Source organism: Sinohyriopsis cumingii, unplaced genomic scaffold (genome assembly GCF_028554795.1).
Source record: "Sinohyriopsis cumingii isolate HCF-2022 unplaced genomic scaffold, ASM2855479v2 utg000813l, whole genome shotgun sequence".
Taxonomy (NCBI): Eukaryota; Metazoa; Mollusca; class Bivalvia; order Unionida; family Unionidae; genus Sinohyriopsis; species Sinohyriopsis cumingii.
This window is the reverse complement of record NW_028315934.1, coordinates 1,489,437-1,561,525: the sequence shown is the minus strand read 5'-3', so window position 1 is coordinate 1,561,525 and position 72,089 is coordinate 1,489,437. Positions and strand designations below refer to the sequence as shown.

General features: G+C 38.0%; 1 protein-coding gene across 3 annotated transcripts; it reads left to right on the top strand.

Moving 5' to 3' along the window:
* The first annotated feature begins 21,133 nt into the window (after window positions 1–21,133).
* Window positions 21,134–71,328, top strand: LOC149773218 (carbohydrate sulfotransferase 15-like). 3 transcript variants are annotated; one of them, XM_089946638.1, is made up of 9 exons: window positions 21,136–21,522; window positions 24,420–24,978; window positions 30,278–30,473; window positions 32,747–32,851; window positions 33,501–33,663; window positions 57,022–57,175; window positions 57,597–57,617; window positions 62,484–62,634; window positions 70,983–71,328. In XM_089946638.1, the coding sequence occupies exons 1-9, from the start codon at window positions 21,464–21,466 to the stop codon at window positions 71,174–71,176; spliced, it is 1,602 nt and encodes a 533-aa protein (XP_089802764.1). In that variant the 5' UTR covers window positions 21,136–21,463; the 3' UTR covers window positions 71,177–71,328. The 3 variants fall into 3 exon arrangements, with proteins under 3 accessions (XP_089802766.1, XP_089802765.1, XP_089802764.1); XM_089946640.1 differs by lacking the exon at window positions 32,747–32,851 and having other exon boundaries at window positions 21,134–21,522; XM_089946639.1 differs by lacking the exon at window positions 57,597–57,617 and having other exon boundaries at window positions 21,135–21,522.
* Window positions 71,329–72,089: the final 761 nt, after the last annotated feature.

Below are 72,089 nucleotides of genomic sequence, written 5' to 3'. Positions count from 1 at the left end.
TGCAAGCCTATTAGTAGAATATTGTTGTTTTTCTTGTGGGGTTTAACGCCAGTTTTCAGCACACGATAGGCTGTACATAGCGGCCAGTATTAATGGTGGAGGAAGAACCCGGGAAAACCCCTGAAAGAACCACTGACCCACGAGAAGCTACAGGCAAGCTTTCTCACATACCCACATTGGCCGAATCAGAGACTCGAACCCACGTCCACGTATACAGAGGTGAGATGGCAGTGATCCGTAACGGAGAGCACTTTAGACCAATATGACGCTCGGGGCACCATTAGTGGAATTCATAACATCACAAAAAGTGCTTTTATAGTGTCACATTACCAGTGTAGGTGTTTGGTACTATTTTGTAAATAAAACCAAATTTACATCAAACTGACCAGTAGTAATACAGATCAAAGATTAGTATATTCGCCATACTGCACATGCCATATTTGTTAAAAATGACACCCTATTGTGAAACATCCGGCATGAGTAGATGCCATACGAGAAACTGAGGTGAGTATGTACCTTACAGAAGATTGTGAACCTAGTGCCAGACAAACAAAGATATATAAATGTAAACCTGCAATATTGTTATTAAAAAACAAAACAACAACACACAATTAGTAGCAGATACATAAATCTACTCTCGACAATTGACAAGTAAAAGAACGATATTTGCGACATTTCAATAATGTGTGTATGTATGTATGTATATATGTATTTTTATGTATGTATGTGTGGGGCATGTATGTATTTCTTAAGGAGAACACATGATCTTTATACACAGCACTGGATGAAAAGTCAACGCAAATTTACATTACTGCTTGATCTAATTTTTTATAGAAAGAAACATCTTAACGTATAGACAAATATAGATGTTTCTTTATAAATTTCGAACTAAATGTTATTGTTTCTGTCTTACTTGTGTATTCTTGGACATTGACTGTGTACCAGTTATACACGCGGCTAATGTACCCTTTCATAAAATACTGTATTAAAGATCGTGAAAATGTTAAATATCCTTTGAAATCAAAGACTCCTCATTCTCAGAAATTGGTTTTAGAAAACAAGGATGCTAAGACCTAATTTGACAAAACATTCTCTAAATCCCAGTATGTCCCCTTTCAAGAACACGTCCACATTTTTGTACATTTGGTGTCCTGTTTTCGACATAATATGCGTGTTTGTGTGTGCGAGTGGAAAGCCTCTGCAATGATTCCAAGTTAAGTCTTTAACATGATATGTAATGTAGGTGAAAAGTTTGAATATATATATATATATATATATATATATATATATATATATATATATATATATATATATATATATATATATATTCGGTTTGTATTCTTGGAACTTTCATTGATTAAATGACAATATCAACTTGTCCCCTATAAGAATCTCAATCTCCGACATCGACTGCAATTTCCCATTCTCATTTTAGTCGATTTTTCCAGCCGTGCGAGGATTTGCATTGCATGTTTTGTTTTGTTGAGGAAGTCATGGATAAAGTGATAACATAGACACGGACTTGAGAAAAGAGTTCCCACAGGAGGCCCCTGGTGGCTTTGTAGAACGCCAGTGTTTACGGGTCACTGCCATGTCAGCTCAATTCGCTTGTGTTCAGCTCGAGTGCTCTGCTAATTTAGTCTGGTTCCCTGCTTATTATACTCCTGCGTTGCACTCTGCAATACTTAGTATATCGGAGTGCAACGCAAGGAGCATACTAAGCAGGGAACCAGACTACTGCCAATGTGGCTATGTGAGAAAGCTCGCCAGTAGCTTCCTGATGGTAAGATGCTCTTGTGGAAGTTTAAACGGATTCACCCATTATCAGTTAAACTGGCCATTAACTAATAGCCTATCCTGCCTTACTGCGTCTTGCTTAACATATTTGGAGAAAGAAAACAAAATGCCTTTATATATATATATATATATATATATATATATATATATATATATATATATATATATATATATATAAACTTTCAGTGAAGGAGCATATGGCGAATCAGTTTTAAGTTGGCACTCGAGATATGTTATATTATACCAATACCATTAGAATTCAACGCTTTTTAACAGTCCCATTCAGTTTGGTTTATTGACCCTCATTATTTATGGGATTAAATGCATACAGAGGGATCATTTGTAGGAATCTGTCAATGATTTTGTGAATTAACCCCATAGACAATGAACAAAACCACAGTTATGGCAAAGATGCATTCTGAAGGAGTTCTGAGCTGTGATTATAATATAAATGGTCATACGGAACATTCTCGAGAATCGAATAACTATGAGTCTCTGAAAAGGAATCAGTGTTAATCGTAATTGTGCTTCTCTGATTGGTAAGTTTATGAGGGACGAATGTCGGGCCTAAAAAGGGTATAAAATGCCGAGTTTAATACTAAAAACTGTGTGTGTGTGCGATTTGGAATTTTGACGCAGCTTTAACAATTTTTCAATCATATCCCAACGATGTCTGCAGTTTGACAGTTTATAGTGATGTCTGGCGCAGGGGCATCATACTGCAGACACTTAGCATGATGTCCCACCCAATCACATTATCGTGACACCAGGCCGACCAGTCCTAACACTAACCTCTTCATGCTGAGCGCCAAGCGAGGCAGCTGTTAGTACAATTTTTGCAAGTCTTTGATATTTGCTAACAATTGTGTAAATATAGAGTTCGATGCTAAAAATTATAGACAATACTCAGTTTCAAGTTGAACAGTTAAAAATACTGCGCAGCAAGGATAAGAATAGAGAAAATACTGAATTTCATGAATAAAAAGTGATAACACTATTGAGTTCATACTAAAGATGGAGAATAATATTGAGGTCCATGTTAAAAAGTTTAAAAAGTACCTAGTTACAATGATAAAAATGGAGATTAATACTGAGTTCCATGCTAAAATGGGTGAAAAAGGCTAGTGTTTTACTTTTCACGGACGTACGATCGAGTTGCTACAAAATCATGTTATTGATTAGAATGAATTCATCCAATAAATGATTGGAAAAGATACATTGTTAAATGATCCGTCACATGACGGAATTCATAACTAGGCACAATAACGTTGGAACTATTTCATAAGTGGCACTGATATACGTCGTTTGCGTCGGTACTGAACTTAATCCTCAAGTCACATCACTGACACCTTGGCGTTTCATCCATTTTGGGTAAAGTGTTCCCTAAAAGGAAGTGGTAAACAAAGCCACCTGTATATATATCGTTTGATCAGTCTCCTTTTTGAGTTGTCATTTAAGCCATATTGGAATTAAATTTGGGCTCAAAAACAAAGTTTGCAAATTAAAAACTGCAGTGCCTGAATTGCTGGTTTTGCGTTTGATGTTATTCCTTCTGAAATTGATCGGTATATAATGTAACAATACAAGTTGCGGTGGTTATGCAGGATCCATGCATCTAAGATCTTTTATTTGCAGCGACATTTAGACTGAAGCAAGAGCGCCACTTGAGGAACAGCTTGACGTTTTGATTTGAGGTGCATCAATGTTGTAGCCATTTGTGGGGGGGGGGGTAGGGGATTTTCAAGTAGTTTTAATAGTTAGAGTCATATCGCTACGAAGTCTGCTGTGTGCCAGTTCATAGTGATGTTGAGCAATGGGGCATCATGCCAAAGACACGTGGCATAATGTCCCACCTAGTCACATTATGCTGATACCAGGCCGACCAGTCTTAACACTAACCCTTAATGATGAGCACTAAGCGAGGTTGTTGTTGTTGTTCTAGGGTTTGACGCCATTTTTCAGCACAAGATAGGCTATATATGGCGGCCAGTATAACTGGTGGAGGAAGAACCCTGGAAAACCCAGGGAAGAACCACCGACCCACGAGAAGCTACTGGCAGGCTCTCCCACGTACTCACGCTAGCAGAGCCTTGGCTTCGAACCCAAACAGACAGAGGTGAGATGGCAGTGATCCGGAACGACTAAGCGAGGTAGCTGTATGTACCATTTTTATAAATCGTTGGTGTTCTAACCCGCGAGCTACCGCATCCGAGGAGAATGTTCTAACCATTTTGGACTCAGGAACGGTCGTAACCATTTGTACAATATACTCATCCTACAGAAAAGATTTTAATACAGTATTTTCTTTTCTCAAAAAAAAAAAAAAATAAATAAAAAAATAAAAAAAAAATGCTCGTCATTACCTACATAATGAAAAGAATGATACAAAATATAATGAATGTTCATTATGTCGCTCAAAGCAAGAATCAAGAAATTTAGGCACCGTCAAAATCAATGTTAAAATACGTAGACATTTTGGGACGAAATAAATCTAAAGGTATCATCCAGTATAATCAGGACTGAATGTCGCGCGCTGTGATGTCAAAATGAACGCTACGCATATTGATTAACAAATTCGTATAACGCTATATTGTGACAATTCCACTCGAAGCGCTCTTTTCTATAACTAATTTTACTGCATGGCCAGCATTGTAAATAATCGTAGAGATCGATAATTTTAGTCTTGAAGTTTTTTGATGACAGTTAAGGTACAGATCATTCAAAATGTAGTGCAATGTAATTTGTCAGAAATTCTAATATACAAAATAGCGAAATATAGTTAAGACAAATCAAAGTGTATATATTTAACTTAAAATGAAATATGAAATGATGATCTGAAAGACATTACTTTCAAACAAAAGTTTAAAATTATATACACTACTACAGAAAACATCACTCAAGAAAAAAGGAAGCGTTTTTATGCAAACGCACACGGAAAAAGACAATACAAGTATACTGTATTATTTATGATAATGAAACAACTGTGGCAAAAACAGTTTCTTAACCAATAGAACATAAGCTCGATGAACGCAAAGAACAATTAACTACCGAATCAGAGCTGAACGAACGTACTTCCTCGTCGGACCATAACTTTGACTACATGATTGAAGACAAAAACTATTTCATCCTACATATTCATTCAGGATGTTCGGATTTATGATTTCTCAGATGCGGTAAGTCTGTCTGTCTGTCTTTCTCTCTCTCTCTCTCTCTCTCTCTCTCTCTCTCTCGTTCATGTGGAAAGTAAGTAACTTACCAAAAATGGAAAAGGCAAGTAAACTACAAATATAACAACAACAGTAGGAGCAACAACTTAATACGTATTGCATGTACCTGCATACCACACGCGTGTTTTTAAAAATAGTTTGCCTATCTACCCCTTATCCTGCCTGACACACAATCGTTCCTTCTGGATACAGAATGAAGGGTCAGAATCATTCATGTATTGGTAACAATAATGTATATGATACTATGCAGTTTTTATTATTGATATTATTATTATTATTATTATTATTAGGGGCCCCGAGTGGCCGATTGGTCTAAAGCGCTCTCCTTTACGGATCACTGCCATCTCACCTCTGTCTGCGTGGGTTCGAGTCTAGGATTCGGCTAAAGTGGGTATGTGAGAAAGCTTGCCAGTAGCTTCTCGTGGGTCGGTGGTTCTTTCCGGGGTTTACCCGGGTTCTTCCTCCACCAATGATACTGGCCGCCATGTATAGCTTATCGTGTGCTGAAAAATGGCGTTAAACCCTACAACAACAACAACAACAACTATTATTATTATTATTATTATTATTTATGTTGCAATAGTGACCTAGATGCTGCTTTTCCTATTGCTACAGTTATTTGTTTCTTAAAGTAAACTATTAAGGACACTGATGTGTTGAGCTTTACAATCATATCATACCATTTTTGTCGAGCTAGTAATCGAAATTGCTGTAAAATAACCTTGATAATTTTAAATGCATATTTTTGAATTTAGTGTAGCCTAAATTTTAGTCCAGAACTTTTTAAATTACGTCATTTAGTAAACGTTGCATATGAAATTGGATTAAAATACTTAAACACTTTGGGAAAAAATATGAACGTTAGATGTAAACAGATAATAATGGCATTGTACCTCTTTAAACAGTACGGGCGTTCTATCGTTGGCTTTCGTTCATAAAAAACAAAATAATAAAAATTCACTAATGAATTAAAAAACTGACACAACACAACTTGTCAATCATGCCGATCAATTAATCAATCAGTGAGCGTAAATTAGATACACCCTCAGGCATTGCTTACGTCCACCATTTTCCTCTTACATGCTGCCTGTGTCAATAATGAATTGATTCTGATAAGTATTTGCAAATTTAGCAATGACTTTTTTATTTCATGATCGATAAGGGTAAAAGGAAGTCAACGGGAGTCTTGTAATTCTGAAAAGTCGGTATCCAGATGGCCTACATGGAGGAATTAGATTTATTCCTTTCCCGAAAGACAGATGAAATTCTGATAGATAAAGACTTGTGGTCAAATGTCCGACGAGTTGAATATAGACTCAATTGATAACAATTACAACGTGTCGGTTTGCATAAAAGTATGTAGAAAATCATGGCCCGTTAATAGCGTGAAAAAAAAATGGATATTAAAAAATGCATGAAGAAAAACTTTTTTTCTCCAGACTATGGGTGGAGAACCCCCTAACTTTCGGGCTTTTAAGTAAATTATTTTTCTTGTATAGGAAGCACTAACACCCAAAACACATTATTCTAATGTTTGAAAATTTAATTGTAATGTTGGCTTATCCCAAAATAATGATTTATCGTCTCGATCGACTCTTTACTTTTCTTGGGTCGAAGTAAGGGTGGGGATACAAAACATGTAATTAATAATAAAGAAATACAAACACGAGTGTTTCAGATATAATTATTTTCCGATATATTTAACTTGATTTTACATGTAGACATCAGCAGACACCATTGATCAAAATTCTGTGTTACTAACATAGTAGAACTTTAAGATTATTGTGTGCAGTATTATAATTCTTACCAGTAATTATTTAAGATTTTTTTATATATTAAATTTTCGTTCATTTACTTCTAAGGCAGCATAACCATATGCCAGATAAAGTTAATAATTATAAGATTATATCCTGAATACATTAGCATGTTTTGGATCGAATTTCGTTTTTCATGAATAAGTTCTCAGAAATCTTTTTAAAAAAAGTTTTAAATTTAATTTACTGAAATAAAACACATGAATTATTACTATATGAACTATAACTACAATGTTTTAATGTTACATTTTTTAGAATAGTGATAGCCAATCAAATTAATCAGATTTATACTGACATCCGCATATACAGCAGTTTTGCAACACGTGCAACATTTTAAGATGATACCATTAATCCATCAGCAGACGGACACTGACTAGCAGCCAAGTCTTTCCATATACTTGCAATTAGAGTGCTTGTAATAACTTATTAGGTATATCGGCATGAGTTCTTAGCCAAATTTATCTTAGTTTCTTTATATATAAAAATGTTTACATACTAAACTGAGCACAACCGTAAAAAAAAAAAAAGATGATCAGAGAGAACACTATGCAATGTGTTTAATTTCAAAACAATAATTAGAAATGTTGTTGCGTAAATGCTTTGAAATAGCCTATCAAGTACAAACCATTGAAGGATCGTAAAATAAATTATCAATAGGCTGAATAATTCACGATGTGTTCTAAGGAATCAATGTAGTCAACCAGAAAGGTCCCATGTGTGTCTTGCATACAGCGCAGCGCAAAATAGCAACACATGAGGTCCGTATTGAGTACAACTTACTATCAAGTAGGAAAACATGTACTGTGTGCTTTTCCAGTAGTGGTAGTTTTCCTTTTCAGATGTATTATCCACATGGAAGAGGTTTCATGTAATAAGGCTGGCTGTTTGATTTAAGCTATGAAGAAGTTTTAAAATGTGTTCCTCCATCGTGTTATGTATATTTGATTTAATTTATATTTGATTTCATTTAATTGTTTATAAGTTTTAAAATCTTTTTATTTTTAATTTCATTACATGTAAAAGAAAAAATGTATATTTGTCTACCAAGAAGTTGATATTTTTTCAGAAAATAGTTTGACCTTGACTCTTCAGTTTTAAACACCTAAAGCTGAACAAGTTCGAAACCTTGATTTCAGAATGCACGGAAACAAGTAAACAACTTATAACTTTTATCTTATTCTTAGAGTAAAATGATTGGATTTTATAAAGGTCGTACTGGAACTATGTTCTTTTAGACGTTCTGGAAAGTTGACCCTCACCCGGGAATCTGTCTTGCGTTTCAAGTTACTATACTTTCTTTGTTTATAGAGATATTAGGTCAGTTGGTGCTTTTTCTTTACACTGGAAAGTGTGTGTAAGTGACCGTTTTGGGAATTATATTTTAATTTTTATTTGAATTATTTAGATTCTAAAGGATAATTCCTTTTCTGGAAATATTTGAGTGCTCATACAGACGTCTTGGACAAAGATATTTATTTAAATTTTATTCGGAATTCAAACACCGGAATATTGATTTCTATAATTCACAAAGGACTGTAACACATCAGCTCTATACTTACTATAGTATCTGCCATCGCCTTCCATTTTGGATTCATCGTCGGGACTCGAACTTGAATTTATTATAACATTTCATTATTAGGACCACCAAAATTTGATTCCTGGATTATTCCTAGATTAATTTTGGATTTTATTCTTAAAATCGTAGATTCTTTTTATTTCATTTTCTACAGTGTTATTTCCAGGGAAATAAATTATTTGTTAAATGTTTCTAAACTTGTTGTTTTCGCGCTTTCTTTTGTTACTGTTTATTCGAGCCTAAATACGTAACATAAGAAATGCATTTAAAGAACTAGGCAAATATATTTTAAGAAATATATAAAGGTGTTTGAGCTAGCTGAATACGAATAAATTAGGCCAATCAGAATGAAAGAAAAAGACAATGATACGAATGTTGATATGTTACTTGTACTTGAAGGAAAACATTAAACCGCATTTTGGCTGGAATGAAAGATTTATCAAACTTGACATCATCACCAATAACCAAACATAATTTTTAAATAAATTGTCTGTGAAAACATACATGCTTTAATGTTTTCAGTGTACTATAAAAGTTCTCAAATTACAAAAGACCGTGTAACAATGTAGACAGCTTGATAGATATTATGATTTTAGAAGGATCAGTTACGAAATTTAGAAAATGTTATCATCAATTGAAAAGTTCCCTATGTCGTGTGACGGTAATAGTGAAAGAGTACTGTTCAAAACGTGAAATACATGCATAAACATCAGGACCATTCTGAAAGTAATCATTGACAATTCTGGATAAAGAACTGTCTTGCTCAATCCTTGTTGTGACAGATAAGTACATGCCTTCAGGATTTGTTTGTATTAAATCATCTAGAACACATTAGATGCCTAACGTTGACAAATTTGTTGCTTGTGTATTTGTTTTTTGTTGATTTTTATGACTCCTTGTTTGAATACAAAATCTAGTTTTCATAACACTAAACAAATACAACACGTATGTTATTCAAAAGTTAGATAATACTTTAACTCGTAAAAAGATCGTGTTATTATATATGTTAGCAAAAATACTTAGCTCCGCATACACAATACTCATATATGATCACGAAATCAATGAAACGACTGGATAAGACAAGTCACTTCGGTTGGTGTACCGATTATACTCTGCTAGCTCGCTGACCTGACTGTAGTCACATGGGTTGGTGTACCGATTATACTCTGCTAGCTCGCTGACCTGACTGTAGTCACATACGTTGGTGTACCGATTATACGCTGCTAGCTCGCTGACCTGACTGTAGTCACATACGTTGATGTACCGATTATACTCTGTTAACTCGCAGACCTGACTTTTGTCTCATCGGTTGGTGTACCGATTATACTCTGCTAGCTCGCTGACCTGACTGTATACCAATTATTTTGTGCTCGGTCGGAGTACCGCATTGCGACAGGAAGCTTCTGACCAATTTGTTTCTCCATAAAATAGCCTTATGATTTTTCGCAAAAATAGTCCTGCTACTGCTGAGGTCATTGTAGGTGTTCTGCGTTTATATAATGGCATCGTCGGTTATCGGTGTTAAATATTGTTTTCATCCTGTTTAGCTATTTTGCCTTGCACTGCATTGGACATATCCATTGTAATAAATGTAGATTACTAATTATGTGCTTTAGGTCTGTCTTGTTGATAACATAATTGCGTCATCGGCATTTGTTGAAGAACATACAGCCTAAGTAAGCTTTCCTATTCCAAGCCAATTTCCTAAAAGGTCTAACATTTCAACATAAATATGAAAAAGGTGGAAAATATTGATAATGGCTTGAAGGATTAAACATATATAAATGTTCACCCTAAACTAATAACTGTTGATTGTACTGCTGTTGGCTTAACATTCATGCAGTATCTTCATTTTGCCAGAGTAGGAAGGATTATACATTATAACATACCCATTTCAATCCTACATGGCTGATCTGGTGTTCGATACAAATGTTCAGTTTGTGATTCTGTATCGCACACCTAAAATTTCCATATCGCACAGAGCCAGTAACTATTTTTACAACTTTAAATATTTCATAATAGTCAAATTAGTCCAATTATAAAATATCGTTCTAGTTTATTGTTGTGCATTTAAGTAATTCATAAATGCCAAGCCAAATCTGTAGTTAAAGAAATAGAGTTATACTGAGAGAAAACGGCTGCTTTTGCCATAGTAGATAACAGGTGAGTACCGTAAGTATCCAGTTGATATACCAGGTGATATAAATGTGAGTACCGTAAGTATCCAGTTGAGATACCAGGTGATATAAATGTGAGTACCGTAAGTATCCAGTTGAGATACCAGGTGAGATAACAGGTGAATACCGTAAGTATCCAGTTGATATACCAGGTGAGATAACATGTGAGTACCGTAAGTATCCACGAGGGAGTACTTTAAGGAGGGTTGAGAAGTTTACAGGCTTTTAGTGGAATCTACCGCAAAAAATTCAGATGTAACTTCGGTTAACAACACTTTTTGGAAAGAATGTTCGAAAACGAGTTCTCGGGTTAAGCTAGTGTACAAAGTTACCCATATCATAAAATAAGGAGGAAGGAAGGGAAAGTATTTTGCCGCCGAAATATTGTACTGAAAGTTTCAAAAATCCAAACGTAGTAAGAAAGACACAAGGAGTCATGTCAACGTAAACAGACACTTAAGGCACAATTACTTCGGCTACAACATTTGAACTTCAAATGAGTTTGCTTATTGCCAGAAAGTGCTGAAAACCTATGTTCCATTTGAGAAGTAGGGAAAATCCGCTTGCCTCCGACTGCAGCTTATTTCCATTCATATTTGCCATACAACATTTTTAAAGATTCAACGCTAAAAAGAAAATAACTGTATCTGCAATGTAGGCAGGCCAATTGCGTAACTGCACAGTATATATCAAGACCTAACTCATATCACGTATATAATGATATCCCAGAGGCTTGTTAAATATCTTCCAAAAAACGCGTAATGCCCGATTCATTTTTCTAAATATATGCATTACAAATGAAAAACACGTGTGATTAAAAAAGGATTTGTATAAAATACAAAATAAATGCTTTGCTCTGCGTCGGGGAAAATAAGTCGTTTAAAACAGCGAGAAAACATAAGCATCTTGCTGCATCACGTGACTGCTGTCTTTCATTAGAAAACTTGCAGTGCTAGGATAGTTCCCACACTATTGTAAATACTTCCGATCGTCAGTATCAACTGAACATTATTCCACAACAGTGACGATAACACGTTCATTGCAACAGCTTATGTACTAAAACGAGCATTATATAGAAATTTGTGTGTCGCAAACAGGACAATGTTTTAATTTATTTTAAAAGCAAATATTTTCTCACTATTATTTATGAAGGGTAAGTCAACTTTAGATCAGATGTAACTGAAATATATGTTAAGGATAATTGTACTGGTACATTTCCTTTTTAAGTATGTCGGAGATTTCAAATCATCGAAGGTGATGTGATTTCGCAAGCGACACCAATCGTTAACTTGACACTCTCGTTTCGGTTCTAAAACAAACTTAAAATGTAACTTCAGTGATAAACGCGAACTATTTCTCTGCTGTAAATTCGGACTTTATTTTCTTGGTTCTAACAGTGTTCGGGACACATTACAGAATGTTCCGATGGTGAGTTATATTTCATATATACTTACATATAAAGATTATAGTATTCATTTGCATTGAATGTGAGAATATCATCATCCAAATAATTCGTCTTTACTCTTTCTTTGTCTTTTTAATTTTGTTCAATTAAATGATAAAACAACTTCCCTTGTTAACCTTTAGTTAAACGTATTTCGACATAATGGTGACTTTGCGGGTATTTCATTTCCTGCACCATGCTTACAAGGTAGTAAATAAATTAGCAAATATACTACTTTTAATATGTTTGCAAACTGTTGAGAAAAACTCCCTTTAAGCAATTCTTCGCAGTTTAATGGGAGGTTTAGTGTTAAACACCTCAGTGTTTCACCATTGCCAGAACATATCGTTTTGTGATTTTTCAGGAATACATAATAAAAGAAATGTCTATCTCGGTTATCTTTAATTTCACAACACGGGTACATCATTCTGCTGTAGATCATGCATAAATCAATTGCTTTATTGACTACTGAACATTCTATATTCTACATTTTAAAAATATTTTAAAGCAATAAATGCAAACTTGTAAATGATAATGATATTCACACTTCATTTGTCCGTCATATTCTGTTACACGCCTAGTTCTTGGATCAGATATGAACTGTTTCTTTGTTTTTCCATACCATTTGGAGACTTTGTTTAGAAAGTTCGTGACTTCAGAAATTGTTTCATTTTCCTTTCAACACAATGTACAATCAATCAATGAATCAACCAATCTATAAATCTGTCTGTATGTCTAGCTATCTACCTACCTATCTATCTCATTATGTACGTCATAAGTGACGTGTTCTCATTGACCGAGGCCATCCCATATCCTATGCCCCTTTCAAAACAAAATGAGGTGCTACGGGTCGCAACGTACCATAACTAGTTTAGACCCTGTTTATGTCTAGATAAAGGGCAATTTTTCAGTAATGTTTGCATGCAGTGTCGACTAGACAATGCTGCTGATGTTACATATGTAGTAAGTTGGGAATATTCTGAGTCCGTTTAAAGACTTGCTGCTAAAGAAAAGAGGACTGATGAAAAGGGTTTTAATGAACTTCAAACCGCCGTATAGGATGCTTATGAATTTGATGAACCAATAAAATGGCAACAAGACCAGCTGCAGCCGGAAAAGTAGCAATACGAGCAACAAAAGAAACTATGGCCGATGTAACATGTAGGCTGAATCGATGGGAAATTATATCTCCTTTTTGTCGAACCAGATTTGAGAGATGGCAACAACAAAACAAAAAAGAAAGAAAGAAAAAAAAAGAACTGTTCATAGTTAAAAACCAACGATGCTTTTAGCGGCCATCTAGAATTCTAGAAATAAAATACCGTATTAACTATTATTGCGAACTTTTGCGCTTTGTGTCTTAAGTTTGTCAACGAGTCTGTTTTTTGTATTAAATTCCAAACCTTTATAAAATCTACGTTCTCTTTGACTCTGTGTGTGTGTGTGTGTGTGTGTGTGTGTGAAATGTACAGAGAGAGTGTGTGTATCTCTTCGTGATCTATCATGTGCCCTTCCCATTCGATTAATATTTAATCAAACATTAGTTTAACTTTTTTAACTAAGGTAGTTTCTTTGATGATTATAAATTAATCTAACGTCCTGCTTAATATAAACGTACACGACGAATTGCGCCAAACTTACAACTTGTGAGTCTGTTTTGGCAATATATAGCAAGACGTAACCCAGTTTTAATTAGTTGATTTGTTTGCATCGGGTCGGCCTGCACGTTAACCACCGACAAAGAAATAACAAGGTGCACTGTCTGTTTGAATGGTTGGACACTGCGGTCAGCCTCGTGCAGAAACGTACTTTCTTTTATTTTAGCGACGAATTTATGATGAAAAATCTAGAATTTTCAATGACATGTCGACTTCGGCTAATGTTTCAACAAGCTAGGTTAATTTGGGGTAATTATTTGTTTTCTTTCAGCGTTACAATTTGCAGCAATCTGATTGGTCAAACTCTATAGACTGTGTTTGTTTATACCTGTATGAACGAGAGAGAGAGAGAGTATTCTAAAGGGCCTGCCAAGTCAGACAGCTTTAACATGTTTCAATCATATCGCTATGATGTCTGCCATTTTCAGTGATGCCTAGCACTGGGGCATTATGACCCACCCAGTCACATTATTCTGACACCTGGCCAACCAGTTCTAGCACTAACCTCTTAATGCTGAGCGCCAAGCGAGAGAGCTGCTAGTACTATTTTATAAGTTGTTTGGTATGATTTGGCCGGAGTTCGAACCTGTGACCTCCCGCATCAGAGACAGACGTTCTAACCGCTTAGGCCACTGAAGCAGTTACCTGTATGTAATATAATAAATGAGCCATATAATTGCAAGCTATATCAATTTAATTTCACTTTACTAAAACAAAGGAAATAGTTGTAATCATATCATGTTTACGGTGACTAAAAATAATTCTGTGAAATGGGATTCGAATGATCAACAAAGAGCAAAATTTCGACTTTGTAAGATTCTGAATATAAAGCTGAAACTTCGAACGGTCTGAAATGTAGATAATCCGCTCTGTGTGTGTGTGTGTGTGTGTGTGTGTGTGCGTGTGCGCGCGCGTGAGAGAGAGAGAGAGAGAGTGGACGTGTGTGTGTGTGTGTCGCGGATCAAGTCATTCCAAATTTTCTTCCAAGTTTCATTATGTTATGTACATTATAACATTGTTACATTCGTATGGCATGATATCTATCTATATCTATCTATCTATCTCTCTAAAACAATAATAATAATAATAATAATAATAATAATAATAATAATGATAATAATAACAATGAGAACTTTGTATAGCGCCTAATGTTTAGAAGCTCTAAGCGCTTTACAATATTAGACAATACCTATAAGATACAAAAACATATAATGATATGATTCCAAAAACAAACACCATGAAATTAGAAAACATTAAAACAACATGCTGAGAATATTTAAGGTAGGAAACTTTATTAGTTTGTATAGATGGATCTATTAATCTGGCGTTGCGATCAGACAAATTCGCATCTAACTTGTTGTCGTAGTTCTCGTTCTGAATGAAATCGGGACTTGAGAGACAAACTAAAAGAGTTAAAATTCGTTTCAGCTGCATGTCCAGTGTAAATAAATAACTTGTTATAGGCTTGAATAATTAGTACTTGAGCATGCTCATTCACGAAAACAGTGGAGCTGTCTTCGACTGTGGCGATGGTCGGGGTGGGTGGATGGGTGGGGTTGGTAGATCAGCTTAAACTAAGTGCTGGGATTTATAGAGATGATAAACGTGTTTTCTCTCTCTCTCTCTCACTCTCTCTCTCTCTCTCTCACACACACACACACACACACACACATTAGGTTGCACAATGTATATTTTCGGTTAATACTTCAATTAACCTAGCAAAAAATAATAATGGCCAATCCTTAAATGAAAGTATTTCTGCGAGTTTCTAACCGATGGCAACCTGTGGTGGCAGAGGTGTTATCAGAGATGAAAGGGGAGGTAAAGCACACAGTCATGGTGTCCACGCGCTAGGAACTACTTAAAAAAGACGAAATCCATGTTATCTTATACTGTGCTTGACGGAGTTATTTTAAAATCAAACAACAAAAACCACCAAAACAACAACCACAACAACAACAGATATATATGTATAACCGAAAAAAATTCACTCATAAAACAATTTAGGGTCTCTCTAACATTGATAGCAAACAATACAAAACATTTTGAGAGAGACACACACGCACTCACATGAAGTTGATTTATTTGGTTATTATGCTTAAAATTATACTCAGTGTACGAATTTTCCTATCTGTAACTTAGTAAGTGTTTAGATCAGCGTCATTGAATGAAGCTAAAAATATCTCGTTACTTTCACTCTGGCAAAAAAAAAAAAAAAAAAAAAAAAAAAAAACACTGTTCTTGACTAGCATCCAATATACATCACTGGTTAAACAAAACTCCAAACTCTCTCAAAGTCTGCAGACACCAGAACTGTCTTATATCTCACCAGCCTTCTTCAAACGTTGTCTAATAACCCCAATCAGCCCCAAATTGAAATAAACATTGTAACAAATGAAATATCCTGCACTAACCAATCAGAGTGGTTCATTCATCAGTCCACACGCTATTCCACAAGAAAATTCCCAAGTAGCTTATCAGTTTACCAGTAACACTTGCCATATTTACAGGGTAGGAAATACACATATTCAAGAGTATCATGAATTGAAACTCTCATCACAGTCATTACACACTTCGTTATAGCTGTGTACTTTATGGCACCATTGCCTGTCATAGAACCTTTTTCATATTAGAACTGATGAGAGAATAAAGTTATCCGTATAAACGATTTTAATTACTTATTGTTATTTTTCCCATTATATTCACAGATTAAATATGATGACCGTAATACTGAGTGAGAGGCAGCAATAATACTTAATAAACACTGTATTTAAATATGTTAACTAAATTGCACAAGTGCAGTGTTATTTTAATTTAAATGAAACAAAAATGGGTGAGAAAAATAATATATGGCTGTGTTTGTACCAAAACAAGGACATCCCAGTCGCGGGTTTACATTATTTGTCTCCCCCTCCACTCGGCAGAGCATAGTAGGGAGACAACATAACTCACTCGGATATCCTTGTCTTGGTCCAAATCCAAACATAGCTTCTCTTATTATCACCTATGCGAGATAGAAATCTAGGTGTTTTCCTAACCTTACGTTTCTTATCTCTCTCTGGTTGTCTCAGTCCGGTCCTCTCTGTCATGGTTTCGACGCGCTAGAAACTACATTTAAAAAGAAAAAGCCTCTGTTGTCTCCTGCCGTGCTTGACAGAAATGTTAACACATAAACAACGGAAACAGATATATAACAGAAACAAATTCACTCATAAAGCTACTTAAGAACTCTCCAACTTTAAGACACCATACAAAACATTTTGAGAGAGACATGCACTAGGTTGGTATTATGCTAGGAAAAAAAAGAAGAAGAAAAAAGAAAAAGAGTTCGTTGCACAGAGCATGGCGAATTTTATCCTATCTATAGCTCCATACATTTTGAGGTCAGCGTCATCAAAAGCAGCAACAAATACATGATTCGTCTTAGACATTTCGTGTGAAACGAATTAGATACTTTTAGCTACATTTTATGATGCTGACCTGAATATTTACTGAGCTACAGAGAGGATAAAATTCGCCATGCTATAGCAAAAAACACTGTTCCAGATACACATCACTAGCTATAATAATCCAAACTTGTTTCAAGCGCTACCGCTAAAGCGGCAACAACCAGAAATGTGTTATATCAGACCAGCGTTTTTCAATCTTTGTCCAACACGCCCAGCCAGCCCCAGTTGAATCAAACATGGTAGATGAAAACTCAAAGAAATCTAGTTGATTTGCAAACCTTACTTTACTTATCTCAGTCTAGTTATCTTAACCCGGTTGCCTGTCATGGTGTTTACGCGCGAGCAACTATTTTACAAGGGAAGAAATCCTTATTGTCTTGTTTGTGCCTGACGGAGTTTTTATAAAATCAAACAAGAACAGATATAAAACAAAACGAACTTCACTCATAAAGCAATTTAAGGTCTCTCCAACTTTGATAAGACACACAGAAACCATTTTGACACATAAGCACACGCGCGCGAGCACTAAATCAACCTATTGGTAGAGCTCATAAATGAATTATGACAGCGCATTATACAAACCCAAACTGCTAAGGTTATTAGTGTTGGTCGCATGAATCAAATATTTGAATCCTTGCTGCTTGGTCCTAGCACACAATCTACTTTATTTGACAGTTTCTGGTTCAAAATATGTTGCACTTTGAAGATTGGGGAGGGGCTGAAGAAATACAAAACCATCAAGTGGGAAAATATCTCTTTAAAGCATGATTTGGAACCAAATTTAGAATATTTAAAGTTTAACTCATTAACACCTGGAGGGTTTTGTCGTTTTCGCTTGAAATGCGAGTAGGAAATACATTTTGGGGGCTATTTCTGAAAACATCCTAATACATCGACTTCCTAGAGGTTTCTTATTAGGCTAATGCCTAGTTGTGTTAGAAACATCGTTGTATTTTATTTTATTTTTTTGCTTAACTGAGCGATCATTTTCGTATCGAGATAACTCTTTATTCCAAATGCCCACCTTGTCCTACATTTTGCAAAGGTACACCTGTCAGTGTGCAGTTCAGACCGGTCTGCATTAGATCCGAGGCCAACAATTCTAAAATCCGGACACAAAATCGGATTCCGACCGCGGGTAATTTATTTGTAAAGATCGGTCCCAAGTTTAGTAGATGGCATCCAGCGTTCAGAAATTTTCGTCTTGAAGTTTCTTGACAGTTAAGGTGCAGCGAATTCAATAATCAGGATTGAATAGACTTTAGTTAAGGGCTATTAGTAATACGAATTGACTTAACGCGTGGGTGGGTGTGGTATAGTCAGATATCAAGTAGAGTAAGTAACGAGTTTAAAGTTAAATGTTATTAGTTCAAAAAATGCCATCTAAATGTCCGGGAGCAAACTGTTGTACAGAAAATGTATTTATATGAGATAAAAAAAAGCAATGTAATAGTGTATTTATATGAGATAAACAAAAGCAATTTAATAGTGTATTTATATGAGATAAACAAAAGCAATTTAATATTGTATTTATAGGAGATAAACAAAAACAATTTAATAGTGTATTTATATGAGATAAACAAAAGCAATTTAATAACGTATTTTATGTGTAATAGTTTACGGAATTGGGATGGTATTTAGCTATTGCATTATAATTATCTTGTTGCATGCGGACTATGCATGATGCAACGAGCGTTACATTTTTCGTTTATATGGGGCACTGCGTACAATGCACGTGGCAAACATGACGATGCCAGGTTATGGGGACTGTCGTATTGGTCTTCTTCCAGTCAACACAGTCCCTTGATTTACAATCATTTTGTACTGACTATAGCAAAGAGAATTACAAAACATTCCATACACATTTACACATGACTTGTACTCTGGTTTAAATTGTATTGCCCTTCATAGCAACACACATCGAATGTACTTCTTCAAGTATTCATCCGCCAAACTTTATATATCAGGGTATCATCTGTATTTCGATCTTAATACATGTCTACAGGTAATGAAAAGTGCTTGCCATTCTTGTTCTAAATACACATTATATATATATATATATATATATATATATATATATATATATATATATATATATATATATATATATATATATATATATAAGATGTACAATAAATTCAATTGAAATAGGAGAACTATTATAGCTGTGGTATGAATTTCCGATAGTGTGTGAGAAGGCACTTCCGGCAAAACAATATTTTGTATCAAATTAAGAAAGATACAAATTAGAGAAAAATTACTAATTGATCAATTAAGATGTGTGAGCAGCTGCATAATTTACAAGATGGTGCATAGTAAAGTCCTGGCGGATATCATGATCGTCACTGATCGTGAATGTCAACAAAGCATAGCAAAACAAGAGACGTATTCAATTATATATCCATGTGCTTTTCTACAGTTATATTCTACGGTGTGTCGAAGAGACCACATGTAGGGAAGGAGTTGATACTTATTTATATAGGTAGTTATGCATATGTTAGTGGTGATTTAGCTACATTTTCTGTATTTCTGATAACTAGTTATATTGTTTTATGTTGACATTTGAACATTAGATAATTTAATTGTTATCGTTGTACATTGTTATCATTTGTAAAGCTGGGGGTGGGTGGCAATGCAAACCAGGATACAAGGAAGCAGGTAAATGTGTCTAGTGGCCCACTTAAAGGGAAAATACTAGATCAAAGTCTTACATATGGTACATTTTGCATTTAACCCATTATTATGATAACAATGAAGTGGATAGAGATTTAGACCCAAAATTCCAACGTTATAAAGTTTAGAAAACTTCATTACCAGTTCAGCATATACAAAAAAACACATGGGGCAAATATTATGAATATTTTATCTCTTCATTGTGTGAAACATCATATTGTTTGGGACAACTATTATTATTGTTATTATTATTATTATTTTTATCATTACTATTATTATTATTATTATTATTATTACCAAAGTACATTTAGAATTGTGTTATTGTCTTTATCATTCAATGCTGCTATGGCCCATACAGGCCTCCATACTTTTATTAGTTACTTAGTATCTTTAGGATTAACTGGAGAATCCATTTTTGTACAAACAGCATTTGCAGAAAAACAGCTTGCCACTACATGGATTATTCCTAAGTGTTAGTGGCATTGTATATTCAATACACGCATACTTCATATTGCTGTACACTGTTCGAAGTCTGTGGGCAAAAAGGTATAAAATTGTTTCCACACGGTCACAGCTACGTGGTGCACGATACTTACCTGAAAGAAATAGGACATCATTTTATTTATTTCTTAAGAATCGGAGTACCAACCCCCACCCACCTGTGTTTAATTGGGCATTACCAATTAAGCTTAAACTATTTTAGTATTAAATTGTATAACAACAATTAATGATAAATTCAAGAGGAGTAAATGCGCCTAAATGACAAGTTGACGTACACTTTAATGTGTTGCCTAATCACTACTTGTATATAGTATTCGCACACCTTCCTGTTTGTTTGCATCGCCCCACACCCAACGACTTATAAAACGAAAGACATAATCGATATGAAATATGTAATAATCTTAGCTTTTTCATTCATCGATTTGTAGACTTTAACTTGATTGTTGCTAAAGGGTCCCATACACTGTCAACTTGGCAGTTCGAATCAACGAATCGTTGAGTTATTAAACTAAATAAAACCTGGTAGTCTTTGTAAGGTATCTAGAGTTAGTTTTGTTGAAGAATACTTTCAAATAAAAGATGATATATTTATACAGATATATAAAAAAATGTTATTGTACTTCTTGCGTCTCTCTCTCTCTCTCTCTCTCTCTCTCTCTCTCCTAAATAACTAATTAATTGTAGCATTAACGTTGCTAACTCAAAAGAAAGGTTCAAAATGTTACACCTGTTCTTTTATTAGGTCTCCATATTTAACACAAACCAGTCATAGTCTGGTGTATTCGTGTCGAGTGTGCTTCCATTTTCTCCACGTGCAATTGCATGTCCACGTTTCAGTCAAGAGTTGGATCAGCACATGTTATATTCGGAGGATTCCTTCACAACAAACTGAAAATGCGCAAGTGCACAGATATTTCGCTATAAATCTTGGGCAAGCGGTCCCACTTTTATGGTCTGCTTCAAATTTCTCATGTTACAAAGTAAACCTTTTTCACCCACCGCTCCCGCAGCTTTATTACGGAACCTAGTTGTGCACTGCCATGAACCGGATTTTTTCTGGGAATAATGCTGTTTGGATGCTGTTAAGTGTAACAAGTGTTGTTAAGTGTTCCAAATTTGAGGTTAGTTCTCTACGTTGTGAATAAATATGTGGAGCAAGCTGAACTTAAGATGGCTGGTGAAGCTGAGTCAGCAAGGCATGGACAGGTACCAATCTTTCTACTTCACCTACATTAAGGATATGTGATGCTACTAACCTGATGCTACTAACCCTCTCCCTGTGTGTGCATGTACATCGTACGTGTAATGCTACCTACCCTCTTCCTGTGTGTGCATGTACATCGTACGTGTAATGCTACCTACCCTCTCCCTGTGTGTGCATGTACATACGTACGTGTGATGCTACCTACCCTCTCCCTGTGTGTGCATGTACATACGTACGTGTGATGCTACCTACCCTCTCCCTGTGTGTGCATGTACATCGTACGTGTGATGCTACCTACCCTCTCCCTGTGTGTGCATGTACATACGTACGTGTGATGCTACCTACCCTCTCCCTGTGTGTGCATGTACATGCGTACGTGTGATGCTACCTACCCTCTCCCTGTGTGTGCATGTACATACATACGTATGCATTGAAGGATTCTTCGTTAGGCGAAGAAATGCATTAATTAATGAATGGACAATGTTTTGAAACTATTTAACCAGCTAAATTTAGCAAAGTTCTATTATCGTTTAATTTTAGCAATTTTTAGGTAATCAGTAACGTTGGATTGTACCCTCCAATTCTCCCCCCCCCCCCCCTGCACGTAGGCGTGTATGCTTGTACTGACTGACGTGTATGTATGTATGTATGCATGTATGTATGCATGCATGCATGCATTGCGCATCTTCCAAAAAAGACTAAGAATGTTGCTGCAAAATTAATACATGTATTTACTTTACACAGTACTTGCAGATAATCCATCTTAATCCATACATATTAACTTCAAGTAAAATAGTTTATTTCATCGATGCAAAGATATGTGGTTCTTGTATCATTGCAGGGAAAGTTCACCGATTTGTATTGGTAGTAAGAATAAAACTGTTTCCCTGTACCCACAGTTATGCTTCAGACACCCCAACCTTTGTATGTGACCCCCCAGTGTTGATGACAAAGTTCACTTTTTACTCAGTCTAACCCCAAGCTTTGATAACGAGGTGAATTTAGACTCTCAATATTGCATATCTAGGGGATACGTTGATAAAGGGACTTGGGCTCCACGTCAGGTTTGATTGTAAGACAAACAGAGATTTGGGATCTGCATCAGGTTTGATAAAAAGAGAAATAGGGACTTGGGCTCCACGTCAGGGTTGATAGTAAGACAAATGGGGACTTGGGCTTAACATCAATTTTGATAATAAGAGAAATAGGGACTTGGGGTCTACGTCAAGTTTGATAATGAGAGACATGCAGACTTGGACACAACGTCAGGTAAATAGGGACTTGAGCTCTACGTCAGGCTTGATAATAAGAAAAATAGGGACTTGGGCTCTACGTTAGGCTCGAATTGCAGCAATTAAATCTCCTGAATTTACAAGTCGTTTCGAATAAAGGCGCATATTGCTACTATGATTAGTTCATGCTATTTAATCCTAGCGGTTTCGAAAGCTATCGAGTTTTTGTTGAGCGTGAATGTACGCCGAATTGGTCGTTTAGCAACAAGCATTAAAATACCACAAAAAAATAAAACGATCCCGAAGTACCTATAGGGCAAGAATAGATCCAGGAATTATTGTCTGTTTTATATTTGTATTTGTCCTTTCATGTACAGTAAGAGTATAACAATGTAAAGGGGTGTGGGACCTTCATAGTTTACAGAATACGATATAGGGGATATGGGAGTAATGATATATACAGGGAACAATATTGGTTGCACATTCAGATTCCTCTTTGATGTCAGAATAGTCAAATGTTGTTAAAAGCTATCCAAAGCTGTTGCATCGGGGCCCCGAGTGGCCGAGTGGTCTAAAGCGCTGTCCGTTACGGATCACTGCCATCTCACCTCTGTCTGCGTGGGTTGGAGTCTAGGATTCGGCTATGTGAGAAAGCTTGCCAGTAGCTTCTCGTGGGTCGGTGGTTCTTCCTGGGGTTTTCCCGGGTTCTTCCTCCACCATTAATACTGGCCGCCATGCATAGCCTATCGTGTGCTGAAAAATGGCGTTAAACCCAACAACAACAACTGTTGCATCAATCATACTCTAGGTGTATATGACCTTTGCCCTTTCCCTTTTCTACAGTAGAGCTTCGAGTAGACAAAACTGCGTGTCGCATATGTTTGAAATTCAGTCTTAAACTGTCGAATGAAAAGTGTAACGAATAGAGGGAGGCGATAACATTCATCATCAACGAAAGGATAACTTCCAAAGCAATGAGTGCAACAGAGGGATATGTGTTATATACCTCACTAATGATCGATTACTTACTTGATCGATGCAATCGATTATATCTAGTGATAAGAAAACCGATTTCATGAAATTATTTTATACTGAAGGATCAAACTGGACTTATCCGAATATGCACACGGACGTACGAACGATGTGTGTGTACGTTAGTGGGGGATGAGTCTAAAATGCCGGTCTATCTTAGATTCATCGCCGTGAACTCGACAGTCTGGTTCTAACTTACTGAGGGGAAATTTCGGTTCAAGCCGTATTTAAAATATTATTCTAAGATTAACAAGGCTAAACACAACAATGATCTGGTTGTCATCATAAGCTTGCATGACCGCAGGTAATAACACATCGAGCCTGATCATCATAATTGTCTTAACTTTTCTGCTTTGATGAAAACAAGTTTTTTGTAGACTTTGACATGATTTATTGTCCGGTCTTTTTCAGGATTTTTAGGCAGGTCTTTACAGTATCATCATCGTCGTCGTCGTCGTCGTCGTCGCCATCGTCATCGCCATCGTAGTCATCATCATCAGCGTCGTCATCATCACCAGCGTCATCATCGTCGTTATCATCATCATCGTCGTTATCATCATCATCGTCGTTATCATCATCATCGTTATTATTATTGTTATTATTATTATTAATAATATTGTTGTTATTATTTGCAGACGAGTGAACGGGCAATGCCTCTTGCTGATTCTGATGATATGCTGTCTTTGCTTGCTCGTCTTTATTCAGACGCTTACAAGATCGCTGTACATCCCTCAAATCATGGATATACAATTATTTCAAACTCAAATGTATTACACGATGAACTCGAGTGCCAAAACACAAGTAATGTTTGATTCTTCCTGCAGAGGACTAAAATCATTTGCAAATGTCTTCATTCCTTCGACACTCTCAGAAGCAAATTCAGTTGACAAGGTCTTACATTCCGCGGGACAGTTATCAAATTACAACAAATATCCAAATGCATATGAAATTATTGGTGGAAAAAATTACTATACAGGTAATGTCCACGATAATGATAGAACAGGATCAAGCGCGATTCCTAACACTAGTGAAAATTTAGAGAGAACAGTGTTAAATTTGCGACTCGATAGATCCAATGGAGGTCTCCCAACAGCAAAGAATTTTTGGCAACGTTCCAAGCAGTCACAGCATTATGAAAATCCCTTGTTACCTTTATACTTGAGATCAGAGACGCCTATTGACTTGATGAAACTGGTAATATTTTTACTTCATTTTAATCTATATTTGTGTTTCTAATTATGTATCTCATCTGGTTTACGTTGAGAAATACTCTTGTGATAGTCTAGCATATATCATGCGTCACGCGCTCACACTTTAAATAAAGATTTTGTCGTCCCCGTATTGCCGGAAGTTCGTCATAAGGTTGAAGTTGTTGTTGACCCTGCCTTGTCGGAAGTTCGTTTAGCGATCACTTTCGCGTCCATGCGTCCTTTCTTCCGTCCACGCACTAGATTAAAGTAGATATCAAAGTTCATGTTCTAGATTAAAAGTAGTATTAAAATATTTTGATTCTTTTTAAGGATATTGCTTTGATGGACAGTTGTTCTGCAACCTTTTTATCTGACTAAGAGGCGAGGAACCTGTTTCTTGCTACAAATTAATAATTATAAACGTAAAACATCATCATACGTCATGAAATTAACCAAATTTTGTACGAGCCATTATTTCAAATATAATTTGGAACTCAGTATGTTTAAATTCTGATCTGTATCGAAAATCATGATAACGATGTAACATGTGATCGTTTATTTGTTTTACGAAATACTGGCAATTCTTGTTCATTATTTTGAACTCAAATGAGAAAGCAAATATGGAAAGAGACATACGAGTATTTCAGACATTCATATCTAATGTAACTGCAAATGTACGCACACACACACACACATGTGCACACACACGCACACACACACATAGGTGAACAGAATAGGAATATCTATTTTCCTACAACAATACAAATAGTATGTGTTATACTTTCTATTTTTCTCAAACTAGATAAGAAAATAAATCAACACTGTGCCTTGTTATTAGCCAGTATATAAATTCATCTTTCTATCCATTACAGTCCTGGCTTTGACCTGAGTACTTAATTTGTTATTACAAAACTAATGATATAGGTACAGTTCATGCACACAATTAATCCCATCTGCATACTAAAGCAGAATGACTAGAATTACGTCAAAATATGAATGAATTCAAACTGCACGCAGCTTTGGAAAATATATTTTGTTCTCGATTATCGAATATCAAAACTGTACTAGAACATATGTAGATAGGGAACATAAGCGTCGAGAATAAGTAGACCATTGGAGAGGGGGGTCTCGTCCACTAGGGGCCATGGGTAATGCCACAAGACAATGTCATATTTCATTCTCAAGCATCTCGCAGTAACTTCATTTTATTTCTTAGATAAACTACTGAATATAAAAAAGACAATGCTCAGTAAACATTGACCCTTTTGAACCAGCCCAAAACATATGCACAAAGGTTATAGCAATACAAGACATGATAGCACCTATCGTAAAGGAAACAATCGAATCACATCGATAACTGGCAAGGATTTATAGTTGAAAAACCAAGGCAAGGACACCAGTCTGGAGAGTACAAGTCGTTCTCAGACAAATAGAGGTATTGGAAACCCCTTATTTAAAAATGAATGAACTTTTCTCAAAATTCTTTTTGATTTAAAAATACTCCATCGCATCAGAATTTTTTGGGTAACATACATACATAAAATCGTTTATATATTTTGGACCAAGGGGTCTCTTCAAAGCTCTCAATACAAGATATAGGTGGAGGGCAGCGAGGGGTCGGCAAACAAAAAAGGTTGATACAATCTGACCTTGTCATTTTCATTGCTAGTCACATGACTACCAACCTACTTGTCCATACCATCCGAAGTCCAATATGGTAGCACACCCATCTCTCGTTTCCACCGTTGTTTTACAAGAACATTCGAAAATACTGAATGAAAGTCTGATAATGTTTGTACAAAAGAACACTTTTCCCTAAAATATTTGTTCCATGAACAACGACAAGAAACTTATCTCTGTTGTAGCAACACGGAGAACGCTATATTCGTCTAACGAAAGTCACGTGATAACAAGGCATACACTGGATAGTTTTTTCAACGGACTAAGGTAGATTGCATAGACACTCGGAATAAGTTTTATGATAAAGATATAAATAAAATCTAACCAATCAGTTTTGAAGCTAAAGAAAGGTCCATCTAGCCTATCAGCACAATAAGGCACTCCAGTGATATTTAACACAAATTTGAAAGCGTTTTAATTTTTTTCCATCACAGCTAAAAAACGCTTGAAAATTAAAATTATTGAAAAAAGTCCTCAAATTGACATCGAGCCGGACGTTGCAGGGATAAGCGTCATCCCTGGCCAATGTAAGTTAACATGTCAAAACCAATTCATTTAAATGTGTGCTTTTATCAGTATGGATTTTACATTTCACACTAAGGATATCACATCTTAAACACATTGAATATCCAGATAATTCTATATTTTAAGAAATTGGATAGAGTTCATTAAATGAGACAAGTCCATGCTGTCATAAAGCCTCGTGAATGCTGTACGTTAAGAGATTTGATTCTAGAAATGTGCTAATTACATCGAATGATAACTATCTTTCTAATACTGACTCCCCACAATAAACAAATAATCAATTAAATCTAAGAAAGTTATAACAGAAACATAAATGCAGATAGCACATACCCTAGTTTCATTACAGTTGCGTAGTGATCCACTTAAAGGTCATTCCTACGCACAGTACAACACATATGCCAGTATGTTTCGTTGACTGCTTTTCGGACCACCTTTGTTATTTATGAAGTCAGGGTTGACCGAGAAGTTGAGAATGCATCGAACTATTTATCGTTCGCAGTTTTCGGTCAATCTTACGTTCAGTTCGGTCGGAAAGAATAGCCGAGGTGATCCGAACTGAGTGTGGTTTCCAGTTTGCGAAGAAATCTGCGGCGTAAATGCAGATAGCACATACCCTAGTTTCAGTACAGTTGCGTAGTGGTCCACTTAAAGGTCATTCCTACGCACAGTACAACACATATGCCAGTATGTTTCGTTGACTGATTTTCGGACCACCTCTGTTATTTATGAAGTCAGGGTTGACCGAGAAGTTGAGAATGCATCGAACTATTTATTGTTCGCAGTTTTCGGTCAATCCTACGTTCAGTTCGGTCGGAAAGAATAGCCGAGGTGATCCGAACTGATTGTGGTTTCCAGTTTGCGAAGAAATTTGCGGCAAGCAAAATGAATGCTTCTGTGAATTACTGTGCCAGGAATTATTGTTTCGCGCAAATAAAACAAAAACGAAAACAAAAACCCAAACACAAATAAACAAGTACAAAAAATGAATATAAACGGGAATGTTTGTTGGAATTAGTGTTTGGTGCTTTTTTTAGAAACAAGCAAAAGAAATAGGGTTTTGTATTGTTCTGGTGGAAGTTGGTTAAATAGTTTTACCATATGTAATTAACGCTAATTTAATACGGGTATTATATGCGGATATAATTAATTTCGAGGTACTTTGTCTCCTATGCTTATTATGAATCTTTGAACGATATACATTTGAAAAAGGTAAACCTAAACATCTTGATCTCATCTCACGTATCGAGTCATTCGCATGGACAGTTAATAAGGTACAGACAAAGATCATGTATCCCATTACCAAATAATGATTAAAATGTTGTAAAAAATGTTAAATATAAGTAGACTCCCCTATTTCAATGATTTTGATAGTAATTAATGTAAATATAAAGAGGTACAACATAATATTATTCAGTTTATTGAACTGTCACCCTAAGCAAAACGTATTACTCAATCTACCCGCACAACTAAAGCAGTCCGACTTTTGTTTAGCTATTAACTTCGCCCTCTCTGTATGTTATCTGGTCAGGCCACAACAATAGAGATGTGCCGTTTTTCTTTTGCAAAACACACCAACAGCGATCTTTGAATACTCACATCTGCCCTCGCACCATGTTCCGGCAGTGAAACTCTGTTCTGTTTGCTAGAATTTATGTAATGAACGAACACCATGGGTCCGGACCTGCTGGTGTCTTGTTGTTGTTGTTTTGGGTGTTACGCCATTTTTCAGCGCATGATAGGTTATACATGGCGGCAAGTATAACTGTCGGAGGAAGAAACCGTGAAAACACGTGAAAAAAAACATAGACCCACGGCAAGCTACTCTTACGCTTTCTCACATACCCACATTGACCGAGACTTGAGCCTACGCGAACAAAGGTGAGATGGCCGTTATTGGTAAAGCGAGAGTTATCGACCACTCGGCCGCCCCTGGCACCTCTCCTGGCATGAACTTTTATCTACCGGCATATACCCTGGTCTATCGGCATATACCTTAGTCTGCTGGCATAGGCCCTAGTCTATCGGCATATGCCTTGGTCTGCCTGCATAGACTCTGTCTATCGGCATATGCATTTGTCTGTCAGGATAGGCTCTGGTCTGCTGGCATAAGCCATGGTCTGCCAGCACAGAACCTGAATTGCTGGCATGAACCCTGATATGGATTCTGATCCATCAACATGGTTACATACCTTGCGGCACAGACCTTTGTCAGCCAGCATTGTCCGTGAACTGCAGGCACTGAGCCTCATCTATGGGCATGGCCCTTGGCATGGATAGTATTGATCTGCCAGGATGTTCCATGAAGTGTTGGCACAAAGCTTGATTTGCTGGCGTGAACAATGATCTGACAGGATGTTCCATGAAGTGTTGGCACAAGGCTTGACTTGCTGGCATGAACAATGATCTGCCAGGATGTTCCATGAAGTGTTGGCACAAGGCTTGACTTGCTGGCATGAACAGTTATCTGACAGGATGTTCCATGAAGTGTTTGCACAAGGCTTGACTTGCTGACATGAACAATGATCTGACAGGATGTTCCATGAAGTGTTGGCACAAGGCTTGACTTGCTGGCATGAACAATGATCTGACAGGATGTTCCATGAAGTGTTGGCACAAGGCTTGACTTGCTGGCATGAACAATGATCTGCTGGCAAATTTTGTGTGACGCATAAGCAATACAAGTATGAAGATCCCAAATGATTCGAAGTGGCCTTCTATACAGATCATTTTCATAAAATAGTGATTTGAAACCAAAGTAATTCAAGGTATTGTTATAAATTGCAACATAGAGTATCCTCTTTGCTGTTTATTTTTGGTTTATAAAACGCAGCATTTAGTCCTATCGCCTCCTCGGTTATGAGAGTTTACTTATGTCGCTTTACGTTGAGATTTTTCTTGGTCTTATCTTCTTTTTACCCTTATTACAATATCGTTGTTTTCATCTGAAAAGTAAAATTAACTTTAAACTGTTTTCTCTTTGAATGTCAGCACGACGAATTAATATAGAGTCTTACCTTCAAGAATTTTTGAACAGATTTATATTGGGATATTTATTAATCAGCAAATATAATCGGATGTATTTATTATCATTTTTGCAGGGTTCATTAAAGTTCATTCCTGACATAAAGAATCCGTGCTGGTTGGAAGGAAACTTCATGTTCTGCTTACCATACTTTTACCTCGCCGGATTTCCTAAGTGTGGAACAACTGACATTTACCGTAAACTCTCCATCCACCCAGATTTCATCTCCCCCTTTACCAAAGAGCCGCATTGGTTGACAAGGTTACGTTTTAGTAAGCAGTATTGATGTTTGCTGTATCTCTCTTCAATGAAAATTAAAAATATTGTATATGTCTTCTGTACATTTGTATATGTGGGATAATAGGATACATATAGATAAATAGGTACTATCACAGAAGTGTTTCGGTAGCTAGAATAATCGCTACTAAGCACAAGAAGGAAACACTGTTCGTATATAATCAATTGATGACCATATATTAAACTAAGAATTATCAAAGAAATCAAGAAACACTTATGTATTAATTAATGTGTGTATGTATGTATGTATGTATGTATGTATGTATGCATGTATGTTTGTATGAAGTAGGTATGTATGTATGTCTGTAGGTAGATATGTATGTAGGTATGTAGGTATATATGTAGGTAGGTAGCTAGGTAGGTAGGTAGCTAGGTAGCTAAGTAGGTAAGTAGGTAGGTAGGTAGGCAAGCAGGCAGGTAGGAAGGTAGGTAGGTGCAGTGTTTCCCTTTACACGCATTTGTGCGTCAGGGACGCACGCTGGAAAAAATTGACGCACACATTTTGTTGCCGTGCGTATTTTTGACGCAAGGGATTCGCATAATGAGATCAGGATTTATTTAATATCCAATACGTTGGACGAAGGGTGGCATCGTGTATACTTCAAGCATAGGCATTGACTGGTTCCCCGCTTTGTTTACTCCTTGTGTTGGGCTCCTCTATTCCTATAGCGGAGTGGAGCGCAGGGAACATACGAAATAAGGAACCAGACTAGCATAGGCAATGTTATGACGGAGTAGTTTCCCCTAATCTCGCAAGCTCTCACGCGATTTCCATTGATCTCAGCAAGATTTCATCTTGATGTTTAACCTCAAGGCTTGTTGCACTAGAAAGTTATATCCAGATTAAAACGTCATGCACTAAAAATTATTAGCGAAGAAAGTGAAGGAAGCAGAACACAAAAGTAACTGTAAATCTAACTTTAATGAAAAATGGAGAAAATAATTCTCTTGACTGGAATACGGCACATCCATTAGGATTACCGGTGTGACTTCTGATAGCGTGATTGCAAAGGCTGCAAGTGTGAATAATCCTTTCGTGACAGAGTTTAAGAATTTTAACAAATCTGCCCTCGTTCGCCACAAGATATCTGGAGAACACATTATAACCCAAGACATTCTTTCACAACAAAGAAATCAGTAAACTTGCCGAGACAAATGCGTTTATTTGGATTACACAGTCAGGGGGTCATTGCAGATTTTGTTGGTTTTTAACTTTGCTGCAATAAAAGACCTTAAAGATCAAGTGTAACTTATTAGAAAAAAGATGAATCATTAGCCTCGAGTTTTGAATAAATTTTTTCTAGGACGAAGTACAATGAAACCGATGATAGTACACATTTTATGAAGGCAGTAAATTGACTGCCATTCAGTTAAAAATATTTATTAGGCTTTTTGTATTGGCTTGTATGTAATATGTTGGTCTATAATATTGCTTCAAAAAGATAATAAGGAGACTGTTAAAAGTGCGATTTTAAAAGAAAAATGAACTAATAAAATTATTCTTTGAATGGACAATGCATTTATTTGTTAATTGTGCATGTTAGTTTATTTGTATGTTAAGAGAGAGAGAGAGTATGTTGTGCAGGCTGCAATATCCTATTTCAAGCTGAAAAAGTACGAGTCGGGTGAAAATTTGTCAGTATATTTTTGACCCCCACATTTTTTATTTGACCCCCAGTTCTGACACCAAGGTTTTTTTTTACCCTCAGTTTTACCCCCCGGGGGGATACACTGTAGGTGTGCCTGTATACATGCATGCATGCGAGTGTGTGTGTGTGTATGTATTAGGAGAGAGAGAGAGAGAGAGAGAGAGAGCACAATTATTAACATGGACACAGGTTAGATTGCATTCTGGTAATAGTTAATTTTGAATTAAATAACTGTTTTTTGTCGTGCAGGCACTTGTTATGAAACCACTAACAAAAATCAGAAGAAGGTGTTATTGGCTTTTTATGAATTTACATATAACGTAATACCAGCTATTTTTGGCTAGTTAATGTAGTGATACCTATGAATACATAACAGCTGGAACATTCATAAAGGGTACACGATCATAATTTGTTTTGCATGTGAACATCAAAGTTTCGGTAATGTAGCTTACATTTTCTTTCCGTGGGTTGTTGTTTTTTTCCGGGGGTTTTCAGAGGTTCTTCCTCCAACATTTACTCTGGCCGCCATGTAAAGCCTATCTTGTGCTGAAAAATGGCATGAAGCTCAATAACAATAACATTTGCTTTCCATTTTACAGTGGGGGTATCCATGATACAATATTTACGGTATTTTTCCCGTGCAACTACACTTATTGGACAACTTTACAACATCAGACATAGCAGAATGAACAGTGTTATTACAGGTAATAACTCTTATGCTTCCGTCTTGAACACACGTGGGAACAACGTTTAAGTGTCATACTTGTTTACTCTCACTCACGCGAACACGCGCATGCAGACACCAACACGAATAAAGAAACGAACTATCACTTCTCTATGACCACAGTTCTTTCGGAAACTTAAATCTTGATATCTATATTTTCCTTGAATTATCCAATCCGAAATAATTTCCAGTTACGTGCCATCGGCTAGACGAAACTGTTCTAGATTTTGTCATTACCGTCAAAGCTTCATTAAACAGCCCTTGTCATTGATTCTACGTGGCCTAAATGCACAACAGAATGTAACAGATTATTAAGTGTCCAGGTTAAGCTCCAAATACCGTTATACTTAACAACATGTGGCACATTTTAATTTTTTTTTTTAAATTTCCTATTAAAACGAGATCACGTAATCATTTTTCAGTGTACCGATGCACCTTGAACACAGTATCACGTGATAATTTTTCGGTGTACCAATACGGGATGAATAAAGTCAGTATATCCATTTGTCTTTTAATTAGCTGGTTATTTGAAAATCTCCACACGGCACTGTCCTAACACCGGCATATTTTTGTCCCAACAAAAATTATATATAGATGAGATTACTATAAAAAAACACTGACATTTTCAGGAGATCTAAGCGCTTCAACGTTCTGGGATAATGACTTTTGGCCAATAATTCCCGGAAACTGTCATACAAGCACAACCGAACCGGAAGTTACCAATGTTGACTTTCTGCTACACCTCAATCCAAATGTTAAAGTAATCGCCATCTTAAGAAATCCTGTTGACAGGTAAGATTATCAACATCGTGTGTGTGTGTGTGTGCGTGCGTGTGTGTGTGTGTGTGTGTGTGTGTGATTCAAACTTTTAACGTAGCTGTAACAATTTCAGTCACATCATTACGATAGTCTCTGCTGTTGAGTTATGTCTGTTATTTTGTTTTTCGTTCTCTCCATGGTTGATCGCAGGCTCCTTCAGCCATTGTTAAATGTGTAACGGGGAATATTCTTTACAAAATCTAAATAGGGCTTTCTCCGCTTGATGGGAAGGGGGGGGGGGGGCTGATGCACACCAGCGAAGTTAGTGGACGAACGGACGGAGTGAAGCCTTGAAATAGTCCCCACTTATTTCATTTATTCTAACCCAGGTTCGTGTCTAATAAAAGGGTATTCGGTGACATAATTTAGTTATCGGAGAGAAATAGAGGGAAAGAAAGATAGAGTTCTAAAAGTTGAACGACAGAGAGAAAAGAAATAAAGATAACTCATTTTATTAAAGTGAGGTTATTACTTACTGAAGTCAAGAAGCAAAGATGAAAATGAAAATAATAAGTTTTACTTAAAGTAAATAATTAGTTAAACAAGCAGCTACAAATTAAGGATGTGTTTTAGGTGGATGGAGACTAAATTTAGGAAGGAAATTAGGAAAGTATGAAATAATTTGATAAATCATGTAATTAATGAGGCCAAGCTGAATTTCTTACCATCTTGTACGCCAAAACAAACCAGACGATCGTATCGTCTCGATATAGTAACTCTGTAACCACACAGGACTGGTCTAACGCCTTGCAATGGCGACTGTACTACCTTCAACAACCGCAAACAGCGATTCCGCCCGACTTGACGCTGGACCGGTCGAAAAGCATATATAAAATGAAATGTATGCACGGGACGCCACCGGACTATCCGACATGCGCAGAGAGTGGACGCGTGCGCTGACCGGTAAAAATGGTCTGAATTAAACAGAGGTAAAGTAAACAGTTCATGTAGAAAAAAAAAGGGGGGGGGGTAACTTTAAATTTCAGTGTAAATAAGTCCGAAGGTAGCCAAATCGTATATTAAAGAACTACTTCAAGTAAATTACACACTAAATTTCCATCCACCATCACAAATGTAACCGTTAATGATATACATAAAATAGCGACATACTAAGCATTCCGAACGTGTTATCTGAAGTAATGCTTTTCTTAGCGCTGATGCATGCAGTATTCTTATCAATAGCAGAATCTGTGTAAAGTTACTGTTCAAGAGACCTTAAGATACGAATTGATTACCAGAATATGAAACGGCGTTCGTCATCAATCCATGTAGCGAGCTAACTAGGATAGTTTTAAGTCGCCTTCATTTTTAAATATCATTATGGTTCATTGTGCCAAAGTACAACTTTGTAATCAAAGAGTTTCTAGACAATGCACGTATTGGTCGTTATCTATATGAAGGACTTGGATAACTCGTAAACGTTCTTTTGTTGGCAATTTACAATGACAGCTTGATGATATAATGAATTGAAAGAAAATAAAACTTTAAACAAGACTTTATTTTCCTTTACCGTACAAGGTACTCATGTAATCATATTGCAAACGGATTCACATCAGCCACAAAATCACTTTATCATCTTGACCGCTCCGTTGGCCTTGTGGTTAGCGCGTCCGCCTCGGATGAGGTAGGTCGTGGGTTCGATCCCCGGCCGAGTCATACCAAAGACTTACAAAAATGGTACTAACAGCTGCCTCGCTTGACGCTCAGCATTAAGAGGTTAGTGTTAGGAATGGTCGGCCTGGTGTCAGGATAATGTGACTGGGTGGGACATCATGCTACATGTCTGCGGCACGATGCCCCAGTGCTAGACATTACCATAAACTGTCACACTGCAGGCATCGTAGCGATATTCCTGAATTTGTTTTAAAGCTACGTTAAAAATCCAAATTACATACACACACACACACAGACACACACCCTTAAATAACGTGTACCATCGTAAGGTTTAGGTGCAACTTTATCCATGTTGATGATACCCATGTCAGGATTACTGCTATATAGTTAACTTATTTCTTCCAATTTTCCTTGTAATTAAGTTAACAATCGTTGTACGTAAGACATACTTTCTTGTCACACAGTTTGATTCTTTAACAGACTTTCCATGCCTTGTTATTGTTCTACATTATTAGAGGTTTGATCTTAACACACAAAACTGCACGTGGATTCTTAGTCAGCCTGTCTTTGAAAAACCTGGATATATTGTTATTATTTTGTGACACACCACACATGATGTTCTGTTAATATTCACTGGTTAAATCTCTGTAAACGTGCTTTACTTCACCATGAACGCCTAATGAATATGTCTAATTCGTGCGTAGTCTCGGTTTATCACAGGACTTGTTATCAGTTATTTTGTATTATAATTCTTACATCAATCGCAGACACCCATTTACACGGATAAAATGTCCGCCCTCACACCGTAGCCGTGGTACCCTTGGAAGTTTACTAAGTAGAAACCCGCGTCTTCTATGATGATTGTGCCGCTATAGTTAATTTGGACGAAACCGGCAACGTTCTACATTGCATCCCGATGATAACAAATACCCCGACAAGTTTGGTACTGACCGTCTCATCTTCGTCTTTAATGTACACTATTGTGGTGCCTGGCGCACCCTGAAGTACGAAAACCAAGAGATCGGACTTAACAGCATATTGTGACCAATTGGTCTGCTGTGTAAAACTGAGAGCTCGAAATGACTACCTCGTACTTATCCATTATTAAACATTTAAATGCTGTAAAAGCTAAAGGACAAACAATTTAGGGGATGGACATAACATAATGCGGCCCAACGATTTACATTTGTTTGAGACTCAAAAAACATACAAATCTCTGACCGCCCCGAGGTGTGGTATACGACACCGATAGCTGAACATCTATGATAACCTTATCTTCTTAGCGTGTTCGTTCTGCTATAAAAAAGTGCCGAGTTTTACCGGGCATGGTAAAGCCACATTCAGACAGGGAACCCACTCCTTCAGAAATCATGAGGTATAAATAAATTAACCATAATGACTCTTCCATCAAATCAGCACGCTGAAGCATCAACGTCTGCATGCAATGTCTTAGTGTGCCGCAAGCAAAAGCCCGACACTGTTTTCACCATGCTGGCATGTACACATGCTTTTGTGGCAGTTTCTTTCACTTGGGTCCCCAACGTTTTATTTTAGGTTTAAGCATGTGCTTGAAAGGTCCTCCATGATGCAGCCTATTTATGAGAACCCCTGCCCATTCCTCGCCGATAATGTACATTTGTTTTACTAGATCTTGGTCTGCGGAGAATAGGCCACATGCACGATCTTGTTCGCGACCATGTTTAGGAGATCGGCCATGTTGTCGCCGTGTCAGGTGCTGTGTGCTACCTGCATTTATTTAAAGATTGTATTTATGAAAGGTACCCATGGAAATGTAACAATGAGGTATACAGTTTTGTCTTGCATCAAGAAAATAAGAACACGACAGAAGATAACGATATTCATTACCAATTTCGCGCGCTTTTCAGAGTGTACAGTGTGTTATGTTATAGGAAAATTTGTATATCTATCAGTTTCAACAGATTCAACAAAGTTTTATTTGCCGTTCTATACTTTATTAAACGTTTAAAAATAGCTTTTGGTAATGAAAAACACACATTCTGAATGAAAACTAGTTTTACATAACCAGTAATTGAGACGTTTACATGGCGTATTCATGTCGGCAGCCCAGTTGGTCTATATTAAGCTACTAGTTGCAGATATGTAGCTCTTGTTAATCATTTAACTCACAGCGAACAATTTGTTTCTCCACACGTAGCTTATCTCAACATCATATTATATAGAGTTTACCTTTAGTATCCATGTAATGCTGGGAGGTACTCTCTCCAACGCTTATTAAACAAGTATGCCTCTCACACCAGGTCTATTGTTGTTTATAGATCGTCTTTGTGGGCCAATAAATGCATCTAGTAGGTGGATGGGTGGATTGGGTTGGCGTGCCACGTCTCATATAGGTTCGTCGTCCTCTGTAGACCCTAATGCTTTGTGGCCTAATCTGGCGACTGCTCAGGTAGAGCAAGAACCGAGATGTCCCCCCTTCCGCCACCCGCACACCAGTAAAAGACCCAAATGCCAGCGGTCTCCAATTCCGACTGAGACAACCCGCAAATGCCCCTTTTGAGGTTGACTTTTTCAATATCCGATACATGTTATGTCTACCGAGCTTTCTTGTGCACTACACCTGCTTCGACGAAGGTTCAACATTTTTGTTCCGATCTGCGTTTATGGCCCTAATTCTTGAGCATTTTCTTCCGGCTTGGGGATCTTGGTCGTGGCCATCTTGTGCCCCTATTCGTTAATATACAGGCGGCCCTTTTCTGTTAATGTCTTCACCAATGTAGCCATATTTGTCCTGGACGCAGACGGGTCTCATGCGCATTCATCGAGTTGGCTATAGCGTGAGTCATCACTTCCAATGCCTCGACGGTTTCTTCCCCCACCTGCAAGTCCTGCTTTACGCTGACCTCATGAACTTACTCAGCAGCCTTTACAGCGTCCTCTATGGGCTTGATAACTGGCTCGAGTTGTTGCGACCCCTCAGATTGCTTATTTCCGTGCAATCTGCTAAGCATTTAGCTTGTCACGCATCCATATGCTCATCCAGCAAGCAAGCCTATCTTGTCTTTCGCGCTTGACATTTTTAAAATAGTTGTTTGAGGAAGAAGGCTCACGGAATCTATTTTTTACGCGTCATATCAAACCCCACTCGAAGCTTTTGCTAGTAAGTCCACGATGACGAAGCTGTGTGGTATGGTCGTCGCCTCATAAACAAAGCGGCAGCATTGGTGTCGGTCATTTGGCGGATCACTTTGTTACTGCACATCCTGCAGGTCATTGACGTCGGAACTCTAGAAATGAACGTGCATTTTGGCTTTGTCGCAGATAATCTTTGGGATGTAGGTGTAGGGAAGGGTCAGGTACAGCAAACCTACAGTTTTTCACCTCTTGCGGCTGATTAATCTGGTGTTGTTTTCCGTCTATCCAACGTCACGCTATAATAAAGAAAGTTATTCTCTTTGCTACATTCAAGGTCGTAAGAACTCGAGGCCGCTTCGCCTTAGAAGTAAAGGTCACTGGTTTTTATACGGTACACAGTGACCTTATTGGGAAGCTTGGTATCGCCAACTACCGCACCCAGAAGCTTCAGATGTTTGTGAACGGAGGTGTCGCATATTTTCTTCAGCAATTCGTATTGTTTTTAGTTGTCTGTGCTAGCTAAACGCGACTCTGTACACCTTGTTAACTTTTATCCAACGCATTGAGAGCTTTATCAGCAACTGCGTCTTCCTGTTGCCGGACAGGCCGCACGGCAACGCGTGATATGGTCGGGTGGTAGTGATCAGAGGTGCCAGGATAATGCCATTGATGCTGTTGTACGCACAGAGTCATCTTTCAAAATGCTGCAGTTCTGACTTCATTACAAATGAAGACGAGTCGCTGGCCATACTGGTATTACTGTCCATCAGCAGGCACGCAATATGGAGGGTGTGCGTGGTAAGAGGGGTAGTTATATTCCACGACGGGGTTTGGGAGGGGCTTGGTCGCGCAGAGGCATGGTATTAACATCGAGACCACCCTCAAAAATATACTGTCTGCTCAAGGCAATTTCCCCCGAAAGACGTATCAGCAAAGCCACAATTATTGCGGACCAGGCATATTGACCGACATCCGACTAAAGGTCTTTGGCTTGCACAGGCCTAGATAGGCTACTATTAAATGCGTGGACACTGCACAATACCAGTACGACTAGGTGTATTGCCGCTTTTAAGTCCGTCCGCCTACACAAGCGTTGATAAAGGCTGCCAGAGCTCAATAGCAATATGCCCTGGAGGGGCTAAACCAGGTCCCATGGTAGGTATATATTGTGTAGTAGTTCAGTCGCACCCTGGCAGAGTTGCTGTTTAGGCATCACTGCGCCAAGGCGATGCTTATTTCTGAGAGTAGTTGTGGCTCATTGTCAGTTAGGTTCGGCGTCTGATGGCCGTCGTTGCAGACATAAGAAGCGATGTTACCTGTCTTACAAACACTGCACTGGTCGTTATTGGCAACGCAGGTGCGACTTCAAACAATACAGAGGATACACCTCAGTGCAGGGTGTGGTACTTGTCAGCACCTGGGCAGCTGGAGATTCGGACTTATCATAATGTCGTTGACTTGCGGTCGCTCAAAACATATGTCCTGGCTGACCAGTTCAGTGACTCGTTCCAGAAGCAGCAGAGGGGGTGAACAGACCGAAACTAAAATAGTACTGAATAGACAAAAACAGTTTCGGTTTACTTATTTCGACGATAAACCTTTCCATGACGACCACAGAATAAAAAAAAAATATCCCTGAACGTCGAATAATTTCTCTCGGAGAGACTCTTCGACGACCGGGGAAATGCAATAACATCCGCGCGCTGACGTTCTTGGTTTACTTCAATAAATCTGAAACTATTCCCCCGCGGGTCGTCATTGACACGGTCGGTCGGTCCAGCCCCCCCCCCCCCTCTGCTGCTCTACGAAATGAGTTTCCAAGGAAAAACATTTTTATGTTAACCATACAATGTATCAAGTCCGATACGGTATCGTGTCCGCGGGTCGTGTAAATTTATTGTCACAAATCCGTGCTGGTTTCTTTGAGCGTGACTAAAGAAATTCTTAAACTTATTAATATCCATATCGCCGCTACACCAGGTTTGATGAATATTTCTCAGCGTATGAACATCAACTCCATTAAACACAGCAAGAAGATTACAGTTATCCCTGATTACTTTTGGTATTTGTGTGTAACGTTGAGTAATATAAATGACATCGGTGTTTTTATGACGACCCCGGGAAAATATTCTTGCAGGATTTTTTTGCTTGTCCAGCATCACATCATCATACACTACTAGGTTATTTATTTCCCCGTTAAGGTCTTCAACGCTGGGAGCTTCTTCGATATCAGTGATAAATTCAACTACTTCCTCGCCGTCTTCACTCAGCGCTTTTGCACTCTCATTAAAATCTTTTATAACATTATAGCATCGCTGATCATCTACAGATGGTGCTACCAAATACAGCTTATCCCACTTCATCCACTTCATTATCATGTTCAACAGCAGTTGCGTTTTACCCGATCCTGACGGTCCTATGATGATCATTCTGATAGAGTTTGGTAGCACTGAATTATGCTTAACTGGCTCCTTTCTTCGCGTCGCAGAAAAATCTGTAATTTCCATTTGTATATAAAGAATAATAATTATGGATCTATATTGTGTGAAGTGTAAGGCACGAACCCCTACGAATGATCTAACAACCATTACAACAAAAAATAACAGACAAGCACTTTCTGGTAAGTGTACGCGATGTGGCACAAAAAAATTTAGATTTCAAAAAAAAAGCGAGAATTTAGCGGAGGTGACATTGCAGCCAAACTTGGAAAGCTCCCCGGAACTCCCTGGGCAAAGTATCCCGGAGAAAAACATCTCCCAGGATACAATTACTGCGGTCCAGGGACACGACTAGATATCAGACTTGATGAACAGTCTAAACCAAAACCGGGAGAGTATCCGATAAACGCTATCGACGCAGCGTGTCACATACATGATGTTGCTTATCGAAGTAAAGATCTACAAGACAGGCATATCGCGGATGTGAAATTAATTCATGCACTAAGCGCCATAAAAAATAAATCATTTAAGGAGTCACTCGCTAATTGGTTAATAAGATCAGCGATGAAATCTAAATTAGCATTAGGCGCTGGATAATTAATAACAATGGAAGCGATTTATTATTCCCCAATCGGATACTGGAGAGGTAACTCAGCAATTAATAAACTCGCCAACGCGGCATCAGTAACACGCGAGGTTGCCAAAAAATGGCTGTCAAAACAAGCAATATGGCAAATCTACCTACCACCACCTCGACAAATCAACTTTGCACATTTTGATGTTAGTGTCCCCAATGAAGTTCATCAGGCTGACATACTATTCCTGCCTCATGATACTGTCCGCAGAAAAATATACAAATACGCGCTAACAGTAGTTGATGTTGCCAGTAGATACAAAGAAGCAGAACCGTTAGCGACTAAAACAGCGTCCGAAGTTGCCTCTGCGTTTAAACGAATTTATCAACGAGGACCTCTAAACTGGCCACGATTATTACAAGTTGATCCTGGCAAGGAATTTCAGGGCGCGGTGTCATCACTGACAAAGCAGCATAACGTTGTTATACGACGAGGACATACTGAAATTCATCGGGATCAGGCAATTGTTGAGCGATTTAATAGAACACTCGCTGAGAGATTATTCGGATACCAGTACGCGAGGGAATTCATTTACGATACGAGATCTCGTGAATGGGTTGCAAGACTGCCAAACGTGATAGCCGCACTGAATAATGAAATTACCAGAACAACAAACATGAGACCTGTAAATGCAATCACAAAAAAATATATACCCCGCGTCAGTGAACGCGGACAACAGCAACAAAATGTTTCAACGCAGCCAGGGACGCTAGCGTCCCCACTGCTGGGTAATGTCACCGTTAGGTATTTATACGAACCAGGCGAACTAGAAGGAGGAAAAAAAAGAGCAACCGATCCCACATGGAGTGTTACTACACATAAGATATCCAGCATAACCAGATCAACTGGGAGAAACGCAATCTACAGATTAGATTCGACTGCTCCTCAACGCGGATTTAAACGCGAGCAACTTCAGGTGATTCCCGAGGATACACAATTACCACCCCGATCACTAAAGTGATCCGCACTGAAGTGATTCAATCATTTAAATAACTGCAGCAACACCTCTGCGTCGGTTACACTCAAGACAGGTCAACATCACATTTTCACGTGTATGACCGCGACTGCTATCTATTCTATCTACGGTGAATTGCCTTGGGTCGTTTTTCGAATACTGCCACAGCAATAAACAATTACAACTCGCACAGTGATTATTCTGCTGTTGTTGTAATTGTATTACAAATTCAACATCCAAACTTTGTTTGGGATCAAACTCTCTACCATTTTTTTTGTCGCTCTGTTTGTAACCGGCTAATTTCTTTCTTATTGTGTCATCAGCGATTGAGCTGTCGTTGACAACATCATCTAATACAATTCTTCGTAACTGACCTATCCTTCTTACTCTTGACACGGCTAAATAAACTAAATTTGACCACTCGATGCGATCATCAACAATCCAAACTGTTGTATCTGAAATAGTTAGTCCCTGCGAACTGTGGATGGTCATAGCGTATCCTAGCGTCCACGGGGATTTGCTCATTTTCAGTGCCTGTTCAACAGCATCAACATCAACTGTGACAATATCATTTAATACTAAATTCTTTTTCTCCGGACCCGACGCAGTCAGGCGCCCTGGAATATCAACATCAATATTCTGCAATCGCGTATCAGCTGGTCTATAACACAACGGCACTGGCAACATGGGAAATTTCTTCTGATGTAACTGAAATAACCGCTGCTGAAGTGTGTCCCTGACTATCTTTCTACTTGCCACAATTAAATCACCTGGTTTCCACGTTTCCCAAAAGTCGCTCAGCGAAGTCTCTGGAATTATTTCACGCATTATCTCACACTGGACTTTATTGGTTTGTAGCCTGATCAGTGCCTTAAACTCTTTCAGCGTTTCATCGAGTGCTCTAACATCGTTAGTTATTTCCTCATAATAATCTACAAAAGTTTTCAGCCACTCGTGTGGAGATTCACCTGTAAATGGGGGTGGTTGACCATGATCGCCGCACATCACCACTGCGGTATTTTTCTTTAGCAGCCAATCCAGAAACTGTTTTAATGTATCCAACGGCACAGTGTCTATCTCATCCCAGATGATTTTCTCGGGAATATATTTCGTTCCCATTCGTTCAGGTGTCCACGTGCCTCCGCTGTATTTGAAAAAACTGTGATACGTGCACGCGTTAACATCCCGTTGTCTCATCTCCCTGGCAAGTCTGTGTGTGGGTGTTAGCACAATCATGTCAGAGTTTCTAAATAATTCAATCGCTCGAGTTGTTTTACCAGAACCACCAGGACCGTTCAGATAAACTGTTTTGTGTCTTGTAACAGGATCGTGCACCGGCGGCAACAACGAAGTTGCCCCCGACGAAACCATCGAAGATATTTCTGCGCTGCGATACTCATCCTCGATTTCAACATCAGCCGATTTACAATATCCGTGTAACATTTCATTCTTTATTCTCCACGAGCCCCACGATGGATCATCCGATATAACATTATCCAACAGCGCTGAGTGTTTTTTATCAATATAAAATGAATCCGTTGCAACTCTCACTGCGGCAACAGGGAATCTATTGATCATCGACAACAAATTTATGGATACATAAGCCAGCATCGAAGATCTCAAATGTATGTACTGAGATGATTCTCCGTCAATATAACTAAAAACAGTCCCTAGTTTTTCCCCGTTTGACAGAAACACATCTTTGCGGTTACAGAACATGTTGTTCGTGGCTGCATCAGCGACAATAAGATCCAATTCAGTCTTGTCCATGATTAATCGACTGTGATGTTGTTTATGATCATACGCTCCACCTTGAGTGAATTTCCCTATTATTCTTCGTCCTAGATCTTTTGCTGTGCTTTCATCATTTCTGAGTTTGCTTTTAAGTACTTCAGGAGCTTTCTTGATGATAGCGTCGATAGAAGTTTCTGGATATTCTCGTGACCAATCTTCGATGACTTCTTCTAACGTAACCGGCGTTGGAGTTGGCAACCAAACTTCGGTTTGACGACAATAACATATAATCGCTTCGCTGACCGTCAGCGACAACAGTATTCGACTGTCAAGCATGTATCGCAATAACACTATCGGTGCCCATCGCTTCTCAACGAAATGTCTGCCAAACCAAACATAACACACAGGATGTAAATCCTTAGCGAATTTAAACGACGACACACAAGCAAATCCGGTCAAGTCAAAATCGGGTAAAACACCGTTGACAGCTACTCTTGTCATGGTATTGCCAGCGTGGCCAAACCGTTTAAAATATTCGCTGCATTCTCCACGCCCAAGGAAACTTCCTGGATAACACGCCGTCATGTCCACGGATATCATACCGCGGTGATCATACTGAGTATTCCACAAACCGCCGTGTCCGTATTCGACACAGCTCTGCTGGATATCAGCAAGAAAACTTTTCGGAGTTGGTCTCCATGAATTTCGTTCCCGGGCTACATGCGCGACAACACCCGGGACAGTAAAACAGTGTGTCAGTAACGTATCAGTGTTGCCAGCATGATATTTTTCTGCGAGTTTTTTCATTTCCTGCTGTAACGCCGTTGTTCTGTATATTTCCCCGTTGGGTCTCACAAACTGATCATATTCTCCATCTTCGCTACTTCTGAATAACCACACAGACACTGGATCGGTTTTACTTATCTGATAAATAAAATCAAACATGCTCCCAGAATTGCTTTGCAATTCCGGATAATACTTCACAACACGGTCTCGCGGGAATATCCTAACCGAGTCAGTCCAGGCGTGACTGTTATGATCGATAATAGTTATTGGTGTTCCACGGGAATTGTATTTACACTCATACAATACCTCACCGGTTAACGATGAAACCGTTATAGGAAATTTTAGTAATCGCTCTAGCTCAGCAACATCATTTATTGACGCTCCTTTATCCGCTACTCGTGTCGCCCACGCTGTTATTTTAGTTTGTCTTAGCGGTGTTAGGCCGTTTCCTCGCATTGCATTTTTAAAATGTTCCATTACTCGCTCAGCTACACAATTCATCCTTGACTCTGTCAACGGCGACACCTTCATCGGTTTGAGTTTATCAACGCGTGGTTTCTTCATCGGATAAATTCCATAAATGACTGCGGTCACAGGATACGCTCTGGAATAATATGGTATATCAATCCCAACAAGTACTCCCGGTTTTGAGTCTTTACTTAACAGAACGGTTTTTCCGCCCCTTCTGGCATCAAGAACAGGGTCTAGTTTGTCTCTGATAATCCACGTTCCCTCGCCGACTCCAACAATAAATTTTATCTGTACGAAATATCTTCTATCGTCGAGATACCCAATTATGTTACGCGCGATTGTATCGTTCATGGTAGCATCAATGATACGGTCACGAGAAATGCCTTGCATTTCCCGAGAAACGCTCGCGTTTCCGAGGATAATTTTATACGAAGACCACGTGTGTGCGGCACCATCACGACGAAACTCTTCTTTGGCATTCTTGATAACACCAATTACCTCTGCTAACTCTCTTCGTCGTGGATCAGCGGTTAACCGGTCAAGATCGAATCTAGAACCTGATATGGGTTTTATTCTGGATAGTCTTTCAAAACCCATTATTATAATTAAGACAAATATTTAAATAGACAAATATATTATATGATGAACCAATGCAAGTGGATCAAACTAAATTCATCAGCGCCGTGTAGCAAACCCTGCAGAGGCGAATACTGTGGACAACATGCTCAACAGGTCCGCGGTGGGAGTCTAGGACCGATACCGTGTATCAGATGCGGCATTGGAGTACGAGGAAAAACGCAATTATGTTCAGCGTGTGGGGGAAAACGCTATCGAGAACTAAAACGGTATTATGATAAAAAAAATCCAGACTGTGATAACGCTCTCTCGGAGCGTGATTACATAAATAAGTTTTCAGACAAATTATGAATTAGACAAATGATTTGCTTATAGTATAATGAATCAAGAATTCGTCCGACATCCAACTATTCCAAATTATGAGGCAAACCGAGATGGCATAGTACGACACTGCACGCGAAGACGACCAGTTGGTGGAGTTGATAATGGTGGTTATTCAAGATTTACTGCCACGTGCGGAAAGAGGTATTTATGTCATCGTTTTATTTACGAATGTTTCTTTGGAGTGATCCCTAAGGGTTTTGTCATTGATCACATTAACGGTAACATACTTGATAACTCTATAAACAATCTTCGCGTGGTCACTCAGAGCAAGAACTGCCTACTGGGTAACACAGGGCGTTGTAAAACAGTTGCAAGAAGAGCTATTAAATCTATAAACGCAATTACAGGTGAAGAAATTGTATTCCAGTCAATAAACGCCGCCGGTAGGTATTTCGGTATTTGTCCACCTTCTGTACAGCATGTCGCAGATGGGATCTACAAAACAGCATTTTCAAAGAAGCTCAAACAGAAGATTTCATTCTGTTATATAACTCTTATCGTTGACACAAACGACGATAACTCCTCCGAGAGTGTGTAACGCTTTGCAGAGTTGTCGTTGCTGGTCAGAGGATTTGCTCCCCCTAAGAAAGCCACCTTGATAAAATATTTTATCGAGTTCATAACATGTAATCATTTATTTACCGTAGAATATATATTTTTTTACAAACAATATCCTCGTTTTACTGAATATATCCGACTGTTTTGCTCTTCTGTGCTTGTTATATGACCGCGCTCGAGAAAACATACAATTAAAATATTTTAAACAAGTCCCGCCCACTGCTAGAGCGAATTTCCAACTCGCAAGTAACAGTTGGGTTATATACGAAATCGCTCCCTAAGACCTTTGGGTCGATCGAAAGTCAGCACGCGCAAGCAAAACCATAAATTTAATCCGCCAATGGCGGGTGTCTTTTGTGCACCATCCAATGGTCGATTCAATGGATGGTTTTGCTCTGCTGCTGACCGTAGAAAATGACCCACCTGTGTATGTTTGTGTCGTCATAGGATAAGGTCTTAGGATAAGTTAGGATAAGATTACATGTTCATTGTGCCTTTACTTGCTGTCATACTCGAATCAGAGGTAAAGGTTGTCTGTTCTGTACCGTCTCTTAGGATAAGATTACATGTTCATTGTACCTTTGCTTGCTGTGATACTCGAATCAGAGGTAAAGGTTGTTTGTGTTGTCAAATAAATGTTTGCCGGGCCTGCTAGAGAACTCGATCCTAGAAGCCAGGGCTGTCTCGTCTTGTAAATAAATGTGCCTCTGAGTCACTTGGCAGTCAGAGGGGTCCGTCCTTAGGATAAGTTACGTGTTATATGTTTGTCCTTGTCAATTCACTAAACACGTCTTCTTGAGCCTATAGAACGTTATTTGACGATCTAGAGGCTCTTGCAGGGGATAAAGTGTTTGGTGTTACATGTTGTATTGTCATGTCGGAAGCAGTCCTCGTGGGGTTCTAGAACGTTATTTGACGATCTAGGCCCTTGCAGGGGATAAATGTTTCCGACTGTCTCGTTTTGTTTTGGAAAGCTAGCGTTTCTCATGCAAAGTGTTTGTATTAAAAATATAAAAATATATAATAATATGAATCACGAAAATATAAATACCATACTTGTTGAAATTAAAGAATTACAACAGCGAGGTTTTAATATTTTACTAGACACTGAAACAATTATGTCAGATTTTGAATCCTTGAATGAGCTATCACGCTTGGGGAAGAACAATCTCCCTGCTCGTTATAGGTTCATTAAGGGTTTGCAAGATCGTGTTTACAGATCACTTGCCGGGATAACTGAAAATCAGGTATCTGAATTTATTCCACTGTGCCGTGCAGTTGAGAAGATTCGTCTTGGATTGTCACAAGAGTATGAGACTCGAAAATTAATTAGCACCAGGGTGAGACGGTTAAAAGGTTATATAAAGAATCTAGACACGGAAATGCCTTGCATTTCTGACAAAAATACTAGTGTTTCTGACTACGAGGCCGACAAGGAAGTATAAACCTAGCATAGCGTGTGACTCACAGCACAAAGTGAAAGTAGAACCTGAGAACGCTAGCGCCCCCCCCCCCCGCTTGGAGTGTAAAGCACATTTCCACGGGTAAAAAAAAAAGTGTATTATTTTTTTTGCCCTTGGAAACTCAAAGAGTTTCTCAAGTGAAGGGCGCTTTCAGATTTTCAGGATTTGCTTAAGCGTTTCAACATCAATACAGGAATGAGAATAGTTCATAATCTGTTCTCGTTGACACCAAACTATGATCATATGATTTTGCTGTAGCTCTGTTAATTGTGACGGAGTTAACAAGAAGTCTTCGTCACCATACACGTCAATAACTATTTTAACGGGGAAATACTGTTCTGGGAATGTCTGTATTTGAAATGCGGTTTTTATTGCCTCGTAAAGAATTTGCTTATCATGAATATGAACTCGTGCATGAATGTACTCGGGTTGATACATTATACACAACCGTTTTTTTTTAAATGCGTGCTAGCACTTTCAACGATAACTTATGCTGGTTTTGATAGGGTATTTGCACGATAAAATGACGAAAATGGATCAGTGCAGAAAAAAAAACTATTATAAATATTATGGATCCCTTGACTTAGGACTTCACCAGTAAGTTTATACTAACAGTCTCGTCACGCAGGTCCAACAAATTCCTCCTCTGGTCGGTGAGTTTGAAATTTATCGTTGACAACCACGGGTTATGACACCGTAGATAGACCGGATTGATTGGTTCTTGCACAATCAGAAAACCAGGGGGGTCTCTTGGTGTGAACGTATACAGGATAAACCCCTGTTGTGCCGTCGTAGTATCTGATGCGCTGTAACTGCCATCGATGACGTCACATACAAGATTGACCGCAATAACATCTGTGATATTTACGATCCCGGGTGAGATGTGTCTGCCATCGGATGCTGTACTGTTGTCGTGCTTGAGAATAACAGGTTGTGGTTTTATTCGTTCGTACGCGGCAAGAATATCTTCGAAAGATTGATCGATGAGATCAGAGACTGATTTTCTCAGCTCGGGCACGTTATATCCAGGAAATTTAAAATCTGAAATATCATTCACTTGAATACCATATTTAATTGCAAAATCTGCTCTGGCTATCTGTCTATAATTATCATCGATATAGTCTTTAAGATCCAGTAAAGCCTGAATTATTCTTAGATTTATAGTTTCCATGGCCGATGCGAGTTTGTTTAGTTTTTCTATGGTTGTGATAATATTATCACGCGGACTTGTTAAATCAGAAATATAATCTTGGAAATATACTCGCAGGAGTTGTAGCTGTTGTTTATGTACTAGATTGATCGGAATAAATAATTCAGATTCTATATCATCTAGACGGTAAACACGGAGCTCCTGCCCCCCCTTAACACGTGGAGCTTCTATACTCCAAGTATCGGGCATTAAAGTACTTTTTCTTGCTAGTAATTGATCTGCAAGGAGTAAATAATAATTGTACTCGAGGTCGTGTAGTGCTTCTTTATAGGTCATAAAATCCGATTTTTCAGGTTTTGGTGGACGAGGTTTAACCTCGGGGGCCTTTGGCCATCCTAATAATGTTCGGATTGAGCTGTTATAAATATCCACGGCGTATCCTGGCGTTGAGATTTCAATGACCGCAGACAGCGTTGGTTCATGAGCTGTTATAGATATTTTGGCTTCCTTGCCGGTGATTCGTTTTATTTGGCGTTGTATCTCATTATTGATTTCTTCGATCTGATAACTCCCAGTGGGAAGTGTAATTGTATTCCAGTCAAGTTCACCCTGTTCGCCGGAGTCGGCTTTGCTTTTCCCGAACACGAATGAATTATTTGGCTGCAGACCACCAAATGATGCCGACCTAACATTGGGCCAGCTGTGATACACACTGAGCTTTGCTAACGCGATTTCACTCACTGGAATTGGAGTTCGAAAATTAATACCGAATTCTGGTGTCGTCGAGGACACTGAGATCATTGTGGTCCTTACCGGTGTTGTGTTTGTGACTATTTGTTGAAGCAGTTCTATTGACATTATTTATTTGTTTAGTTTTCAAATAGTCATTGTACGCATCTGACATTAGTTTGAATTCAGAATCTGATATCGTAGCGTCGCTACTTTGCACGTCTAACGATGATGATATCAGCGATGATAATTTCTGATATGCGGTCGTGGCTGTATTTAATTTTGTCGTGTAATCGTGTAATTTTGTGTTAGCACATGATGATATTTTTTTTGCTATGATGCCGAAAACTCCAGCTGTTGTTGTGGCCGCGGAAACACAGATCGTGGCGGCGACTGCTGCAGTTACCGGAGTGACCGCTGATAGTATTGCTCCGGCAGATGCAACAACGGCAGATACTGAATAAACCATAATATCCAGCACTGTTATGCGGCGCTTGTATTTTTTTACTTTTTGACTAGTTACTTCGATGACAGTTTTTAACTCAGATTGCCACTCACGGACTTGATTGTATCGATATTGTTGAGCATCTGGCGTCGTTGACATTATTCAATTACGCGGTAACCAATTGAGGCGTTGCAGCGACGAATTCCAAACAAAACCAGTAAGATGTTGCTGTTAAACTATCGTCCTCGGCTTCAAGCATAAATGTTTCCTCGGTTCCGCTGTTTAGTATTACAGTGCAAACCCCGGAATACTTATCGGTGGAATGTCTCCAAGGATATGTTGTGAAGATTTCAAATTTAGCGGCTGAAAACACAGACAACCTGTAAACACCGGTGGCTGTTGCTGTATATTTGATAGTGTTATTTTGTCGTGACCATGTTGCGAATCCCGATGATACCGTGAATACGATGTTGGTGATATGCCCCGGAGTAACTCCAGTGGGAACTTTAATCAAACTGGTTTTGTTAACGATATCAGGAATACCCGATACGATATCCTGCTGTGTTTGTTTGATCGTGTTAATGTCGGTCTTTACATCAGCGAGTTTTACATCGACGACTGGAGGAGTCCCAAAGAACTTATCCACGACCTCATCAGTTTTTACGAAGTTTCTTCGAAATCTTGTAAACGCGCCCACGTGAACATCATGCTCTGCACGCAGCGTATTTAGTTTACCGTTGACGATGTCCACGTATTGTTTGTTTGACGCATCCTGGTCGGATTCGGGATTCGCTAACGCGGTTATTTTGTTGCCGCTCATGCTGAGTTCGCCTGTCATCGTGTCACCGGCTTTTTTCACACATTTATCAACACCTTTATCAATACTGTCTTTGATGCTTGCGATTGATATATTCGAGTCCTTGATCCGGCCGCCATCACTAAATGCAACGAAGTTATCCTTGGTAGCTCCAAGAACTCTGCGAATTATATCATTCCACTTAATGTTGCTCGTTCTTAGTTTTCCTTGCCTGTCTTGGAAAATAGCAACTTCATCTGGGTCAACTCCAGCTATATTCAAAAGATTATCGACTTCATCTTTGGTCGCATATTTTGAGAGATCAGCATCTGTGCTTGGTTTACCTCCTCGTGTGAAAGGTCTTCCGTAAATATCCACCATTATTCTTATTGCTGTTTTTCAAATGCTAGCATTTCTCGATGCGGTATATTCATACACTACTTTATGAGGAGGAGTTGCTGGATTTCTTGAGATTGCATCAAGAACATTTAAAACCTCCCTCCCACAAATGGGCGGATCAATTAATGTTTGTGTTGGTAACGTCGACTGCCACACTGGAACATTAGAAAATCTGCTGACATACTTGAGAAACTCAACTGGCGGTGCTAAACCGTACGAATCAAAATAGATAATTCCACGTGGATCGATCGCGTAAGCAACCCAGTGAGTTCCCGGACCATCTTTGTTGTCGAGATTGATAATGCCAGTTTCTGGATTATTCGGTCGTTGCGGTAATTGATCTCGCATAAATACGCCTCTGAAATGTTTTACACGCAATTTTTTAACAGCATCGAGTAAATCAAAATTGCTCAACGGCGTTAGAATTTTTTTGGATACCATGATGGTGGAGTTCCTGGTAGTCTTAGACCGCGTCCCTTTTTTTTCTTGTATCCTTTTCCCGTTGCCTTTTTTAGTGCCATTCCAGCTGCAGTTCCAACTGCACCGAGTGCTGCGGCTTTTGCTACGGCTGGTGCTGCCGCGGCAATCAACGCCGGTATTGCTGCGAGAAGAGGAAATATTCCACCGGTTTTAGTCATGTCCTTGATAGCTGCAGCAGAGAAATCAAGTCGGACACCGGTTTTTGCTGTTAGTGCCTTATTAAAATGTTTAAGCTGAGTATTAGTCAACGACAATTTGTTTGGACCACCAGTAATCTGATCTCGTTTTAGTGTTATTGATGTCCCGCACGTGCTTGCGTTCTTTGATTGCAATTTCTTCGTTTGACCGGAAGTCAAGGTGACATTAACATGACTGTATGACATTATATCCTAAGTTTGATTTTAATTGCGTTACATATTCTCGATTGGAGCGTCGATGACCCTCATTCGTCCGCCAACACCTTCAAGCAGCATTGCTTTATCGGAGAGTATGACAGCAATCGCTCTGTAACCACCAGCAGGAACACCTACACGAGCTCGGAAATGTAGGTCGACAACAGATTGTTTAACCAGATCAAGATGTTCCAGCGAAAAGTAATAAATCGGATATAAACTCATAAAGTCTCGCTGTGATATTTGCAGGCCAGTGTCTACATTAAGGTCGCGCCCCATAAATGACATCAGACGATGATACGCGCGTGCGACACGATGATGTTCGAAATCTATTAATATATCCTCAGATGGCTCCTGATGCCCATTTATTCTCAACGAAACTTCAGAAACTCCAAGTGTATCAAATACCATTGGATTTCTTTCCTGGCTATCTGTTCTAGCACGGTATTGAAATGCAATGAAAATATGTCGTGGTGCTGATACTCCTTGTTGCGATGATATATGCCATGTAAACAACCCACCATTATCACCCTGAATAACGTCTGTGGTTGTTGTTTTCCAGGATAGCAGTGATTTACCGCCCGTGTCCATGAAAGACAACAGTCGTTGTTCTTCGGTGATTGACGGAGACAACACTGGCATCCACAACCACAGTTTAGTTAGTATTACCTGACCAGGGGCAACAGCAGCATCTCGCCAGATAGCGTCATTATCATCAGGTTTTCGCACAAGTACAACTGTGTGTTTGGCACCGAATATGACCTTGTGGACATCTCTGCAGAATCCAAAGATGTGAGACAATGGAATCACACCTGAGAACTCTTCATCTCCACTTAACATCGATCTACGTGTTGCAAAACCCAAATTAAAATTTTCGTTCATCGATGCAACTGCGTCACCGGCATTATTCATTGTTACATTCCTGTTCTCGGGGCTGTCGGTTATATCCTTTGCAAACATCATTGATGGTCCGGCTGATCTGGTGTAATCATCCGAGTATCTCGCCAACCCGAGAATTGTTGTGGCAACGTCGACGTTATCATGAATTGTTTCAATTTCTTTTCCATCTATCATGTAAATAGCGGATTTAAATAACGCCATGATGCCGTTGTTAACAAATCCAACTCGGTCGCCGATTCCGTAGTTAGTGTTATCATTCTTTAAAAGCCTACCTTCAACTTCGATGAAGGCCTCAGCGGGCAAGAAGTATCTACTTGTATCCTGGACCTGTAGTTCAATTCTTCCGCGTTGGTTAGGATCACGTGCTTCATAAGAATAATATTGAAAATCACGTACAGAATCATCTTTAAGTACTGGTTTGGACATATCAAACGCGTCATTGGATTTTCGTGCAAACATTATTATTATTTGTGATGATCTAATTAAAATGTTATCGTCACCGGAAACCACTACCAGCTATCAAATTAGCAGTTACACTATCTTGCAACGCTTTGGAGGTAATTCCTGCTGTTGCGATCTCAGCTAATTTCTGATTTACGGCCTTATTTACTACGCTACTAACATTTGCCGGCATAGCTTCAGTGGATGGTAGTTTTACTGGCACCAACCTCTCGACTGGGTTTTTTTTTCGTATCAGCTGTGCTAGTCGATCCTTGATTGATTGAAATGCTTTCCCGGCAAGACTACCAACAGTGCCAATGGCTTTATCCTTGACAACATCAGCGGCTTTCATCGCGAATTGTTTTGCTAACGGTCCAGCTTTCGGAGCGATTCTTGTGACTAAATCCCTAACAACATCACCGACTCCATCTCCGTAAACAACCTCGTATACTGGTAATCGTGAGTTTACTACTCTGACACTTCTTGGTCTGCGAAAAGAATCGTGTAGTATCATTTTATTTAATTATTGTTTATCTAACTGAATTTGCTAGCAAATTTAATTATTAGTCGCTGTGGTAACCGTCTGCGAGTTCATCAATGAGCCCCCGGTAGATGCTGATATCCATGATGCCACGCTGAAATAGTCTCTGACAGATATCTGCGGCTTCATTTATAATTTCCGGAGAATTGTTTCCGGCACGTCTTCCTCCGATGAGAACTTCCAACCGTGATACATCATCGATGATATTATTAGGGCAGGCAATAAAACCGGATCCTAAACCCTCCCCTGTTGATGGTACAATTCTTGGGGATAAAATGTCTTGAGGCAAACTTTCAGAAGATGTTGTTAAGCTAATTATCGGCGACCTAGTTTGTTTGAATTTTTGGCCCCGCGGACTTCCTTCAGATGCAGCCTCGTATTCACCTAACGGAGTTAGGTCAGGATCTATTGCTCTTCGCCGTGAAGGATATTGTTGTCGTTCTGTGTGTTGCAACGGTGATTTTTCTTCTTGAGGTTGCGATGGTGGAATTTCAAGTTTACGTATAGCATCTACAAGTCTATCGTATTTTGTATCGTCCCTGCTGATTTGTTTTTTATTTTCACGTATACGATACGAATATTTGATAAAATTATCATCTGTCATAGAACCGTGTTCTGGGTTTAAAGACACATCTCTTCTAATCAATCCTAACAGTATTGTCTCAGGTAATTTCTCTTCTGGTACATTTTTAAGAAGTTCAATATAATCCGGCGTAAATCTTTTGGCGGGGTCAGTAATTCTCCCTGTTACTCGCTTACCAGCAGGTACTGACACAACAACTTCATCGGGTGGAGGCGGGGGTTTAAGTCCAGCTGAAATATCCTGTAAAATTTTCCTTTGCTCTATTAAAGCCTCTTTGGTAACAGCTGCGGATTTTTCAGTAGCTTTGGTCACGGGTTTAAATAATTCCTCCGTAGTCTCTGCAAAGCCTTCCCGTGCTTGCTGTCTTAGTTGTAATTTTTGTCTGACACTATCACGGACTGGAAGAAATTTCTGAATTGCTTCGAGACGTTCTCGAGCTAATCTAGTCGTATGTGCTTCTCCAATATTTGCCATTATTTATTTGTCAATGATTTAATTCCGCTAACATAAAAATGTTTTTCCTTGGAAACTCATTTCCCAGAGCAGCAGAGGGGATGGACCCGACCCATGGATTTTTCAATAACGACCCCGCCACGGAAACTGTTTCAGATTTATTGAAGTAACCCAAGTTGTCAGTGCAAACTCAACGAGTTTGTCCCTGGAAACTCTTCGAGTTTTCGGGGGACATTTTTTTTTGTCCTGTATTCTGAATAGAAGGGTTTATTTCGTCGAAATAAGCCCTCTATCGAGGAATAGTTTCCTGGAGGGGTTTATTGTGCAAAAAGTTTCGGTCTGTACAGCCCCTCTGCTGCTCCAGACCTCTGTGCACTATCTATATGGACCAGTTTCTTGGCGCCGACGCTTCGTCAGTTATAAGCTGCAGGTTGAACCGCCGGTTGCCCAGGTGCCTTCATATAGATCACGACCAACTGGCTAGAGGCATGTTCGCTTTCTTGTTCTCTATGATGTTTACCCGCAGAATGGACTATGCCGTTGGGTACAGGCCCATGAGTAATCGGATCGTGGTATCATAGCCTTCCTTATTTGGCTTTATAGTGACCTTTCTGTGAGCGTAGTTGCCAAGGTGGTAACTCTCCAGGTTGTCTGATGCGATCCACCTCTTTGTTTGTAAAGATGATGAATGATGCTATCCATGGGCTGGCATGCATTGGCTGTTGTAAGCCTGGAGGTACCATTATGGGACCATGCAGTGCATATTCTTGAACAGATCTTGGCACGAGTCTCTTGCAGCCATGAACTTACCTACTAGCGTATCGGCAAGATTGAGCTGAACGTCACTCAGTGAAATAACTTGACTCAGTCATGGGGTGTGCGACAGTTAGTTTCCTGTTTAAATCCTAGATTTTATTGCCCTAAACATGAAGTGTGGTTAACTGACCCATATGGTTTTACATATTTTGACAGGGTCGCAGTGTAACCAGTGAGATAATGTGTGTATGTGTGTACTGGGAACAAGCGCATTGTTTTCCGAATTCTTGATTCTCCTTGCAAACCCATGTTAAAAATCGATTGTTATTGGAAACATCCCATACGAATAATGGCTTGCGCTTGCTGAATGCATCAATGCCAAGACCTGTTTTCATCTCTCTCTCTCTCTCTCTCTCTCTCTCTCACACACACACATACACACACACACACACACACACACACACACACACACATTATGCATGTTTCAGATATTTTACTTAAATGATCATATGCATTGAATTTCTAATTTGTTTTACAGACTTTACTCAGACTACCTCTATTTTTCGAGGACAAATAAATCTTCCACAGATTTCCATAGGAAAGTGGTGCACAGTCTGAACATTTACCGGACTTGTATTCAGGAGCGCTCCCTGCGTAGCTGCGCCTATGATCGGAATATTTCGTTACAGTCAGTAAGTGATAAGTCGTCATATGGAATAAAGGAGTGATGCTAAAATGCAACGTTACGGTACAAAAACTGTTAATCATGCTGTCTTGATTTTTCAAGAGAGTTATTCTTGAAACAGTTGCAAAATCCTTAAAACTTTGACAATGTATCAATTCATTTATAGTTAATCGGATGTGGTCATTTCTGAGGAAATGTAACATAAACAAACAATTAGCAAAGTACACTTCGCCAGAATTGGAAATAAAAATTCTAAAAATTTAAAAACCGAAGCAAAAAAAACATACATAAAACGTAAGATGACTTATCACGTCAGTTGTTTGTTTTATCTGTAAGTTTCAGTGTGTATTGTCTATCAGCATAGAAATACTTGCATTTGAAAAGAAAATGGTTGCATTTTTATAAATTATTTTTTGTTATATTTGCAGCACACAGACCAGCAGAATGAAGTAGGCATACTCTAAACTTGTTTGATTCAGCATTTTGATTCTAAATTCTGTATAGTTATTTCCTACCCATCCCGCTTGATTTCTTAGACTGTGTAGTGCACACACAAACTGTTTTGCATCCGTAACTAGTTTAAATATAGACAATATTCATTAACAGTTGCCTGTTTGATGTTAGTGATAGCTTCAGTCCGATCATTTAAAAAAACTATTAACAAGCAGCAACTTAAAATGTAAATGCATGGGACTTTTATGGTCAGTAATTTTTAACAGACAGTATTGTCACTTTTGACTTGAATCGTCAGTCATGTGTTTAACGATTTCATTGCGCTTACTAATCGCTATGTTGTATGCTATCCAGAACCACCCCGCATATGCAAGATAGACAAATTATTAATTAAATATATGTTAAAAAGTATGACAACTGTTGAAACAGAACTTATATACTTTATGTTTGGATCACGTTAGGCAGTTTTCATCAAAGACAAGAGGCTGTAAGAACGATTTATCTTGAAATCGATTTCCGTCATGTACGTACATGAAAGTTACATATTGTTGTGTATTAATATTTACTTACTTACGTGATAGTGATTGTTACTATTACACAAGTACCTATCTTTAACACGTAAGAGCACGACGTGCACGGGGTTACTTGACAGGAACACATATAGGCGTCATATTTGTATGTATTAATACAATTTTCTTGTGTAATAGTAACACGTATAGGTTCACTTGATTCTGTAGCAATTACAATTTTTTTATGAAAGAAAGAAAAAACTTGCTGATATCATAGAAACGTCTTTTATTTATAAATAAAATGTTTTGATGGTGTTGCACGAAAATATTGTGCACGCTTTTGATAACTATCAGTAGGTCTGCATATTATCGGGATCATCTTGGTTTTGATTATTTGATTTGGACATGCTTGGATGCGTCTGGATGAAACTTCGTATGTGGTTTATATAGTTTCTGCTGATATGTACCTTTATATGCTGGCCTTCCTAGATAATGTATCATAGAACATATGGTGAAGAATGCTGCTTTGACTTACATCAACAACATCTTAAAATAAGAAACTTTAACATTATTGCCCAAAATCTTGTCATACGATGTTGTGATTTGTTGTTATATTGATTGGATGAGTTTTTTAATGCTCAAGTTGCTTTATTTGGAGACCGATTCGAATCGAACTTGCAGTATGGAATTATTAGAAAATACTCTTGGGTGAGTTACATATTTTACAAAATAAAATAAAGCAAAGTTCACGCACATTAGTAGATCGATCGTGTCTCAAATTGTTTGAACTCGAGTAAATTCTAGAATTGCATGCCTTTTTATCAGATAATTGTCTCCCCTAGATAAGTATGACAGAATATTTGACTCCGCAGCGTTGTTAATAATGTTAAAGTTTGGATATGAAGCTTCTGAAAATGATATCTTCTACATTCAAGTGAAACTGATATAATTTTTATAGGTCTATAGTTCATGACTTGCTAGTGGTTTGTTTTGCCTGCCTCAACTAATTAAGCTTAAAATGTGTTTTATCCTAGTATACAGTGTTTAAGTTTTGTGTTCAAATAGCTACATTCAGCTGAAATGTTAGGGTAATTTTTACTATTGGTCTGAACTGCATGCACTGATACTATAGGTCCAAATTGTATACACTGATACTATAGTCCAAATTGTATACACTGATACTATAGTCCAAACTGTATACACTGATACTATAGTCCAAATTGTATGCACTGATACTATAGTCCAAATTGTATACACTGATACTACAGTCCAAATTGTATTCACTGATACTATAGTCCAAATTGTATACACTGATACTATAGTCTAAATTGTATACACTGATACTATAGTCTAAATTGTATACACTGATACTATAGTCCAAATTGTATACACTGATACTATAGTCCAAATTGTATTCACTGATACTATAGTCTAAATTGTATACACTGATAGTATAGTCTAAATTGTATACACTGATACTATAGTCCAAATTGTATACACTGATACTATAGTCCAAACTGTATACACTGATACTATAGTCTAAATTGTATACACTGATACTATAGTCCAAATTGTATACACTGATACTATAGTCCAAATTGTATTCACTGATACTATAGTCCAAATTGTATACACTGATACTATAGTCTAAATTGTATACACTGATACTATAGGTCCAAATTGTATACACTGATACTATAGTCCAAATTGTATACACTGATAGTATAGTCTAAATTGTATACACTGATACTATAGTCTAAATTGTATACACTGATACTATAGTCTAAATTGTATACACTGATACTATAGTCTAAATTGTATGAACTGATATGCTGCCTATTTATGTCTTGCCTTCTTATGCGAAAATGTGTTGTTTTTTATTGTTTTGTACGCAAGTTTTGAAATTGACACAGTTTCAACATGTGTCGTGGTTTCAATGAAAATTCAGTTTAATATTACAATAGCTATAAAGTGTATATGCTGATATCAAACTGTGTTACGTCTATCAGATTACACTGAAGTCACAACACAAAGCATAACACGCATTCAATTTGCCAACAATATAAACTTATTTACATAAAATATTAATTCAAACAAAGTGAAAGAATGACAAATACTTTCAATGTATGAGTTTTAGAACATCCTAAATTATACTGTCAATTTCTTATTAATTCGGCGACAGTCCCAATATGTTTAGAATTAGGGTTCTAATATGTGTATGTGCTACCGCGCTAGCACCACTGAAGAATCAGTTCTAAATCCAATTGTTTTTATTTCATGGTAATACCGTGAACGTAGAATATCACTGAAACTTTCACATAATTCAATATTTAAGTCCCCAAATATAGTTACGAAATCCGATAAGTACGGACTGTTGAAATTACAGATTTTCCACTCTGCTAGATGCAACGAATACATATTTTAAACAAATCGTCATTTATTCTCAGTTACTTTTATTAAACTGGCAAAGGCTGAATAATAGCGTATGTGGCGCGTGTATTTTTGCTACATGGTCTCTATCTACGCATCAAATCAACATAGTCTAATTCATTAAAATATTCAGAAACAATTAAATCGTAACGTATCAAAATATCTGGAACAGTCATGTTCTGAATTTATCAAACTATTCAACCAATCAACAATGAGGGCGTGGAAAATAGCATTATATGGCAAATACACTCATGCTTTCAAGTGATATTTACGTGATCTACATGTAAATTAGTATGTGTCATTTTTCACCAAAATAGTTGTTGTCGGACCCCAACGATGGGCCTTGATTTATGAATGAGATTCTTACAACACAATGTACTTGACTATAGTGCTAGCCAGCCACTGAATTAAAGAAAGACACTATTAACGTGATTAATCCAAATGACTATAATTAAAATTATAAGTTAAATAGATGATACAGATATCCATAACAAATGATAAAGCTTGTAACTTTGCGTCACAATTTGCGACATAATTTGACTTTGAGAGAGACTCTGGGGTAGTATATTAACATAAGTCTAAAATGTATACGCTGCTGTATTTAAACTTTCTGCTTTGTTCGTCGCGCATCCTTAATTAGAAAATAGACGTATTGCTCCGTATTCAGTAATGTTCAAGTTTTATTGGTTAGTTATTGAAACAGCGGTGGTTTTAGAATTGTTCGGTCACGGTGCGAAATGAGGACAAATGGATCTCTAAAGATAATTTATATATCACTCAAGAAATTGTGTGAAATATTCACCAATAATACATGCTTGCTTTCAAAATCAAGTTTTTATAATAAAAAATTATAAAAAATTATGTTTTAATTGTATCCGGTTTTTAACAAACTCCAACAATTACAGCCTCCCCCACCCCAAGCTTGCAGGCCCTGTGCGATCGCACTATTTCGCACCTCGCTACCGGGTAAAATTTAGATAAATGCACATTTTTTAGGAGTGAATTAAATACCATAGCAACACTCGAGAAAAGATTTTAAGCATGAACATAGCACGTTCTAAGCTATTTTCCAGTTAAGAATATTGTCAAGTGTCGTCATACACATGTCGCACTGACAAATTAGGCAGACCCTGGGCTATTTCCTAGGTTTGCCTCCAATTTGACCAGCTCTAGGTGACCCCAAAACAGGCTAACTCATAAACGTGAGAAGAAAAAAACAAACGACCCCGAGGTCAGTCACGGGCTAGCCTAAATTACTAGTGTGTAAAGGGTACAGTTTTTGTACAACTATATGTACTGCCAGTAACGGATAGGCCATCGTTACATCTTGGCGTGTACTGACCATACCCTTTTAAAACTCTATGGACTGCCGGTTACGGATAGGCCTTGACAAAATCTTCGCTTGTACAGGCAATATCTTTGTCTCCACTTACGAAATGCCGGTTACGAATAGGCCTTTACAACATCTATCATTTCTAAATCTAAGGACTGCGGGTTACAGAGGGCCTTGACTACATCTATAATTTCTAAATCTAAGGACTGCGGGTTACAGAGGGCCTTGACTACATTGATATGTTCTAATTCTAAGGATTGTAGGTTACTGATATGCCTAAACTACATCAGTATCAGTGACTTCCTGACAGGTATTAGACTTGTATTCACACTATTCGTTTTGCTTAAAAGATTGTTGGTTACGGACAGACCGTTGCTATATTGATATATTATAACTCTGAAAACTGGCGGTGACCGATATACCTTTACAACATCTATATTTTCTACGTCTTAGGACTGATGGATATATATATATATATATATATATATATATATATATATATATATATATATATATATATACACACACACAGATATACATTTACTATATATATATATATAATTTTTTTTTTTTTTTTTTCTACGTCTTAGGACTGCCGGTTACGGATAGGTCTTTACTACATCTATATTAATGACTTCCTGAAAAAGATGCCCAGAAATAATACTCTATTTCTACGCCTAGAAGATCATGCAGAACGACCAGAGAAAACCACGGAAACTGTTTTCCGATTCCTGGGTTTAGGTACGTTCACATACAGACACATATACACATGCAGACACTCATAAACACATGCTAACTCTTTTTGTCTGCATGTCTGTCTCTTTGTAACATTAATTCGCTAGTCCTTCTTATAGATTGATTGAATGATCGATCGATCAATTGATTGATTGATTGATTGATTTGCATTTATGTTTATAATCTCGGTCTCACTCTGACCTTCCTCAACCCAGCTAACACTAAACTGCTAATCCGCATCCGTATTTCCTGTCTTCCACTATCCACCCATTCCCCTGATAATGTCGTTTATTTATAGTCTATTGACACATAATTACTTTCAGTTTTACTCAACACTTTATGTGTCTATTCACCTAACTCGTTAAGCCATTAATTGGCTTCCTTAAGATAATGCAATGATTTTAGCGTCCCTTAGTATTAAATGAGATTGTTTTGGGAAGAATGCCGTTTGCATATCGATTTACGTCAATGAGATAGACTTCCAAATAGAGATGGAAAAATGCCATTATTGTAGATATACAAATATGTATGAATACTGCAAAAACAGATTTTGACATTAGTTAAATTCAAAAAATGCAACTTAAGCTAGAAAACAAAGTTTAAATTTAGCTCACAGTTGCCTTATTTTGTTGCATCGATTAATAGAGCTGTATCTAATCACTTAGTTTAATCACTTTAGTACGAACAGATCTTAAGAAACAAACTTACAACACTAAAATTTAGCAAACTCAGGGAAGCATGAAATATGGGTCACAGTGACCATATTTTATCATGAGGATCCATTAATTATTAAATTGCGTCACCTCGTCAAGCTTCATGATTCTATGCATGCAGTATATTTACCGAGTGCATAAAAACCTGAATTAAACACACCAACATAACCAGAATTGCGAATCTAAACTACATGTTTGTACCAAAATTACCGTTTCAATACCATCGCTAAGCGGTAGGTGCTCCGAAACCCTCTCTAAACTGCTGCCTACTAACTGTGGCCGAGTTGCTTAGTCGATATACATCAATGTTGTCTAATCTGTGAAGACGGTAACGCCGTGGTAGTATAATAGGCCAAGTGTATTTCATAGAACTAATAAGCAGTGATCGGAATGATAGAAAACATGTTGTTCAAAATTTCATGTGACTAGGAGAAATATTCTAAATGTACTTTATTTCTTTGCCATGCGTAACTCTTAGTGAAGGCTTTTTGGAAAAAGAATTAACATTTGACGTTAATGTGTAAATACGAATTGGCCTTTTCTGAATTTATAGCACGCTTCAGATTCGCCTTCAAAATGATTTATAATTTTCGGGGCAACAAAACTATGGCTTAATGATGTGCATAAAAAGAGCGATAGAATCTCTGTGATTCTTGCACGAATCTCAGCACAACACAACTAAATAAATCCTGTCTAGGAATGGAGCTCATGCCTACCTGACAACACAACTAAATAAATCGGGTCTTGGAATGGAGCTGATGCCTACCTGACAACACAACTAAATAAATCGGATCTAGGAATAGAGCTGATGCCTATCTGACAACACGACTAAATAAATCAGGTCTAGGAATGGAGCCGATGCCTACCTGACAACATAACTAAATAAATCGAGTCTAGGAATGGAGCTGATGCCTATCTGACAACACAACTAAATAAATCGAGTCTAGGAATGGAGCTGATGCCTATCTGACAACACGACTAAATAAATCGAGTCTAGGAATGGTGCTGATGCCTACCTGACAACACGACTAAATAAATCGAGTCTAGGAATGGAGCTGATGCCTATCTGACAACACGACTAAATAAATCGAGTCTAGGAATGGTGCTGATGCCTACCTGACAACACGACTAAATGAATCGAGTCTAGGAATGGAGCTGATGCCTACCTGACAACACGACTAAATAAATCGTGTCTAGGAATGGTGCTGATGCCTACCTGGCAACACAACTAAATGAATCGTGTCTAGGAATGGTGCCGATGCCTACCTGACAACACAACTAAATAAATCGTGTCTAGAAATGGAGCCGATGCCTACCTGGCAACACAACTAAATGAATCGTGTCTAGGAATGGTGCCGATGCCTACCTTACAACACAACTAAATGAATCGTATCTAGGAATGGTGCCGATGCCTACCTGACAACACAACTAAATAAATCGTGTCTAGAAATGGAGCCGATGCCTACCTGACAAGACAACTAAATGAATCGTGTCTAGGAATGGTGCCGATGCCTACCTTACAACACAACTAAATGAATCGTATTTAGGAATGGTGCTGATGCCTACCTGACAACACGACTAAATAAATCGTGTCTAGAAATGGAGCCGATGCCTACCTGACAGCACAACTAAATGAATCGTGTCTAGGAATGGTGCTGATGCCTATCTGACAACACGACTAAATAAATCGAGTCTAGGAATGGTGCTGATGCCTACCTGATAACACGACTAAATAAATCGAGTCTTGGAATGGAGCTGATGCCTACCTGACAACACGACTAAATAAATCGTGTCTAGAAATGGAGCCGATGCCTACCTGACAACACAACTAAATGAATCGTGTCTAGGAATGGTGCTGATGCCTACCTGACAACACGACTAAATAAATCGTGTCTAGAAATGGAGCCGATGCCTACCTGACAACACAACTAAATGAATCGTGTCTAGGAATGGTGCTGATGCCTATCTGACAACACGACTAAATAAATCGAGTCTAGGAATGGTGCTGATGCCTACCTGATAACACGACTAAATAAATCGAGTCTAGGAATGGAGCTGATGCCTACCTGACAACACGACTAAATAAATCGTGTCTAGAAATGGAGCCGATGCCTACCTGACAACACAACTAAATGAATCGTGTCTAGGAATGGTGCTGATGCCTACCTGACAACACGACTAAATAAATCGTGTATAGGAATGGAGCTGATGCCTACCTGACAACACGACTAAATAAATCGAGTCTAGGAATGGTGCTGATGCCGAATCTGCTTTTATAATATCTTGAGGAGATAATATATTTGGCTTCTATGAAAAGTTGAATTGTATATCGGTTACCAAGATAAGTTATGAAATTAGGAAAATATAACACAACTATTCCGCATTTCACTGGGGTGGGTGGGGTATCTTGATGAACACTATAGCTTCTTCACAAAAGTAACTCACTGTGACCCATATTTTCACTTTCTTTGACTTTGACCTAATTCGTGTCCTTAGTTTATTTTTTTTCCAGATCTGTTTCAAGACTAGAATCATCAAGCTGAACGATTACATTTATCTCTGTAATTAACACCCATTACGAGACAGTTAGTGTATTGTAGCATGTGTGGTTACACTTCACTAGCTAAAGACACACATTTCACATGTTATTACTTAATTTTAGGTGTTTTTGTTTAGTTTATGATCACAAAATTTGTTTCTTTTTAACCTCCTGTTGTGGTCTAAAGCGCTCATCGTTACGGATCACTGCCATCTCACATCTCTCTTCGTTGGTTCGAGTCTAGTGTTCGGCCAATGTGGGTACGTAAGAAAGCTTGTCAGTAGCCTCCCGTCAGTCCGTCGTTCGTTCCGGGTCTTTCTCGGGTTCTTCCACCAGTTATACTTGACACCATGTATAACATATCTTGTGCTGAAAAATGGCTTTAAACCTCATGACAACCACAAGAACAACAAACCTCTAGAAGTATGACACTTAGTAAGGGGATGCATCGTACTGAATGCTACATCATCATCATCATATATGTATGTATCTTAGATTTACACTCGGCAAAATGGACCACTGTGTAGTACATTTCACATTGTGCTTGTTATTTAATTATTTCCTTAAACTTATGATCACATGTGATTTTTGGAAGCAATGTACATATTGTTCTATATAGAATCATGTATCTTTGTGAAAGGAGGTAGGTAGATGATAGTATAACAAATATCTTACGCTTCACCGATCTGGCAGTCTCATAATCCAAGGATTGCGTGTTTGATACCCGTCTATGCCAGGCCGGGTCGGCTACGTCAGTGTGTCGTTTAGAATAATACTTAGCTCACATTTATTTTCATGATTTAGACAATAATATACTTAAAATGTCGTTAAAATCAATAACAACAGAAAACAATATCATTTCAGTAGTAATTCATTAAAATCCATAATTTACGTTTCACTGACTTAATATTGTTTTTAAAAATTGACTTTTAAATACTATGTTTGATTATACATTATTCTCTGTTCATCCTAGGAAGGTGAAATTAACGACAATCTACATCCAGTTTCGTTACTGTCACTCACATTAACATAAGTTCACCGTGACCTATATTTCATCTTTTGCTGGTTTATCAGGCTTTTGCGTTTAGCGCATGCTCGCGCTAGTTTTTTGGCAGACTGTGTGTGCATATAATTCCACAAAGAATCATGAAATTGGGTGACTGGACGCTTCTTGATAAGTTTTAAATCTTTAGTACCAAAAGCGGTAATTGTGACCTATATACTTCGTGCCTAATGGTAATGTATTTGGGTATTATGCTCGATGCACGAAACATGATACACAAATGCATACATGTTAGTACAACACTGGTACTCTTGTCGTCAGGATAAAGTGACTGGGTAGGATATCATGCTACATGTCTGCGGCAGGATGCCCCAGTGCTAGACATCACTAAAAACTGTCACAATACAGACATAGCGATATGACTTAAATTTTTTTAAAGGTACGTTACAAATCCAAATCACACACACGCACAATTTGTGTTATGGACACATGGAATCCTCCATGCTACATACATCCTAGCCTTTCTGACCGTTGAAACTAAAAACCTGAATAAATTTGATTATTCGTCTGAAACCTTTCCATATTAATTAACGCACATTGTGTGCAGTGATATATTACCTTGCGCAGGTTAACAGTATATTATACATGTCAGTGTCTAGGAATTTGTTGAGTGCATGCAGTGACGTCAGGTCCCGTCTGTGTTGGGTAGCTAATCAAATTATTAAAGTGATCATGAACTATGTTTGTTATATTGGTTGTTGTAAAGAGGTTACTCAAAGCCTGTGATTATTATGCAGTCAGATGTTGGGGTGGAGCATGGTACAAGCTTCTTAAATCGATTTAAGAACACTGATTTACAATACAAGGCAGTCAACACGAAATTCTACACTTGAAAAAAAGGCCGTATAGACCTGGAGTTTTCAACATATGACTTTTATCATGTCCAGTTAGTCTTAAATGAAAATGACGCCGTCTAGCAATGAAAATGGCCACAGTAGTTATCTACAATAAACTCGAATTATTGCCACAGTAGTTATCTACAATAACGTCGATTATGGCCACAATAGTTATTTACAATATTTTGTGATCCCTACTCCTCATGAACAGAAAGGCACGTTGACACGGAGTTTTCACCAAATGACTTCTTACGAAGTAGAGCGTGTCCTAAATGAAAATGATGCTTATGTGAGGTCCAATATGGCTGTCACTGTATCCAGCTAGAAAATTACTACTAAACCTAAATTGAAAGTCATATTGACAAGATATTTGCATCAAAAGACATGCTATGATGCCTGATTAGGCCTAAATGAACATATTAATAATCATATACTTTGCCTCTCTAGTACAATAAAAGTCATCATTTTGGTTGGAAGACCGACATGTTGTGCCGTACTAGTACAGCACAAGTCATCATTTGGATTGCAAGACCGTCATACTGTGCAGTTCTAGTGCAACAAAAGTCATTATTTGGTCGCAAGACTGCCATACTGTGCCATTCTAGTACAAAAAGAGTCGTCATTTGGGTGCAAGACGGGCATAATACGCTGTTCTATTACAATAAAAGGTCGTAGTTTTGGATGCAAGACGGACATGCCGTGCGGTTCTAGTGCAACAAAAGTCATTATTTGGTCGCAAGACTGCCGTACTGTGCCATTCTAGTACCAAGAGAAAATCATCGGTTTGGATGCAAGACCGTCATACTGTGCCGTTCTAGTACAAAAATGTCATCATTTGGGTGCAAGACGGACATAATATGCCGTTCTATTACAACAATGGTCGTATTTTTGGATGCAAGACGGACATACCGTGCAGTTGTAGTCCAACAAAAGTCATAATTTTGGATGCCAGACCATTATACTGTGCCGTTCTAGTACAACAAGGAAGATAAAGAAGATAAATAGCTATTGGTTCGAGGTTGAATAGATTCAGTAACGGGACGGATAAACTTAACATATTATTATACTCTACAAATATAGCATATTATAGTTTTCATATGATTGCAATATTTACATGTAATACATTTAATTTAAATTTTATTATGTGAGGAAAGGTTTTATAAACGGTAAAGTTCCTAATACTCAAACAACATTAACTTGTAGCAGAACAAATCCAACAATAAACAGTCTGACACATACATGATGGGTAGACAAGACATTTGTTTTGCTTGTTTTCGCAAACTCGACGGTTGAAAGATAATAGGTTAATATTGCACAAACGTAATCGAAAGGGAGACAAATATTGTATAAATAGTATATTTTTATTTCACTTGAATTATCTGGCTTTAACAGAAAGAAAACATTTATATGAGCATGCTATTAAAGGCTATTTTTTTAAAAGAACGTATAATGGCGTTCCTGAATTAAACTTGCTGTGTGGTATACTCATGGAAAGGAGAAATTATTTTCATGAGAACATTCATTTTTCACGAGTTTCTTTCCCTTTGATATACAGACTTATAGACTGCTTTATATCGTGTACGTGTCACCCTGTCATTCTATCTTTAGTTACGACTCTGTGTTCTTAAATTATGTAGCAGAAAGAAGCAAAATCAACACGCTAAGTAAACTCCACAAATAAATGTATTTCCTTTGAATAGAAAGTGAAATTGCGGGGCCCCGAGTGACCGAGAGGTCTAAAGCGCTCTCCTCTACGGATCACTGCCATATTACCTCTGTCTGCGTGGGTTCGAGTCTAGGATTCAGCCAATGTGGGTATGTGAGAAAGCTTGGCGGTAGCTTCTCGTGCGCCGGTGGTTTTTCCCGGGATTTTCCCGGGTTCTTCCTCCACCATTAATACTGGCCGCTATGTATAACCTATCGTGTGCTGAAAAATGGCGTAAAACCCCACAACAACAACAACAACAAAAGACACTTGCATTAGTGTGAATTGCATCAAAAAATAATGCTAAATGTAATATAACCGGTCAAAAATTAATGACTGTTTTGAATGAATCACAATAGTCTTGACTGTCTTGGTGTATCCTGATAATATCATCTTAGTTACCCTTGACTGAATCCTCAAAATAATTCCAATGTAGCGCGCAAGTCCAAAATGTAAATGAGCACTTTGTAATTCCAATGAAAAGTGTAAATAAATAATTCTTCAATTTGTAAGTCAACCCAACTATAAACTTTGATTGTAGATTTCCAGAGACTGATGATAAAACAAGAATTAATTTTGTTTTGCCTAATCCTTTATATACAGACTGTCACCCAACCTATGACAAGAAAATGCCCTGAATACGGGCCATTTATGATGGAAGTCTTGATCTATCAGCAAATAATATCAACAAGTATTCCGCCATAACATGGTAAGATTGTATTCAAGGATATTTCCTGAACTCAAACTTAATTCAAGTAAACATATTAAAAAACATGACAAAAGTTAGTTATGCCAAATGTCTACCCTCAATCATGGACAAGGAACAAGCACACAATGTAAATTAACACATCGTGTTTCGGGCTTCAGGGCATTGAAGAAAAGAGCATCTTCATAGTAACGTTTGTTAAAATTAGTTATAAATATTTTCATTTTACTTTTCAGGAAAATATATAATTACCGTATTACAGTTTTCGGACATTACCAAGCTACGATCTGTCTGCATCATGCCCTTTGGTCTTGAACATACTCCGTCAGTAGCATCAGTCAAATGGAATTTTAGCCTTATTTGTTTTTGTATTTGCAAAATACACGGCACGGGAATAAGTGTTTTACAAACACTGAATTCAAGTTTTACATGCAACGACGCATGTCTCCGAGAAGCAATGGTTGAACTTCGTATTTACCTTGCAGGCTGTGGACTTAAGTAATGAAAATTTCAAGATAATGTTGGCAGAGAAAGACATTTGCCAGCTCGTGGATTCGGTCCCGTTACTTCAAGTTTCATAGATTAATACCCGCTGGTCCAAATGAGTGCACATATTTCATACATTTTTATCATGCATTGTGCCAGCAGGCGAGACATAACGTTAGGAATAAATAACGTAAAGTACGAAGGATTTTAAACCGAAGGATGAACATAGAAAATCTTCAAATTATATCCAACATCTGCTTGCAAAATGCATAATGTTACATTTGTATGTTTCTTCTTTTTTGGCAGAAACTCAGACTACAACAATAGAAAGAGCCCTGAAGGAGAAAATCGCAAACACTCGCAGTGATAGTGATGTCAGTATTGGACCCATGTTACCTAAAACAAGACATATTTTGAACGATTTCTACCGTCCTTATAACCAAAAACTGGCTGATCTGCTGCAGGATGATAGGTTTAATTACGGACAAGATACATTTTGATATACATTTCGTTGTGTTAAAGAATAATTGGACAGGAATTAAACGTAACGTTGCAAAGGTGTTGAAGAGTCATGTGAGCACGTTTGCAAAGCTGTTGAAAATTGAATATACTTACTACTGAAATGAAAATAAGCAATAAAACATAAAAAACGTTTGAAACTAAATTTCTTATAAGGCCATTTGTTTTCATGTTTAACATATTCATTCTATTTATTGACTCAGTTCATTTACGAAACACTTCAATTACAATTCAGTAAACGTTCCTTATAGGGTCAACAGTTTCCTTGAATGTGCTGTCTAAGTGCATTGCGCAAGCGAACTCAGACAATGCTGCATTTTCTTGCAGTGTCTGCCTTAATAATTAGTCTTTAAATCTATCCTGATACTCTTTAATGCAAACGTTTTAATCTAAAACCTGTAATTTTCGACTTCTCCCCCTGTTCCTCGTTTAACACGTGTTTCGGATTTCGCGTTTATCATTTTGCACTGATAGCCGTACGATACATTGTCGCCATCTGACACCATACAAATATACACATGCGTTAGGTGGATATCACATTTTACGAACCAACAAATTATATACTCACTGACGCGAAGAAGGGATACACTTGTATGATTGATGGTTTCTCAAATGTCTTATTGAATGCAACAATAATCTGTTGTTTTTTTTTATCACAGGTTTTTCCTCGTTCACATTAGTTTTAAAAAAATGTGATTAAAAATGAGACAATGCCATGTCAACCAGTCCATCTGCATGCTGTCACAACTGCATGCTGTCACTATGACGTCATCCGCCATTTAGTAACCACGAAAACTATAAAGGATCATTTAATATTTAATCAACTGAACAGTCACTTACTTATTTCATTTTCTTTTTTGTAAAGTGTCTGTCCATGTAATCCTCTCTGTTTCA

Bases quoted from the DNA above. Each gene is read 5' to 3' on its own strand.
- LOC149773218 (XM_089946638.1), top strand. From the start codon at position 21,464: ATGTGGAGCAAGCTGAACTTAAGATGGCTGGTGAAGCTGAGTCAGCAA. The intron at 24,979-30,277 runs GTAATATTTTTA...TCATTTTTGCAG, and splicing joins CTATTGACTTGATGAAACTG to GGTTCATTAAAGTTCATTCC. The intron at 32,852-33,500 runs GTAATAACTCTT...TGACATTTTCAG, and splicing joins AATGAACAGTGTTATTACAG to GAGATCTAAGCGCTTCAACG.